General features: G+C 40.2%; 2 protein-coding genes across 4 annotated transcripts; one reads left to right on the forward strand and one right to left on the reverse strand.

The window, feature by feature from the left end:
- Window positions 1-2,130: 2,130 nt before the first annotated feature.
- On the forward strand, window positions 2,131-42,800 carry TBC1D8 (TBC1 domain family member 8). 3 transcript variants are annotated; one of them, XM_063126254.1, is made up of 20 exons: window positions 2,131-2,267; window positions 12,864-13,019; window positions 18,140-18,258; window positions 20,447-20,675; window positions 22,219-22,459; window positions 27,327-27,534; window positions 28,475-28,669; window positions 29,752-29,919; window positions 31,063-31,213; window positions 32,226-32,440; window positions 34,188-34,305; window positions 34,850-35,135; window positions 35,566-35,695; window positions 37,153-37,251; window positions 37,970-38,038; window positions 38,577-38,820; window positions 40,027-40,092; window positions 40,612-40,701; window positions 40,898-40,998; window positions 41,952-42,800. In XM_063126254.1, exons 1-20 carry the CDS (start codon window positions 2,141-2,143, stop codon window positions 42,396-42,398), a joined length of 3,459 nt encoding a protein of 1,152 aa, XP_062982324.1. In that variant the 5' UTR covers window positions 2,131-2,140; the 3' UTR covers window positions 42,399-42,800. The 3 variants fall into 3 exon arrangements, with proteins under 3 accessions (XP_062982324.1, XP_062982325.1, XP_062982326.1); XM_063126255.1 differs by having other exon boundaries at window positions 12,864-12,974; XM_063126256.1 differs by lacking the exon at window positions 40,027-40,092.
- A 928-nt stretch (window positions 42,801-43,728) lies between these two features.
- RPL31 (ribosomal protein L31) lies at window positions 43,729-51,482 on the reverse strand. Its single transcript, XM_063126257.1, has 5 exons — window positions 51,405-51,482; window positions 48,919-49,025; window positions 45,980-46,105; window positions 44,000-44,112; window positions 43,729-43,793 (listed from the first exon to the last, which is right to left on the reverse strand). Exons 2-5 carry the CDS (start codon window positions 49,023-49,025, stop codon window positions 43,762-43,764), a joined length of 378 nt encoding a protein of 125 aa, XP_062982327.1. The 5' UTR covers window positions 51,405-51,482; the 3' UTR covers window positions 43,729-43,761.
- Between the last annotated feature and the right edge of the window lie 391 nt (window positions 51,483-51,873).

Genomic DNA, 51,873 nt, shown 5'->3' on the forward strand with positions numbered 1-51,873 from the left:
ACATGTATAGGATTTCAGTTAGTCAACTAAAATTACTGATGCTGTAACATAGTTCAGTTTGCTCCCCAGCTGTAAAATTAATTAAGTGCATTGAAGTTCAGAAAACAGCTATTTCACAGCCTGATCCCACAATTGCCACCACTATACTGGGTGGGGCCTACTCCAGTGTAAAATTAATCAGTATTATATGCCCACGAGGCAACATGTTAATATTACAAGAACAAACATAGCAACAACTACTCATACATAGAATGTGACTTTGGCCTCTGCTTGTCCAGTTAACTATGGATACCTTTTAGTTGTGCAGCCTGAAGAAGTGGACAAGATCCATGCAAGTACAAGGCCAACCACCTGTGTTCTTGCCCATCTTGCTAAATAAAGTGACTAGAAGCAGAGTGTATGGCTGGGCGGAAAAGATAACAAAGGCTTCCTTGAAAGGAGTAATAATGGCTATCTTAAAGGAAGCTATGGTGTTGAAGAAAACCTTGAGATACGAGAGTTTTGGATAATTCTCACATCAGATATACCATCACTTTCAGATATACCATCTTAGGGCAAGATGCTCAAACATGTGGAGATGCCCAATTCCAGGCATGTCTGGATGACACTGGTTGAGTTCGGATGACACGCTAATCAATGGTTGTTTCCCATTTTGTTCCTATTACCCTCCCCCCACCCCCCAGTTGATTAGTCTGAACTCAGCCACTGTTTGTCTACACCCCTTTACAATACAAGTTTAGGGCTTGCTGAAGAAGCATTATGTAAGAAGCTGAATAGGGGGATTTTGTTCCTGTTATTTTTCCTGGGCTTTTCAGCAGCTTTCAATAATATCAATGATTACATCCAATTGAGGTTTTACGCTGGGACTGGATTAGGGAGCACCATTTTTGTGGTGGTTCCCGTTTTTACTTTCTAACTTGTGATCTGGTATATTTCCATACGGGGATATACATCCTTTCCTTGAGTGTGGGGGCAGAGCAATATCACCCCGTGCATTTTTGCACATTAAAATAGAAGGATTTTGATGCCTCATCCCATTTGTCTTCACATGCGAATATTAGAAAATGGAAGAGCCACTGTAAAAATTCTAGCAGATGAAGGTTTTATGTTCATACCACAGATGTAGAAAATGCAAAAGTGTATTTAATTACTGTCAATAAACCCCAACACATATGGTAAATGTTCAGGAATTAGAGAAATTGTATTCCAAAACATCTGGAAGGCACCAATCCCTTGATTTGTTGTAGCATTCTTACAGGATTTATTTCCAGTGGTTCATTCCAAAAACAACACGTGTGCCAGGTTTTGGGGACCATACACTCCCAAATGTGGGAGCAGTGCTTTTCTCTCCCCACCCACCATCCTTAGATATGAGATTACTCCCTCTGCCCTCCAGATGATTTGGACCACAACTCCCATCAGTCCCGACCAGCATGGATAATGATCAGGGATTATGGGAGTTGTAGTACAAAACATCTGGAGTGCATCAGGTTGGGGAAGGCTGGATTACTCAGTAAAAGAAGAAACTATTCTGCACATGCTCAGAGCCACTTTTCACTTTGCTTCCTTGTGTTCACCTAAACGTTGCTTTACAAACGTTCTCACTGCACATATCCCAGAGCTGGGAAAAGGCAAGCCTTATAGGAGAGGCCAAAGCTACGAGGCAGCGACTTCGCAATCAATGCCGCCTTCTCTGGGCTGAGGCAAGGCGGGCCTGATGTCAGCCGGCTGGGCCGAAGAAGCCCGGCGGACTGCATGGGAAACAAGGCAGAGGGGATTTCCTCTTTCCGTTCCTTCCTCTCCGATTCCCGGTTCTCGTGGTGGTCAGGCCAGGTTTTCCCCCCGCTCTCTCTCGGAGACGAAACTCCTATGAGGCGGTTTCTGGGGCAGCGGCTCTGCTGTCGCCCGAGAGCGCTGGCGGGCCGGCCGGGTCTCCTCTCGAAGCCTCTTTGGTTAAGGCAATTCCAGCCCCTCGGGAGAAGGAAGGCTTGGAGCGGCAGCTCCTCCCCCCGGGGCCGGTGCTGGTTGAGGGCGACTCGCTTCCTCGACGCCGCCAGTGGAGTGACGGGGTCCGGCGGCGGCGGCAGGGCGATGTGACCCCCTGGCAGCGCGGCTGGCGGGCCAGCAGCTCGGCGGGAAGATGTGGCTGAAGCCCGAGGAGGTGCTGCTGAAAAACGCCCTCAAGCTGTGGGTGACCCAGAAGAGCAGCGGCTACTTCGTTTTGCAGCGCCGGCGGGGACACGGCGACGGCGGCGGACGCTTTACTGGTACTGACCACCGACTGTGGCTGGCTGACTGGGTCGGGGGTTGGACCGCCCGAGCCCAGGGGTCTGGGAGCGGGGGGACGGATTGGTTAGGTGGGGAGCGGGCGCGGTGGGCCGTGGTGAGGCAGGGTGGCCAGCCTCGCACAGGTTGGCAGGCGTGGAGATAAATCTCGCCTTTTCGCCCCCTCTCAGCCGCAAAGGGAGAGCGGGGTTGCTCTGGCCGTGGAGGGGCCCCACCGAACTCGCCTCCTTCAAGAGGAAGGCCCACCAGTGGACCCTTTCTGCCCCATGGAGTGGACTCTAGACCCCTCTAGACCCCACAATACAGCTGTTCGTCTTTAAAGGGGTGTGTTTGTGTTTTCTATAGCCCGACTCCTTGATCGGACTCAGGGCTGAGGAGGAAGTAACTTCCATGGGGCGGCGGGGTGGGGGAGCCATCATCCCCTTGCCTTGTTCTAAGCGGGGGTGTTTGGAGAGATTGCTTCTCTTGCTGTACCCTGGGCCGGGGAAGGAGAGAGACCGAGAGAAACAATGTTCTTTGTTCAGTCTTACTGTGGCTGGAGCAAGAGGCCCCTGCTAAGGAGCGGGGAACCTGAATACCTTCCCCCTTTCTTCTGCGCTTGATTGTGCACTGCAAATAGTGTCTTCCATTCTTTTCCTTCAAGTTAAACTATAGTGATATAGTGAGTGGTCTTGATTTTAAGGAAGTGGTTTAAAGACAGCTGATATCTGTGCGCAAATATAAGGTCTCTCTACCCCCACTTTTTAAAAAAATCACCTTGGCATATGATAAAAAGGTTTCTGCTCCCTGAAGTTCACTCTCTTATTTCAAGGCAATCAGATTCAAAATGTCTAGAACATATTGTTCAGGTGCCTGGGACAGCTGTTAAGAAAAAGGAGAGGGAAACTGGGAAATCTGAGAGAAAAATATTTGAAGGGCGCAGTTCACAAGATGCTGAAACTTAACTTCTTAAGATAAGATATAGAATATGAAGGCAATATGTATTTAAGCTGTGACATTGAACAAAATATGTGGCATTTTGTAAGGGTTATTGAAGTTCAGAATCTCCATATGGAAAAATATGGGCAGGGCTGCCTGCAAGATACAAATACTGCCTTTTACTAGTCTTAGGCTTAAAAGTGTGTTTATATTTATGGTTTGTGACTTCTATTTGATATAACTAAACTAATAAGGAATAGATAAGGCACTGTTGTTTTCAATGAGCTAACATAATGGTGGTTGATATACATAGTGAGTGGTCAAATATGAAAAACAAAAATACAAAGTATTTTTTCTTAAGGAACAGATTCTTCTGGACATAGAGAAACATCCTGTGTTTGAGAGAGAAGTGATTGCAAAAATGTCTTACGGCATAATCCTGTGCATGTTTAGATAGAAACCTGCATAGTCTCACCATCTGTCAGGTTGCACCCTTAATTATTTAGGATAGGACAAATACCTTGAATGTGTAGATTCATAAGAGGACATGTATTAAAACTGCTGATGAATTGTATCAGGAGGAGATGTCTGGTGTAACTATCTAGTTTAATAAGAGAAATAAAGTATTCTATCAGTTTTAATATTATTTATTTCATCACTTAACGGACCAATAGCCAGAGCTCTCTGGGTGGTTTACAACAGTTCGTAAGATAATAAAATAGGGCATATAAACACAGCATAAAATGTTAAATATACAAAATTTAATACAATTTAGACAGCTTAAACCAGTTTCAATAAAATACTAGACCTGTTTAGACAACTGGCATAAATGCCCCATCATATGTCATTAAATGTCTAGTAGTAGAGAAAAGATGACAGTGTTTGGGCCAGGTGGGCCTGAGTGAGGAGCTCATTCCATCGTCAAGGGGGGGGCACCACTGACATGTTGACATTCTGTTAATACAGTGATGTTTGGGAAGTTAATGACACAGCAGCTGCTTACACAGCATGCAAAAATTGTTGCTGCCTTCTGAAACTCCCTTGTGTTTTCCACTATTGGGCAACAAGTGCCATTCTAATGTAGACTGTATCTGGTGGTAACCATGCTGAATCCCCCCCCCCCCCCAAATCTTGAAGTGCCATTGCCACAGGCAATTATGATCCTGGGCTTTTCAACCGAGGTAACAATAATCATTTAGCTTTATGGCCCAGTGCAGGTCTGGAGTTACGTTGTGATTAAAATATACTGTCACATACAGCAGGGGCAGCTATTTCCTCCAAAAACTGGGGATGCTACAGGTCCCACTCGTCCTGCCAAACCATTCCCATCACAGCTTTCTTTCGCTCCACCCAATGTTCTTCCTCTCTACTCCACCCCATATGTTCTCATGGAAGGTCCTTCTACCAATCACGATCATGAAATGGACCTGCATTGAGCAGGGGGTTGGACTCGATGGCCTTATAGGCCTCTTCCAACTCTGCTATTCTATGATTCTTAGAGGCAGTATTCGTCTGAATAACAAAGTCTGGAGATACAACAGGAGATTGCTGTTGCCCCAATTTCTTACTTGTAAGCTTCACAGAAGCTGGCCATTGTAGGAATTAGTATGCTGAATGAGATGGAGTCAAAACTGAATACAAGGTGAGGTCTTAGTCCTAAATGGCAATTACTGATCCTTTGACCCCACACTTGCTGCTGTAATACAACAATTTTACAGAAAGCAAACTAGTGAGACTGAGAGACTGGTGCCTTGTTCAAGACCATAAACTGTATATAAGGCAGAGAGAGGGACTAAAAGCAAAATGCCTTAAAATAATTCCCCCTTTCCAGTATTAGTGCAGTGCCATGGTCTGGGTCACTTCTCTTCCCCAGACCTCCCATGTTTGCAGAGATGGCTTCCCAAAGCACTGCACACATTACTACTTCACACCACACATAAATAACTTTTGGAACTCACTGTCTCAGCATACGGTGATGGATGCTAGCTTAGAAGGTTTTTCAGAAAGAATAAGATTAATTCCTGGGGGCTTAGACTATCAGCACCTATTACTTGTGATAGTTAAATGGAACCACATGTCCAGTGGCAATATGAATACTAAGTGGTGGAGACACATCAAAGGGTATGGCCATTGGCTTCATGTTCTGCTTGTGAACTTGAGACATCTGGCTATCCAGATCTCTCGCCACCTCCCAGTTCATTTCCTTCCCATATCTAAATTTATTCGTCTCCAACAAATCTTATTAATTGTCCCTTCAAGCATACAGTGTGTGTTTTTTAAAAATGTTTACTGTTTTTTACTTTTGTAAACTGCCCAGAGAGCTTCGGCTATGGGGCGATATATAAATGTAATAAATAAATAAATATAAGGTCAGATAATTTGTAGTTTAGAAATCTTATGTGAAGACTTACCTGTGTTCCTAATACTCTCTGTCCTGACAATACACATGTGTAAATCCATGAATTGCACCAAACGAACGTATTTATATAATCATAACACTGTATATACTGCTTGGGAAAGTATCTGTTCAAAAGCCAATAATCTGAACTACTTTGTTCACCATTTAGATTTTTAAAGTTACCACAAGCAAAAGCAATGCACAATTTGGTTCAAAGTGCTTCTTGCAATCTAAAACAGGCTTAAACTCTTTCCTGTTCCCAAACCTGCTTCTGTCCAGCTGTTTAATGGACAGAAAGAAAAAGCAAGGGCAGAGGGGAGAGAAAGAACAAGGCTAGAGGCGGTGGAGGGGAAGAGTGATGTGTAGAGGTTGGGATAGAGAAATAGTGACGCTAGAGGCTGAGAGTGGAGAGAAACAGCAAGGTAAAGTGAGTGGGGGAGAAAGAACAAGGCTAGGAGTTAGGAAGAGGGAGAAAGAAGAAGGGCAGAGGCAGAGAGAGCAAAGGGCTGTGTGGGCGGAAGAAGATTGGGTAGGGCAGGAAGCAAGTCTTTAATTTATCTTGCACACCGCTCCAAAATTTTGAATGGGGAGCGGTATATAAATATTGTAAAAAATAATAAATAAATGTTTCCCCTCCCAACTTCACCATTTGTCACTTCCCCACCCCAAACTCTTGACTAGCCAGGCCCCCATGGAAGTCATTCTATGACCAGCCACATACTCCATATGAGCCATTTTGTGGTGATGCCATAGTTGTTCTTTGTAGAAAAAACACCATCTGATACCATAAATAATTCAATTTATTTCAATAAAAAACATAAGTGCGTGCTGAAAAATCTCATACTGGAATCAATTAGGCTTTAAAATGCTTAACTTTGGCTAGGCTGGGCCCTTAATTTTGGGTTGCTTGCTAGTGTTTAGGCACCAATGCTGCAGTTTTCCAGAGGCATTTACATGGGTATATTGCTTTCAGTTAAGAAAGAAAAGAAAAAAGGGTACTGCTTTCTGACTTTCCTTTCCTAGGACACACTGATTGGAGTTGGATGATCAGAAGAGGAAAAGAAGCAACCCTGGGTTCTTTTCCCCACCCCGCACATGCTGCTCATACACCCGTCATTTCCTTAATTAACCTCGCTGCAGTGCAGGTTGCCATGTCATCTGAACCCAACAAGGTGAGCGGCGGGGTGGCTTCCAGACTACTCTGTAATCTCTACAAAAAGCCATGGTTTGCAGGATGGTTTGGAAACCACCCCTGCTGTGCATCTTGCCAGGTTTAAACGACATTGCAACCTGCACCGCAGCAAAGGTAATTAAGGAAATGGCGGGTGCAAGAGCTAATAGTCTGTATGGGGGTTTGATTCCATGACTTCAGGTTTGCTGCTGTGAGATATGTCAGGCATAGACAAGGTCTTGCACACTTAACAGTTCACATGTACTGAATTAGATAAAGCTAAAATGTATGTAGAATCAGAAACAAATTTTAACTGAAGTTTTGCATGAGATTAGAATTCATAAGACTCATGCAAAACTTCAGTTAAAATTAAGTCTTATGATAAACATGTGACAGACTGGATCAAGACTTTTATGGCCTGTTACTGCTGAATATTTGCTACCAGTCCTTGTAGTAGCACTTCCATTTCAAATGGATCCCTTTTCATATCCAGTCTGGAAATACTTTAATGATCTCAATTTGGGTGGGTGGGAGGCAATATTTCTTGTTCTCCCATTGAATATACCTGGGACTGGCTGTTTGTTATCTCTTCTCCATAAGGCTTTTTGTGGAAGGTAAATGCCGTTTGCCATTTTTAATTGCTGTGTAGAGAGAGATTCACTTTCAGACCTAAAAATAGTCTTCACAGCTGTTAGAGTTAGGCCCTGGCCAATGACTGGGAAGTACCTTAATAGCTGACATTCACAAATATTTTGACTGTACTACTGAGCTTAGTGACAGACCTTTACAAGTGTGAAGTAAAAAAAAGTTTTCTGCATAGCTGAGAATACATTATACCTATTTGTTTTATATAGAAGCTAAATAAATACTATACATAGTCTTGCTTAGGGTAGCCCAAATGGGTTTTAGCTGTGTCCTTGTTCATGTCCATGCCAGAAAGAAAGAAAAAAGTTAAATGCACAAAACAATAATGGTCTGAAGTGTAAATATTTACAGCTTTTGGTGTTCAAATATAAAAGCTTACACAGTGACTGAATTCGCATGATCATGGAGGGAAAGTAAACCATGGTAGATTATTTTCCCTCCCTGTACATGCCAGTTTTGAGACACCTAATTAGCATAATTACCATCTCCAGGCACAGGTTATTGTGATGAACTGCACCCTCTTTTTGCTCTGTGATCGTGTGAACCTGCCATAAGGTGAACTTGGAGGACGTCTTCTTTATAAAGAGAGGTCTAAGTAGTAAACAGTGCAATCCTATGTATGTTTGCCCAGAAGTAAGTTCCATTGTTTCCAATAGGCCTTACTCTGTAATAGGTGTGTTTAGGATTGCAGCCTAATTTCTCTATCAGAACAGAGAGACAAAAAGAACAGAATAAACCTTAATTTTAGCAGTATAATACTAGAAATCAATTCACAGTTACAGTGAATCCCTACTATTCTTCATTTAAAGAATAAAATAGATGAAGAATGAAAATTATTTTTAATTTGCTTAATAGTTTTTAGGCACTCAGAGCAAAAATATATCGTCTTTCTCTGTTTGGCACCCTGACTGTGGAATGCCCTCCCCTTGGAGGCCTGGCTGATTTTATTTCAGCGTCAAGTGAAAACATGGCTTTTTAACAAAGCCTTTAATGGTTAAATTCACTAAGATGGCACATTGTTTTAACTGTTTTAATTGTTTTTACTGCTTTTAAATTCTATATTGTTTTAACTTGGTTCATGGTTTAATTTGTTTTTAGCTGTGTATATTTATTGTTTTATACTGTATGCTTTTATCTGTACGCCGCCCTGAGATCTTAATGATATAGGGCGGGATACAAATGTTTTAAATAAATAAATAAATCCATCATTTAATAGGTTTTCTGCAGTAAGAAAGAAGTGGGGGAAAGCGGTGGGAAAACATGGAAGGATTACAAGTGAAAGAGATCACTATCTGGACCCCGTTTGTGGAAGAAAAGTTCTCAAATTTGGGGGAGGCTTCCCCTTCTCTCTCCTCATAGTTGTTTGGAGTTTTTTGATGATGGAACACATCATAGAAGTTTCTGCAGGCAAGAATCCTGCAAAATCTCAGAAGGCTAGGTACAGGGTCTAAAGAGTTCAGATGATTAAAGAATAATTTGAGGCTCCCCCCCCCCCCCCAGAGTGAAGCCTGGTAGAATTCGAAGAATGCCCATGTCATGGTCTAATCCTTGCCCTCTCCCAAAACACAATGAGTGATTGGAGAGCCCCTGGTAAAATATGTCCTATGATTAGAAGGTGGACCTGTAAGTCACTTAACCCCATTCCTCCTCTCTCCCACCACCATCGGTTGTTAGAAAATGAAAGCAAACAATGCTGTTTTTGGACACATACTTTCTGTGTTTCCAAAAACGAATTGCAAATGAAGCCTCATGAGTGATCTTCTTTTGGTTTTGGTCACTTTGGAGGGAAGCCTGCTTCGCTTTAGAAAGCACCAGAAACAGTCCAAAGGGGCCTGATTTGGTTTGACCTTTGGACAAATCCGATGCACATCCCTAGTATCCCTAGCACAACTCACAACTGAGATAATACATCATTCATTGGATCTAGTGGGCTCGCTTCTGCTCATGAAAGCTTATGCCCCAATAAATTTGCTAGGCTGTAAGTTATCATGAAGCTATGTTGTATTTGTCGTAACAGGTGAATACCGTTAGACTTCTGGAACATATCCACATAAAATGTCAGATATTCTTGTTGCATTCTTTTTTGAAGAGATACTGTTCAAGCTATATTGCCCCTGCATCAAAGGTTGGACAGTTAGAAAATCTGCACACTGTGCTAAAGGTGTCAAAAGTTGTTGCTGCATGAGGGTATATGAGCAAATTACTAAAAATCAGCAGTGTTGGTAGCTGTATTTGCATAGTCTTCAAGTGTACAAAGCCCTTCATATACATTTGCTAGCTGTAATCTGTACAACATGCCTGTAAGTAATATAAGTATTATCCCCCATATTTCAGTTGTTGGGTCTGAGACTGGGAGAATCGCTTGCCTAAAGTCACCTTGTGAGACAGAGATTACATTTGAATTAGAGACTTCATGATTCATAGCTCAGTCCTGTATGCATGCTTTTTCTCCCTGCAACCATTTCCCAGCCACATGCAGACTGAGCTTTCCAGCACAGCAGCTAAAAAAAATAATAAGCAAAGCTAATCAGGCAATTATGCGGCATATCAGGTTACATGCACAGCCTTGTAAAGAAGAAGCTGCTTCTGCAATTGCTAAGTCTGGAAAGAACCTTCTTTTTCCTGTTGATTTATGTATAAATAACTATTTTAAAAAATCACGCATGTACGTACATGCACACACACAACACACAGATGTCATTTTAAGAAAATGCATTTCCGGACAGAATTTCTGAAAATGTAATAGTTTTATGTGAAAGGTAATTTGGGGAGTATGGTTTGAAGTATTTTGGTAATGCAAAATATGCATAGTATGCTGCATCAATTTTGTTTTAGAGAGCTAGTCATATTTTCAGTTTCCTTGAATACCTTAGATATAATATTCAATAAGGAAGACATAAATGAAGCAACCACATCTGAAGTCCCAGAGGTGCTGTTGCTGTCATTACAGGTGTTGTGCAGATGGAGTAATCAAATTTTATTCCTTAACTGTTACTGTAATGTCCAAATTGCTGGCAGGTTGACAGCAATTTAAGCACTAAAATGCTTCTGTGATAGGACTGAAACAATGACTGAGTTCACAAAACACAACAACCCATGGGTTTTCATTGAATCATTGTATTGCGTAAACTCAGTTGCACTAAGAAATTATGGTTTGTTAATCACGAACCACCCAAAAAGAGAACCCATAGGTGGTTGTTGGATTGTGAACTGTGAGTTGTTTGTGGTTAACAAACCATGGTTTGTTAGCACAGCTGGGTTCACAACCCATGATTCAACGACAACCCACACTCAACCTTGAGTATGGGTTGTCATGTGTGAACCCAGCCACTGTTTTCCTACATTTTCAGTTGCTTATGCACGGTTAATGCATACTATGTTACATTATATTCAGTGGGGATTTTGAGGAAACGTGCATATAATAGGGCTGTAAATATATAAAATGTGTAATCCATAGCAGTGCTCACAACAATGCTCATGCAAGGGAAATCCCACCCCCAACCCAGGTCTTTTCTAAGGGACCCCTGACTCTCAGGAGACATTTTTGAGGGGCTGCAAGAAGGAAGAGGGGATGAGAAATTCCATTATGTGAGCATCCTTGCACAGCTTCTACATTGGATACAACCCTACACAATACTTTGCACATTGACTTGGGAGTAATCGTCACTGAACGCAGTGGGGCTTTCTTCCAAGTATGTGTCTAGGATTGTACTGAATGTGTTACAGAAACAAGCACAATTCTTGCAAGCACAGGGCCAGTTTAAATTGTAATATTATGATAAACTTGTAAAACTTAAAACACTGAAAATAGAGAAGAAAAACAAGTACACTGAAACACAGGTTCTGTCTACTCTGTAGAAGCCATTTTCCACTGTATGTTTTATATGTTTAACTGTTAAGTGTGATGGAAAGATTAATTTGAAGTAAAATAAAATGAGGAACTGGCTGCTGAGATCAGTCATTCAGGAGGAGAAAGAGGAATTAAACACAACAGGTAATAAAAGAAGTATATGCATTTGACTTTCTGTGGTGGATTCACTTTTGATATTTGTCAAATCACATCCTTATGTGGTGATCTAATCTTAGGAGCTGTTCGCATGCAACGGTAGTAATTAACCCATGATTTGCTGCTGGTACATGCAAACTGGGTCATATATTCATGTAGGCCAAGGCACTGATACTACTTGTACCTATGCAGCATGTAGATTGGCAGGGGCTGTTTAGCATTTGCCTTCCTAAAGCAGGATGCTGTAATATTTTGAGTAAAGTGAGAAATACTAATTTTGACTAGGGCTCATCCTCCTGGATCCTAAGATCATAATCTGATCTTATTCATAATTCCAAATGAAATCTGGCAGGTGACTTCTAGAGAGAGGGCTTTTCAGTGTTGGCTCCCCGTTTATGGAGTACCCTCCCAAGAGAAGCTTGCCTGTTGTCTATATTTGGCAGCAGACGAAGGACCAGCTGTGTTGTTGTTCTGGTATTCTGGTTTTATTCTGGTTTAGGTGTAATATTTTATTCTGGTTTAGATTTTATGGGGTTTTTATTTGTAAACTGCTCAGAGAACTCTCATTATTGGGTGGTATATAAATATTGAAAATAAATACTTAAACTGGTTTCTGATTATACTAAAGATATGTTAATAAAAACAAAAGTGAGTTGGATTTTCCTTTCCCATCCCATGCTATTACTGGTGTTTTCATTTGATGTAGTGTTTTTGTTCCATCTGCATCTGTGGCTGCAATCTTCCAGACATTTTAAAGGTTAGATTAAAGGTCTGTCTAGTAGTGGTTGAATATCTTGTTACTGAACCAGAAACACAAGAAGTAGACCCTGGAAAAAGAAGGCATTATGTCGCCTGGAGGTTTCACCATGCTAAGATACTTTGGCCTGCTCTGTGGCTGTTGGGGGTTGGCGCAACTCCTGTACAACTTGTAAAGATCGATTGTGCTGAACTAGCATATATCATCAGTCTCAAAGAAATACTTGGTGTGCACATGTTGCAATGAAAGTAAGGCCAGTGCACATAGAGAGTTACAGTTTGGGCCTTGACAGTAATTTAATGAGGCTGTATTAAGATGATCCATCTCAAAAGCCATTTGTTATAGGGCTATATCTTCAACAAAATCAAAAAGCAGATTTTTGAAAAAGAAGAGCTAAGTGTTCTGACTTCAGAACACTGTGGATTTCAGACTTTAATCAAACTTGGCTAAGCTTTTGGTTCAGATGTAACATTGCAGACTGACTACATTTGTATAAATATAAGACATATCTGGTCTTTCTGGTACACTTTATTTTATGACCTTGTTTCTGTTCCATATTTCTCTTGTGCAAGTTGAGTTTGGAGGACTTTAATGTAACTTTTGTTTGATTAACTTGTTATACTGAGCGTCAATAGTGAGGTTTTAAAACATTTTTTTTTCTTTCTGTTGTATATTTGTTCAGGTCGTCTGGTAGGTGCTCTGGATGCTGTACTTGACTCAAATGCACGTGTTGCTCCATTTCGAATTTTACTTCAAGTGCCAGGATCGCCTGTTTACTCTGCCATAGCATGTGGTGAGTTACTGAATGGATCAGAAGTTTACTGGGCCATAGCCACTGGTGAGTTGCATACCACACAAAAACTCGAGTTTGAGCATGCTGTGGTCTGCATGTCAAAGAAGCTGAAGGTAACCCCAATGAATAACACTGTTGGTGTGGATAAAGGCTTATTTAACAAGTATAACTTGTAACATTTCCAGGTTTGGATAATATAAAGGCTTGTTGACACAACTTTAAAACTGCCTAAGGCATTCAGTCATGAGAAACACTACCATGTCTTTCCAGAGTGGAACACACACATCTCATCTGTATCCTGGGAATTTTTGTAACAGTTATGCAAGCCTATAGTCTTCTTGCTGATGTGGTAGCTTTGTATGTGCAGGAGAGTATTTTATGATCGGGAGGATTTAAACATTCCGTTACCCCACTCCACCCCACAATCTGAAACAGTGCAGTCCAGCATCAGATGCATCACATGGGGATTTCGCAGTAGCTATACAGCTGTAGTATATCAAGCTTTGTAACTTTTCTGAATGGACGTTATTGTTGCAGGATAGATTATCTCTGGCATGAAAGTATCCTGGAAATCTCTGCGTTCACAAGCTCTTGGTATATCTTGAAGACACATCAGATTGAAGTAGAAAGGGCTGTAAGGATGGGTGCATTTTGGCAGAACTGCACAGAGGCTCTCACACAGAAGCCTGTTCTTAGGATTCCTTTGGCAAAAGCTTAAGTGCAAGATGCCTTTGTGCAGAATGTTCTTAGGATTCAGAATTGCAGTTTTCAGTTCAAGACATATGGCTTAGATCCTGAATTCCCTTCTGCAAATGGAAGGACTCCTTCCATTCACAGAAGGGCTTTTGACCCAGCAGACAATTCTGCTGGTGGAAGGGAGGAAGTGACTTCCATTAATTCCTCCCTCCCCCTTGAGCTCATCCTATATTTTTCAGAGGGTCTGTCAAGCCCTGTGGAGCAGATTATTATGGGATCCAAGGAGCTGTAGGGGGAAAGGAAAATGCTGAAGGGTTCTCCCCCTGCCCAGACCTTCTACTTTTAGAGGAATCCCATGAGCAGAATTCAGCACATAGGACATTCCATCTGGTGGAAGGAGACTCAGAAACCAAGCCTCTGATATTTATAATGATGTTAAAATGGAGAAAATAGGTTTATTTTACTTTGGATTTCCTTTTCTAAATATACCTTGAGTCCCTTGATTAGCAGAGTGCTGTTCTGTTGTGTCTAATGTAATGATTACTACTCTGCTTTATGCAGGCAATTCTAAAATATTGCGTTTGAGAGAACTGCTTGTCTTATCATATTTGGTACCAGCATAATTCAATTTCTTTTTTTGAATAAGCATCTGAAAACTACATTAATAATATTTAGGTTTCCTTGTCTCTCATATAAGGGAGTATGTCCTGTCTCCTTTGCCACAACATATGCTCCCTCTGGGTGTAGTGTTTTCATGTTGTATTCCATCACCTTCCCCAAGTCAGTCTTCTGTCCCTTCTCATTTTTCTCTCTGAGGCTTGAAAATGAGAGAGGTTTTTCCATTAGAGAAGGATACAATAAAATAAGTTATTTTGTCCACCTAGTGGGATGGTATTTGTAGGATCAATGTTGTATTGATCTGTGGTGTGCTGCCAAAGCATTTTTGTAGCTACGTAAAAAGAGGTTTATAAAATATTGTGGAGAAAAACCATAAATTATTTAAATTTGCTTGCCATGGCATACTGCCACTAGCAGTGTTGAAACAATTTTCTGGGCTTGATAATAGCAGTCAGGAAAACAACAGGTGGACGCTTTTTCTTGACTAGAGGGATCGATTTTTGCATATTGTTTCTTTAACCTTCTTGTAGAAAGCGAAGGGCAAAAGTACTGAGATTCCTTTGCACTCAATGCAAGAAACAAAACTGTACTGGTAGTGTGGTTTTGAAAGTACATACTCAAGACTCCTAGGATAACTTCCTGTACTCAGTTCTTTTTTGTGCTTGACATTGATGTGTAACTGCATCAGAGATGACAGATGCACACATGTAGAAACCACTATATTTACCCTTAAAATAAAAGTGGTAAAACAGAAAGGATCCATGCCTTTGCTGCATGTATTTTTAAGGACACGTGAGCTTTTTTTATCTGACATGCTACATCTGTATCTTGCATTCTGGGATCTTTACTAGAGAATAAAAGGTATTATAAGAGGCAGCATGAAGACAGCCTTGTAAATAGTAATCCCTGAACCAATGCAATTAATCTGAGCACTGCTATATATCTTCTTTTATCTTGTGTTAGTTCTTGTCTTCATGATATGACAATCTACATCTGTGTCTGCACGCCCACTCCTTATAATGCTGATGTTATTGTGCCATTCTATTCCCACTATTTAATGTGAAGTACTTTGTTGAAGACTAAAATGTCAGTATTCAACAATCCTAGATACTATGTTGCACGTAGAAAGCTGCATGTTCTAAACTATAAGGAGCTTTCTTGTACATTAAGATAGAAGAGGAAAACAAATTATTGGTTTGATTGGTTGATTTTAAAAAAATGCTTGTGGAAGTGAGTTGAAAGGACTGTAGAACAAGGAAAATTATGTTTAGTCAAAGAGAAGTGGTTGAAACCTCTACTCACAAAGAAAGTGAGAAGGGAACTGAGTGTTTCAGAAATTGTTTATAGAAATTTATAAACCAGCCCCCTGTCCTTCAGGGAGACAAGTTCCTGCTTCATATATTTAAATTTATCTGAATTCAAATTTATACTATCTTATAATTTACTTATAAATTATAAGTATAATTTATACTTATCTTATGTCATATCTGCTTAAAGCAGCTTACAGAGCTAAATCATTTTAAAAACTTATTAATAAATTTATAAGCAAACAGCAGAAGCATCCATTTTCCCATTGCTTTTGTACAGCTGCCCCATTTATATTGAGTTTAAGAGTGATCAAGAGAATCTCTTCTCACCCATCCTACCCCACACTTGTTCTCTCCCTCACAAACAGACCATAGCATCATTAATACAGGTATCAATACTTAGTAGGAGAGCCTGGTCGCTCTCTCTGATTCCCTGCCTTTCTCAAGGGCAACAGTTCTTTATAAAGCTGGTGAGTTTGAGAGACAACAGTTCTTTCTGTGTGTTTGCTGCTGAAACTTAAATTCAGTTTTACTGTTTTGTAATTGAATCCAACCGTGGCAGATGAAACTCCACTTCTCCTAGAAATAATATGCAGCCTTCTATTTTATTTTTTTAATATTTTGTATGTGCATGTGCTTGAGCAGGAGTTACCTTGATTAATAGTGTTTATCAGGAGCCATCACAAAGCCTTCCTGTTCAGGAAGTTAACTCTTGGAAAGTTTCCCTGGCAATTGGCTTTCTCTGTGGGAAACCTAACAGAGGAAAGTGGAAAAAATATTTAGCTATGTTTATCATCTGTATTGTATGAGCTGGGGCCTACACTGTACTGCTTTCGTCGCCAGCTGAAGACCTTTTTATTCACTCAGTATTTTAACACTTAATTTTAACTTAAATTTAAATTTTACTGTTTTAATTCTGTATTTTAATCTTATAATCAACTTTGCTGTGTGGCTTTATCCTGGTTGCGCTTTTTATACTGTATTTCGTAATTGTGTTTTTAACCTGTTGGGTGTTTTATTGTGGTTTTAATTTTTGTGAACCGCCCAGAGAGCTTTGGCTATTGGGCGGTATAAAAATCTAATAAATAATAAATAAATAAATAAATAAATGTGCAATATCTTTAGTGGATACAATTTGTAGCTTTGATTATATTTATCCTACCCAGTCCCCTGCCATCTTCTGCTGTTTTCCTTTTCCTCTTTCGCTTGTGGAAAAGGATTGGGAAGGGTGGCTTGTCTGATGCATCCTCCTTTTCCAGTCAGATTATCTTTCCCAGTAATCCTACTCTTGCATTCATTTTCTCTCTTACTGGTATTTGGCTACTCTTGTACATTCCCATTGCCCCAGCGTAAGAATTATATTGCTTGCCGGCATTTATGAAGGTCAGCTGCTCTCTTGCCCTTTGTTAAAGCAGTGTAGGACTGGTTCATTTGACATGGGATAAATTGGCTGTTTCCAAAGTTATGCATTTGGCATTGTTTTAAGTCAACAATCTCACCTCGGATGTATTTACCCAGTTGTACTAACCTAAACTCCATTTGCCTACCTCTAATTGGGGTGCTACATATTCATTTACCCTGAAGTGAAAAGAGGCCCCATGTTTGTCCGGGGGGATCTTTTTTTTCACTTTTCCCATTTCAGCATCAGATGTATGACATGATAGAGAGCCTTTATTTGAGGCCTGTCTACACATACAGGAGAATGAGGCAGTAGAGCTCTGAGATAGTATAATGGAGTATACCATTTCAAATTGTACGTGGGAGATTACATTTTTATTGCCCCTATATAAAAACCTCCTGCAAATAAGAAGCAAGAGAGAATGAATGACCTGGGCTATATCTTTTCTCCTTGATATGCTAGTTTGTTTTCTTTTAACTTGCATGTAGCTTTTTTGGTTTGTTTTTTACATGGAGAGTATTCATAATGGCACCAACCCCTTCCCCTTTGACTATGAATTGATGTACCTCATTCTGCCACAAGTGTAGATAAAACCTCAGTAAATCAGAATCTGAAGTCAATTAAAGGAATATCATCTCAGGGAACTCTTTAGTACGTTGCTCTGGCTGTTGTCTGTGCTCAAGCCAAAATGGTCCTATCATATGATGTTAATATAAAAAATAATCCAATTAACTTTAGTTTCAAATTGTTAGGATGGGGAAGACACGCCCGTAATCATTTGTAAATGGTGGTGTGAGTGGATCAGGTGGATCAGTATTTTACTGTTTTTGCATAAGAAAGATCACAGTAACAAAAAATCACAATAAGAGGCTATCTTCCAACAATGAAATAACAGGTTCTGTTTTTTTTATTATTATTATTATCATCATCATCATCATCATCATCATCTTGAAACTAGAAATACTAAGCCAGACAAAAGTAATGGATTGCTTTTGGGGCTGAAGTGTGTTCAATTATTTAATTTGATTTTAATTAACTTGTTCCATATCCATTTTATGTTTGTTATGCTGCTTCGATTGAATTTGAATCATTTCCCCCACAATGGTACCTTGTTCAGTTCTCTCCTTCTCGCATTCTTGTGCTAGGTGCCACAACTGAGGAGATAAATCAACATTGGGAGTGGCTGGAACAAAACCTACTCCACACCTTGCCTGTGTTTGATAATAAAGAAGATATTGTTTGTTTTGTCAGAGGTAAAATAAAGGTAGGGGTATATTCTGTTTTCATCCTTTCCACTGGTTTTCAATTAAGTATAATAAGCTATTGTGGAGCAGAGTTGTCTGTTCTGTTTGGATATGTTTAGAAACAAAATGTACTAGCTGGGGTGCTATATGGTTGGACTTCATGCTTACAGAGCAGTGGCTGCATACTTGAACTCCCTCCCCCACTCCCCGATATCTCACTTTAGCTTTCCTGTCCTGCTTTATCTCTTCCAGTTTTCTTTCTTACAATATATACCATGAGATATGAGATCTCCAATACAGATATTATGATATACCTTCCCTTAATTTGTTGCTCATGCATTGTAATTAATTTCTCCTCTTTTTTCTTCAGTCTCCTGTGCAAAGCCTTCTGTACATGTGCACTTACGCACATTGGTACTGGGGTTGTTGTTGGGTACCTAATAGCTAAAAGATACTTAACTGAAAGCCAGCCTTCCCAACCTGGTGCCCTCCAGATGTATTGGACTGCAACTCCCATAATTCCTAGACGCCATGGCCATGTGGCTAGAAATTCTGGGAGTTGTAGTCCAGTGTGACACCCCCCTTTCATCTTCCTTTATTCCTTTCTATAATCAAAGGATCCCAACTTGGGTCAGTCATTAGAATGTTGCTCACTGGCTCTGTGACTGACTGACCCTTTTCTGGCCTCACAGCCACCAGCCCAGCACTCTTTATTCACCCTTGTCCTTCACTGCTGCCACCATAGAATACGGTACCTTACCTCAGATACTTCAAGAATCCAATCCAGTTTATGAAACAGAAGAATTTTTCTTAAACAAGTAAGGTTATGCAGTTTACAAAGCTTGTGGTGCAATTTGTCCTATTACTTGTTTGTTTCAGAACAGTTTCATCTGTGACCCTGCCTTCTCTACTCACTAATCTACACTATCTCCTCCTATTCACTCCCCCCCAAATAATAAAACACATTGATCCTACATTCTCTAGACCCTCTCACAGACAAGCCCAGACTCTACTCTGACTCATACATATACACTACTCCATGCTAACTCCTCCCTCTCCCTGCTAACTGCTAGTCCAGACCTTTGAACCAGCAGCCAATCAGCATTTTCTTCACATTCATTTTACTCACTCCCCCTCCCAACAGCATTAACTACTTACCAACCGTAGTCCAAATTGCACTTACATCCTAGATAGCAATAATCATTAAAACATTACAAATACTTACAATATATATAATTGGCAATAAACAGTAAAACATCACATCCAGCACTTCTGGAGGTCATCAGGTTGGGAAAAGCAGCTGAAAAACCATTGTAAAAGATGAGCTGCTGAGGATTTAGCAAATTATTCATAGGAAGCCTTCATTGCTTGTGTTTGAAACTATAAAGAGGCAGATTTCTATAATCTCCAACACCGCATTTTAGTACCTGAACTTTTAACCTTGGCTGCTATGGCTGTCCTGACCTTAGTTTCGGTCAGTAACAAAGAGGTGCTCCACATTGGCTTTTCAATTTCTCAGAGGATTATTGCGAGTTTTTATTGCATTGCTTTTCATAAACAGATACAGATAATTTAGTATTTCTTTCTCTTGGTCACACTGAACTTCTGGTCCCATATGTGGCCAGATGTCTAGTGCAGCCATGGGATGGCGGTACCAAGCTACCTCCACTATGGACACATGGGAAGATTCACCTCTATGAGTCAGTCCCTACTAGCATCCTGGAAATGGCCTTAGTCAGATGAGAGTCTTTTCCGCCCCCCACCGTGTCAGCCGATCTGACCTGCAGCCTGTGAGGAGAACCTGTTTTTCAGAGATGGAAGTGGAGGCAACTAGATTAGTAGTGCCTTGAGAGTTTTCTTGTAAAAACCAGTCAGGCAGATGAGAAGTGGCTGCGTCAGGCTGGCTTTTGCCTGACCAGCTTGGCTGAACCAAGTGGCATTGTCAGTGGTGGCAACAGTCAGCAACTACGGTGGAGAGCTGTGTGGGAAGCATAGCTTAGAGATAACCTCCCTGCATCCTTGTTCTGCAGTCCTTCAAGTCAGCCACTACCTTGTTTTCATTGGGGTGATAGTGGACATGAAAGTGGTTGAGATGAAGGGCTGTTAATATCTATTTAACAGTTCTAAATTATTTGATTGCTTATAATTATTAAGTTGCACGCGGACACTTAGGTTCTCCTATAATGCATTAATTTGGCATTCAATTAGGCATTAATAGCAGAAGAGACCAGCAGTAAGCTTGCGGAGCAAGAAGAGGACCCTGAGAAGTTCAGAGAAGCGCTAGTAAAATTTGAGGCCAGATTTAACTTCCCTGATGCAGAGAAACTGATTACCTATTACTCATGTTGCTGTTGGAAGGGCAAAGTTCCTCGGCAAGGATGGCTTTACTTGAGCATCAATCACCTCTGTTTCTACTCCTTTCTTCTGGGCAAGGAATGTAAGTATGAGTATGAAATAATATGTTTAACTTGTCTCTACCCTTAATTTTCAAATTGTTGTGTAGCAGTCTCTAAATAAAGCAAAAATTAAAGAGACGTATCTTTCTTCCTTTGGCTTAATCAATATCAGAGATGGCAACCTTAATGAACTTCTGTAAACTTGGGCTTGGAAGAGAACTTGTCCATGAACTTCTGTAAGCTTGGGCTTGGAAGAGAACTTCGGGGCTTATAAAAGTCTATTTCAAAGGAGGAGAGGCACTTCTTCTCCAGTTTGAATTAAAACCTGTGTGAAAGAAGAATTCCTGCCAACCCAAATTGTCATGACAACGCATTCCCTGCCAGCTCTTCACCCCACAAAATCCGCTTCCTCCCTCATACATTTGCTTAGCAGTCCTGTAGCAGTGGGAGCAGCATGGTATTTGGCGAGGAGGGAGGTCTGTCCTTTCCTCCACCCACTTTGTTGGCCTGGTGGTGGCCCTTGGAACTTACAGCCTTCCCAAAGGCTGCAGCCATTGCTCATAGGGTGAGGGAGGGGGGAGGACAAACTTCCCTTCTTCCTAGTCCCTGCCCCTGCTTGCTGGACCAGTAAGTAAAGGGTGGGATGTTTGGGTGGTGGGAAAGTGTTTGGGTGATGAGTAGGGCTGGTGGCAAGGGCAGGTTCGTTTTCCAAACCTCTAATTGGCTCAGAAAATTATGAGTTCTTTCCTTTTAAATTCTTTTATTTATTTTTAAAAACTCGCACCTTAAGACCATTTCCAAGTTAAGAGATCACCCATTTCTAGCCAAACCTACTTTTTATTAAACCCATCTAACTATATCTCCTGAGTTTAAAATTTATGAAACAAAACTGGACATCTCCACTGAAAGATTTGATTATATTCAGTAGTATATAAATGGCACAAATAAATAAATAAATGCTTCAAAAATGCTGGTTGTGAATGTAGCTAAATGTATAGGATAGTCATTGACTCTAGTTTTATGACGACTTTGCAACAAAGGATCCACAACCCTAGTTTTCAGGCTGAAGGATATTACTTGGTATCATAGTTCAAGTCCTGTGACTATAGGAAATCATGTGATTTGCATTGCTGCTTCACTTTCCTCATTAAATCTGCTGGAAGAAAAATCAATCCATCAGTGATTGTTGATAGAAGTACAGTTGGTCTTTAGTTCTTTATTGATATCCCTTTATAATTTGCTCTCATGTCATTCATCAGAGTAGCTATTTGTAGCTATTTACATTCCAGGCCTATCCTTAATTTCCATTCCCCAGAAAGAGAATGGATTTTTCTGCATTGCCCATGGTAGTTCACTTTTTACGTTAATTGTAAAATGTTAATTTATACATTCCCTTCAGAGGCTGCCTGTTCAGTTGTTCATTTTTGCTTTCTTTGTGGTATAATCTTACATACATTTGGTCCCAGTGAATTCAGGAGTTACTTTTAAGTAATCCAGAACATTGGGTTGTGTGTGTGTGTCTGTGTGAAATTCTGAATTTTTATGTTTACTTGAGTAGATCCTTTTGTCTTTCTGTAATGTCAGTAAAACTTATCATTCCCTGGGTGGATGTTCAGAAGTTGGAAAGAACCTCCAATATCTTTATGACTGACATTATCCGTATCACCACTCAAAGTAAAGAACGTGATTTCTCCATGTTCCTTAATATTGATGAGGCATTCAGGATAATGGAACAGTTGGCAGATGTAACTCTCCGCAGGCTACTGGATAATGAGATCTTTGAACTGGATCCAGGTCTACAAGATCCTACTCAGATCACGAAGAGGTAAATAGTGAAATTGTTTTTGTTGTTGTATAATGAACAGGACATCATTAAGTAGTAGTTTTCTAAGTACTATTTTAGTTTCAATTGCTTGATGAAGTCTAAATGAACAAATTTATTTGGAAAATGGCGGGGAAGTGAAGACAAAAATATTGTTCAAATAAAATGTGTTACAGTCAGTCTTCAGGATTTTTCTTGAGTGGATTAAGACAGGGATCTTAATTTGCAAAATATCTATACTGAGTTATGTCTTGTACAACTTCACACTTTATATTCTTTTTGAAGCAAAGGATTATTTTCCTTTTTTCATTAAGTATCTTGCCTTTTGGGTGAATTTCCTATATTTTGAACTATCATGCTATCTAACTCTGTGTTTGTCTTCTGTTCATCATTAGCAATTTTTCTTTGTAGTCTCGGTGCATCACACATAGGAGTTCTGCACATGCACGCCATTTTTTTCTGAAAGTTCCAGAGCTGAGAGAGGTTTTTGCAGGAACTGCTCCCACTCTTAACTGTACACATGTAGGTGCTGAATCCTACAAAATACATGGCTGCTATTTCTATTTTATTGATGGGCAAGTGAGTGTAACTTTGCCAAGTCAACTTAGTAAATCTATTGCAGGTGGGATTTGAACTCAGGCCATGAAAATCCAAATCTTTTTTTCTACAAAGTGCTGATCAGTTGGTAGAGTAATGAATTGTAACTAATTCTCTGACTCATTAATGTTTGAAAAGTCCTTACTACTTTGATTACCATAATTGACTTAAGCTTAATTCTCACTAAATTGGTAAATCACTGTTTGGGCTGTACTATTTCAGACAGGAGGTTGGGGCTCACATGATTGAATGCTTCTCCAGTCCTTACAGAAGTCACACCATAAGGAACTATATGTTTAAACTTTTTGCCTGCCATGTAGTTTTCTTTGATGTGGGCTAGTGGATGCAGTATATATATGGGAGTGTTTCCAGATGGAAAGCCCCTAGCTTGTCCAATCAATAGGCATTGTGCACCTATTCTGTCTTTACCAGAAAAAAACTAATCTGCTAATGAGGAAAAGAACAACCTGGAAGAAGCGGTGGGAAAACACTTCTTTTGTGTGTATGTGAAGTTTGGTAACTCACCTTCTCTTCAATTCTCTCTCTCTCTCTCTCTCTCTCTCTCTCTCTCTCTCTCTCTCTATATATATATATATATATAAAGAGGTTTCTGCAAAACAAACTGAAGATGTTATCTCTAGTTCACCTTTGTTTTGGTCAGAATGGAAAAAATATTTTTGTGCTGAGGCAGCTGAAAGATTAGTCATAATTGCAGATCGTTACACACCTCGTCAAAGGGTTTTTTCTGTTAGGAAACTTGGATCATTAATATAATCTGGTCTTCCTTTGAATGTTGCTTTCCATTGTTTTTCTTTTAACAAAATAGAGACGTTGTGTCTTGAGAAACCTTGATTAAGAAGACTATCCAGTCTGTCTTGTATTTTTAAATAGTTGTAAAACTTTCCGTTTTACTAAGCAAAAATGATGCACCAAACAATAATTTTATTAGCCTCTTTGTCAGAGATGGAAAAGGCATCCTAAATTCTTAAACAACTCGAGCAGGGCCAGTTTGTTAATTCATGTTGTCAAATAAAGCACAAATGTCAGAAGGCACTCTTTAGATTTTTTTAGCCCACACTTTGCATTCTTTCAGTAGAACAGAAGGGAGAAGCATTTTTTTCCTTCAACTGAACAACGTCTGAAGATAAACCCAATCCATGTGCTGTGAAAAGAGTAGTATAGCTTAACTGGTGTATTCATAGGGGCCCATACAGTGCCTTGCATAAATATTCACTCTGGTTTAACTTGTCCACATTTTGTTGTGTTACAACCTGGAATTAAAATGGAGTTAATTGACATATTTACCTTTTGATTTACACAACATACTTAAGACTCTGAAAGCAATATATATATATATATATATATATATATATATATATATTGATATTGTGGTTCAAAAGTTAATTAAGCAGAAACAAACTGGCATTTGTAAGTTGCGGAAGTATTCACCCCCTTTACTCAGTACTTGGTACAATCACGTTTGATATCAATTATAGCTGCAAGTCCTTTTGGTAAATCTCTACAAGCTTTGCATATCTGGATCCTGCAGTATTTGCCAATTCTTCTTAGCAAAATTGCTCAGGCTCAGTCAGGTTGGATGGTGACTGTTGGTGATAAGCAATTTTCAAGTCTTGCCACAGATTCTCAATCGGCTTGAGGTCTGGGCTTTGACTGGGCCATCCTAAGACATTCAGTTTATTGTTTTTTACCTCTCCAGTGTAATTTTGGCTGTGTGTTTAGGGTCATTGTCTTGCTGGAAGGGGAACCTCCGTCACAGTCCAACAGGTTGCCCTGTATTTGGCTCCATCTATCCTGCCCTCAATCCTGACCAGCTTCCCAGAACCTGCCAATGAAAAGCATCCTCACATGATGCTGCCATTACCATGCTTCACCACAGGAATGTCAATCTCTAGGCGATGAGCACTGTTGGCTTTGCGTCACATATAGCATTTTGTGCTAAAGCCAAAAAGTAAAATTTTGTTCTCATCAGACCAGATAATCTTTTCCCATATGTTTGCTGTGTCTCCCACATGCCTTTTGAGCCTAGCTTTGTGGAGTGTCCAGGTGATAGTTGTCCTATGGACGGTTTCTCCCATCTCAGCTGTGGCTCTCTCCAGCTCCTTCAGAGTTACCATTGGCCTTTTGTTTGCTTCTCTGAATAAGGCCCTCCACTGAGTTTTGATGGATAGCCTTCTTTAGGTAGAGTCGTGGATGTGCCATATCCTTTCCATTTTGTAATAATGGATTTAACGGTGCTCCAGAGGATGTTCATAGTTTAGGATTATTATTTTTATAACCTGTCCCTGATTGGTGCTTCTCCAGAACTTTATCCCAGACTTACTTACATAGCTCCTTGGTCTTCACAATGCTGTTTGTTTAGATATGCTTTCCAACAAATTCTGGGCCCTTCCAGAAGCAAGTACATTTTATCTGAGATCATGTGATACTTGAATTGCACACTGGTGGACTCCATTCAACTAATTATGTGATTTCTAAAGGCAGTTGGTTGCTCCAGAGATTATTTAGAGGTATCATAGCACAGGCGGTGAATACTTATGCTATCAAGATCACATTTCTTTCTTTTTTCTTTCTTTTAAGTTTTATTATTATTAATTTTAGTATATACATTTTGGCATTCATAAATTATATATCAGAAGTTTCATATACAGAATCCAAATGAAACACAACAGCTTGGAACAGTCATCTGCTAGAGTATTACTAGAGTTTGACTGTAGGAGTTCATTGCAAACAAATCAAAGTCTTTACATCATTCATTTACATCATTTAGTAGATCTTTAAATAAGAGCAACGAAAAAATTGAGAATTGTTTTCTTTCAAAATTAATAATAGAAAAACCACAATAGCGTTTAACATCAATAGATTTTAAAATTAACAAAGGTATAAAGTGGTGCTGACTACAGAGGTTATAGGGACCTTCCCCCTTTGGTCAAGCTATAACGGGGAGAAACAGTTATATCTATCGATGTCTAAAATATATCTGTCTCTCATATAGACAATGAAAGGGTGCCAAGCATTGAAAAAACAAGCAGTTTTTAGACTTCTGTCTCTTAGACGAGCGTATTCAGTTAGCTTGGTCATTTCTGCTACTTTCCAGACTTTGCGTAGCCATTCTTTTAGCGTGGGGATAGCATTACTCCTCCAGTTTCTGGCAACCAAAATCCTTGTAGCAATCAAGAGATTCTGAACCATTTCACATTTCTAAATCATTTTGTGGAACATGTAGATTCTTTCCCCACTTCGACTTTGTGGACTATTCTGTGTTATCACTAAATGGAGTTAAAATCCCAATTAACTATTTTAATTCCAGGTTGTAACACAACAAAATGTGGATAAATCAAGGGGGGTGAATACTTATGCAAGGCACTGTACCTATTACATTGCTTCTAAGGGGCGGGAATATGTGTGCTGCTTAATTGCATAGTTCAGAAGCAAACTGTTTCAATCATTTGTGGCTAGAAGTAGATTGTGGAACTTTTTTGGGACTGATTGCAGCTGCAGTAAATATGACAGCTGGAAGCTCCAATGGCATGCAAAATACCATTATCCTGTCAATGCTGATGTCTAATGCCAAAGTTAACTGTGTCACTACAGATTCTATCAATGAAATATCTATTTGATCTTCTTTTGTAAAGCAACAAAGAAAGAGTTTGTATACAAATGCTCAGTTCCTTTCAGCTATGCAAATTAAAGCCAACTTTGCCCCAAGACAAAAATGTCCAGCGTTGAGAATTTCTTTTTCTTCATTCTGCCCATCCTCTGTCAAATATCATTATGGAGCTATAGTTTCTGCACAGAAGCCTTACAACATTAACAAATGGGTATTGTACATCTGTGACACATAAAGGCATTTTTGTTGTGCAAGACTCTCAGACATTTTATGATAGGTAAAGAGTACCTAATATGCTGCTTATATTTGAAAGTGGTTATCTTTTCAACTCTAATAAAGATTAGGGTTGGATCTAGACTTATTCATACATTTCAATGGGTCTATTTTAAGTATGGCTAAATTTGGAAGCATAACTCATTGACATGGCTATTGAGTTCCTTCTGCTTGTTATGTTTTGTAATTCATGTTCATTGTAGTATGAATTTGTAAAAAAAACAACCAACCTAATTAAAATTGGTTTGGTGTTTTGCTTTTTTAAATTGGAACCACCCTTTAATCCTGCAATTTTATTTTTACATATAAACAATTCAAATTGGTGTAAGTTTGAACCTTGAAATAAATGTTGTCCTTCACCTTCTCTAAAAGGGATCTTGAATCCAGAGCACGAAATGAGTACTTCAGAGCCTTTTTCAGGCTACCAAAGAAAGAGAAGCTGCATGAAATTGAGGATTGTTCCCTCTGGACTCCCTTTAGCCGTTGTCACACAGCTGGAAAGTTGTTTGCCTCCGATAGCTATATCTGTTTTGCCAGCAAAGAAGACGGCTGCTGCAATGTTCTTATTCCACTCATAGAGGTTAGTCTCTTTCTCCCTCACTGTTAACTTTTGGGGCAGTGTTCAACAGTGATCACCACTGACTTGCCTCCTTTCAGAAACAAGTGTTTCCACTTGTTTCAAAGCTTGCTCCAGGAATTGCCAAATCGCCGTTTTGCAAGTGATAGGGCCCCATGTGTGGACAGGCAGGATTGGACATTGCCCTAAGTTTTGAAATCCACAGTTCTTAGGACAAGTCACTTAGCTGATTAAAATACTGCCCATGTGGATAGGGTTGGGTGGGGACTCTTTTAAATAGAAGACAACTCTTTATCCCAAGCTGTTTAACAACTCATTCTACGTATATTTCAGGTAACGTTCAGTGGTTATATGGCATTTAACTGTTTACTCAGGGATTGAACAAAATATGTTGGATACAAACTTTACCACAAGTCAATGTGACTATGCAGTAGATATTCTGAATTCAGGTTAATTCCCCTTTTAATGCTTTATCCAGTGTGCCATACTCACAGTAGACTCCTCCTGCCCTTTCAGTGTATGCTAATGAGTGAAGTGGGATTTTCAAAACAAGGATGTGAGGATGAATTATGGGGCAACAGTTCTTCTGGGCTGCTTAATAGAGGGTGTAATCTTCTTCACACAGGTTGGAAACCAAAGAGCTACATTAGGCACTCCCACAGGTTTAGGGCAGTGGAATTTTTAACTTTTAAGTGGCAGACTTAAAATTGGCATCAAACCTCTGGGTTTCAAGAAAAGGTTGCCATGGAATATAAATTGAAATGCAGTCCTACACTTCCTGTTCCATTAACAAAGAGTGCAAATGTAGTTGCTGCTTCAAATATACCTGCTATTCTATTCCCCCCCCCCTATTTTTATGCTAAGGATACATCAGTCTTCGGACATTTCTCTGAATGTTGTGGATTAATACATTGTGTATGTGTTGTTGTTTCTTAAAAAACAGGTGGCTAGTATCGAGAAGATGGAGGACACCAGCCTTCTCCCCAATCCCATCATTATTAGTATAAAAAGCAAAACAGCCTTTCAGTTCATTGAGCTGAAGGACAGGGATACCCTGGTGGAAAATCTGCTTCTGAGACTGAAACAAGTGAAGACCAAAAGCCCAGCTCTCCATAATAGTTTGAAAAGCAGAGATATGGTATTAAATGTTTAGTTTGTTTTCAAATGCAGATGGAGTATATTTTCCTAATACCTTTTAAACCAGAAGAAAGGCTTGTTGGTAATATCAATGTATCGGTAGCTTCATTGCTTTAAGATAGGGGTAGGGAATGTATAGCCCTCCAGATGTTGTTGGACTGCAATTCCCATCTGTCCAAGCCAGGATAGCTAATGATGAGGATGATTGGAGTTGCAGTCCAACCACATCTGGAGGGCCACAGCTTCCCATCTTTGCTTTAAGATGAAGAATATATATTATACTTTTAAACATGTTGACTTTTCAGATGAATTCAAAAAGACAGCAGAGATTTGAAATGCAGGTCTAGCTTTCCATCCTTTATCCACTTACAACTAGAGGAAAGAGTGTGATATGCTTTGAAGATGTAAGGTAGAAAGGTTGACAGTTCTTTATGTCTGCCAGTATTGCGTATTTGTTTATCCAACTATAGTGATGTGCAAATATAAAACTTTAAGTAAATATAACACACTTTAAGTTAACTAGCATATGCTTTCAACACCAAGAAACTATTGTTCAAGAATTAGTTTAGTATCTAATTTGTCTATAAAATAAAACAGAAACCTGCAGTATGCATAATTGAAAAATATATGTTGAGAGATGGCAAGACAAGATTGGATTTACAGAATGATTGAACACTTTTTACTTCCTGTTGATTTTGCACGATGATTTGCAATTGGTGTGATGTATATTTTATTAATGTAATTTCAGTTAGCTGTGGATGCTTCTTATTTTAAAGCTGGAAAAATATAGTCTATTGCTATTTCAGAAGTATTTAGCTGCTATTATTTCCAGAGGGTAGCTGTATTTGTCTGTTGCAGAAGAAGCAACAGACTTGTGGCACCTTAAAGGCTAACAGATTTATCCTAGCATACACTTTTGTGGACTGTAGGCCATTTATAGTCCATTAAAAATTATGTCAGACTAACTTTGTTCGTCTTTAAGGTGTCACAAGACACTTCATTGTTTTAGTTGTTACTGTATCTAGACAGCACAGTACTTTTCATATTCTGTTCTGTTGATATTTTTCTTTATGTGTGTGGCAGAACTCTCATTCAACACATGCTGACCATGAATATGGACAGTTGAGAATAGTAGCTTCACAGAGCAATGACAGCAGTGAAAATGACAGAAACAACAGATACCTGCTGAGTGCAGAGGCATTGAGTTCAGCATTTCAACCTTCTGGAATGGATGGCCTGGACTTTAGGATGGTATGTGAAGCTATGTGTTTAGTTGTGGAGGGCTTTTAGAAGCATATCTTAGCACCACCTTTGGGTTCACAGTGTCACCTTGTGTTCTCTGACATGTTACTGATGCGAAGATTGCACGTAAAAGAGTTGTTGGTATCATGGCAGCCTGGAATTCTTCAGAGAAGAGGTAGAGAGAAATATTAGCCTGGACAAAAGGCTGTTCTTTCCACATTAATGGTTTCTGTCCTTGCTTTCCACAATCCATTCCTTTGCTTGTCTATATAAATATATATGAAATGCTGCTGGTTGGAGTGAATATAGTCTGGCACACAGAAGCACACACCCAAGCTGTGTTGGAGCAAGGGCTATTTTCTCCATTACAATATCAAATAACAGGAATGGTTTTGCTTGCTGTAATAATGGTTTATCCATTTGGCTACTTGAAACAAACACCGGATATGTTGAGAATCTGTTAACGGCTCAGCAACTGAAAATGACTCGTGTAATTGCTTCCCACTGTCGTGTCTTAAAAAAATATAATGTAGGAAATAGTCCTGAGACATGTGATTCTTTTGTTGCATTTCTCATTGTATGATATATTATTAGATTAGTTAGGTGTGACAATATGTTGTGACGTTTTATATTTTTTAATTTGTCATAATGAATTGGGTATGGTATTGAACTGCTTTATTTTTCAAGTATTTGTAATTACCTGAACTGATTGTAATTTTGATAGTTCTTTATGGATCATTTTACACTTAGTGTCAGACTTCCTAGACTTCCTGTTAAGAAAAATAGTTGGGTAAGTCTGCAATCCTGTACGCAGTAATCCCTATTGAACTCATGCATATGACTGAACTGTAAAAATATTAAATTCAGTGAAAAGGAAAAACACTCATTTCTGTTTTCATGATTTGCAGACTTGTATAATGATTTGCATTCAGGTTTTCCAAATAAGATACAAATTTGCAGCTTGCCTTCTCCTTGCAATAGACCTACATAGATATTGACCAAAACAAAGGATTGCAATTGCCTTCTAAAATCTATTTTTATTTCCATATTCTGTCAAACTATTTGTATTGCTTTCTTTGAAGGAGAGGCTGTTGTCATGCATTGTGACCTGTATAAATACAATGGATTTAACATGCATCTCTTGGCTTTCAGTCTAGGGAGCAAATCAAAGAGAGACTCTGGAATGATCATTTTGCTGAGTATGGCAGAACTGTCTGTATGTTTCGAACAGAGAAAATTAGGAAACTAGTTGCTATGGGAATTCCAGAACCTTTACGAGGCAATCTGTGGCTCCTTTTCTCAGGTAGAGTATGACTTTTCAAAAAAAAATATATGTAGCCAACTGTAGAAAGAAGCAGGCAGAAGAAGTCCCGTCCCCCCATCCCTGTGCTCTTTGATTTGGGAGGAGAAAGAAATGTACCACATTTATGGCCCCATTCCATATTCTATTAATGGGGGGAAATTGTGATTAGATCATTAACAATACACAGAATATTATTCCTCCCTTTAGCTACTTAGTTCTATGTTACACTTAAGTTATAGCCATTTTTATTTATTTATTATTACATTTTTATTTAATTTTATTTATTTATTTTCTAATTCAGCATAAGTAACTGCTCTAATACTAAATTATTTATATATATATATATATATATATATATATATATATATATATATATGCATACATAAGTATTAAAGATATTTAGGGCACAATCCTATGCATGCTTGTACTAAAAGAGTCCTACAACTCCCAGCATGCCTCAACCAGCCATGGCGATTGTACCCTTACACCAAAATAATAATGTTTCTACCTCAGCAGACATTACTGAGATGTTATACTTGGCACAAAAAACTGAAACAACAGGCTTAAGACTTCCTTTGTCATTTCCTTTGTTGCAAGCTCAAAGTGGGACTGTTAACTGAGATAACAAGTTCCAGTGTGTCATCTGCCGTTTAGACATGTAACACTTGCGTGATTAAATCCTTCCATATGACTTTGGTTTTAGCATAGAGAATCCTAGAGGACTAGCCCATAAATAGTATATTTTACAATACAACATTAATTCCAAGATAGCTTATTCAGACTGAGTGAAGCATTCTGGACAATATTTCACCTTAGAACTATGCTGCTGCATGTTTCAGTATAAATCTGGCTTAGGAATATGTTGTGTATACAGAGTATATTTCATAGGCATAGAGAGGAGCAGCCTCACTATAGATCGTAATTTTTTTTTTGACGTATAATTTACTTTTACAACATTATATTTGAATTTGTAGCCGATCTTCATTTTTGCATTTGCCTCTGCTTCATTCAGATGCCGTGACTGATTTGTGTTCCCATCCTGGTTATTATGAAAACTTAGTGGAGGTGTCCATGGGCATGTGTTGCATAGCAACAGAGGAAATAGAACGTGACTTACATCGCTCATTACCTGAGCATCCTGCCTTCCAGAGTGAAACGGGCATAGCTGCACTGAGAAGAGTATTGACAGCCTATGCACATAGAAACCCCAAAATTGGGTACTGCCAGGTAAAGTTCTGTTATGCCATCAGTTAGTGGGTGGGGTCTGTCATGCTCAAGAATGTCAGGCCTCAGGATGCTAAGGGAGGTTCACCAAGGCGGATTGGGGCTTACTAGAAAAGGTGAGAGCTCCAATCTGCCCCTGCCCCCCCACCCCATCTGTCTCTGTGTGAAGCTTAATTGGGCCACAAGAGAGAATGTCAGCTCCCTCTCTTAAAAGTGCAATTTAGATTGTTTGTCTTGGCTATGTTCCACTTCTGTTCATTGGCACTATGGGAACCAATAGGTAAGCTTGGTGCATTTGATCCAGACTTAACCATTTTGATAGGTTTACTTTAAATATGACTAAGTCTTATTGATTTCAGTGGGTCTACTCTAAGCATGACTAAGTTGGGAACAAAACCCTATGATCGCTTCCATAGTTTCCTTCTGTTTGTAGAAGGCCTCTGGGTAGAAGTTTTTCCCAGCCCTGCTTCTTTTAATCTGTTTAAATGGAGAATTGAATCTGGAACCTTTGCATGCAAGTCCCCCTATTCTGTGAGTGGAACACAGAGTCGGGTTTTCCTGCCTCCGTTCCTCTCTACCCCCCTTCACCACCTGAAAATCAGCTCTGGGGGATTTGGAAACTCTTGGAAACTGTGTGGGATACTGTGCAAGGGATGCAAGGAATGGGCAGAAATCCCCCACGCCTTGCATGCACAGAAAAGCAACTTAGAATCCAAGCTATAGTGGGGGAAATGCCTGAGTTGAACAGTGTTTTATTGTTTTTGTTTTGTTTTTTGGTATATTAGTTTTTACAGAATGTAGTTTTAGATATATTTTTTACAAGTTGAAAGAGAAATTCTAGTTAGACTGCAGCAATTAATTTAGTAATTTCTTTATCTTTTATGCACAATAATAAGACAATAATAAGGCCTCGGTGGCACGGAGTGCTTTCTACCAACTTCGGTTGGTGGCCCAGCTACGCCCCTATCTGGACAGGGATAATCTAGCTTCAGTTGTCCATGCTCTGGTAACCTCCAAGTTAGATTACTGCAATGCACTCTACATGGGGCAGCCTTTGAAGACGGTCCGGAAGCTGCAGCTTGTGCAAAATGCGGCGGTCAGATTGATAGCTGGAACAGGGAGGTTTGAGCATATAACACCGATTCTGGCCCACTTGCATTGGCTGCCTATATGTTTCCGAGCCCAATTCAAGGTGCTGGTCTTAACCTATAAAGCCCTAAATGGCTTGGGACCACAATACCTGATGGAACGCCTCTCCCGACATGAACTTACCCGTTCACTGCGCTCAACATCTAAGGTCCTCCTCCGAGTGCCTCCTCCGAGGGAAGCTCGGAGGATGGCAACAAGGGAGAGGGCCTTCTCGGTGGTGGCCCACCGACTGTGGAATGATCTTCCCGATGAGGCTCGCCTGGCGCCAACGTTGTTATCTTTTCGGCGCCAGGTCAAGACTTTTCTCTTCTCCCAGGCATTTTAACAGCATTTAACGTTAAGTTTGTTTTTAATGGACCCCAGAATTGTTGTTTTTAAATGGATATTGTTTTTATACTGTATGTTTTTTAAATTTTTGTATACTTTTAATGTTTACTATTTTTAATTGTTGTAAACCGCCCAGAGAGCTTCGGCTGTGGGGCGGTATATAAATGTAATAAATAAATAAATAAATAAATAATATGACACCTTGATTATTAAGTGTGTTTTGAAAGGTGTCTCACTGCAACTCAATTATTTTTCCTCTTTGGCTTCCTAACAGTCTATGAATATTTTGACCTCTGTTTTGTTGCTGTATGCCAAAGAGGAAGAAGCTTTTTGGTTGCTCGTTGCTGTATGTGAGAGGATGCTTCCAGATTACTTTAATCACCGGGTGATAGGTAAGAGACTCCTCTCCTGATTCTCCTTGTCTTATCTCCCTGGGAACTAGTACTTAACATACTGTATATCAGCAATGAATTGAATTCAGGAACAGTAACACACTCATATTAACCTTTTCTCTTTTTTTGGATTCTTTATATCAGACAGTAAAAGAACAGTAATAAGAATAGCTTATTTTTATTGTTGAAATCAGCTGATGTTCCACTTTCCTTGGGCAATTGTTTCTACTAGAACTTAGTTTTATTGCTTTTTAGTTTGGCGTGCCTTCAGCTCCTAAGATTATTTGATAGAAGGTCACCAATGTGTTGTGCATGCACCCCCCTTTTTTAAATGTGCAAAGCTCTGAAATACTAGTCAGCTCAATATTGTGAGATAACTAATAAGAAGAAGGGAAGTAAGATTTGAGTACATATATTAAAGTACTTCAGGATTAACAAGTCAGATTGCCTTTGTATTCTCTTCAGCTATGAATTGTATGGGATTGTAAATTTAAAACAACTAATAACTTCAGCCTTGGCTAACCTGACCTGCTTTGATTTTCAGGTGCTCAGGTAGACCAGTCTGTATTTGAAGAGTTAATCAAAGAGCGTCTTCCAGAACTAGCTGAACATTTGAAAGACCTTTCCACGCTGGCGTCTGTGTCTCTGTCCTGGTTCCTCACTCTTTTTCTAAGTATCATGCCCCTAGAAAGTGCCGTTAATGTAGTAGACTGCTTCTTCTTTGATGGGATCAAAGCCATTTTTCAGTTTGGTTTGGCTATTCTTGAAGCCAATGCTGTGGAATTGTGCAACAGCAAGGATGATGGCCATGCATTGATGATTCTTAGCAGGTATTGTTCTGACTCTTGCTATACTAACAACCCAGATTGCTGCTTTAATTGCTTTGCTGCTTATTTAATAGTAATAAAATGGTGCAGAGCAACAGAAATCTAATAAGGTGATTTTAAACACACACGAAGTAAACACAAGCACACCTTACTACTAGGAAAAGCAGAGCTCTGTTATTATAGCCTGACAATACTCAGTGGGAGGAATTTAACAGAGTCCGTCCACCAGTATTACAGCACCCATCAGCAGATCCGAATTCCCTCTCCCCCCCGGAGCCCCCTCCAAATCTGCTCCAGAGGCTTGGGGGACCCTCTGGAGCAGATTTCAGAGGGGAAAGAGAAAGTTCTATTATGTGAGTAGAATTATGCTTGCCTGACAGATGTATCCTTACGGTTTTAAATATATCTATATATATATATATATTTCTTTCAGGTTTTTAGACCATGTTAAGAATGAGGAAAGCCCCCTGCCATTGATTGGGAATCAGCATGCGTTTTTCAGCGATGATATGGAACCCTGTCCTATAACCGAAATAGCGGACCTAATTCGAGATTCTTATGAGGTACCTATGCATGCAGCAGCTAATAAGTTTGTAACCCAAAGTTAGGACCACTCTTTCCTGTGTTTAATTTAAAGAATGATTTTCTCTCATTTAAGCAAGAATAAAGACAGCACAATTGTGATGTGGCAAGAAAAATGTTTTTGAACCCCTTAGGATTGTCACATATTTCCAACCTAAAAATGTTACTACATCTTAAACTAACCCCATAATCCTAGATAAAGAACAATAGATAACGTGATTAAACAAATGGTGCACAAACATGATGCTTTTTCAACGTTTATTTATCCATAACTGATTCAACATTCAATATCCATGTGTGAAAAAGTATGTGAACCTTTAGATTCAGTACTGGTGGCACGCCCTTGAGTGTCAATGACTTCAAGTAAGCGTTTCCTGTAACTGTTGATCAGACTCTAACATCAATTTTGAGGAATTTTAGCCCATCTTACTTACAGAAAGTTGGGATGAGGTTCTTCTGTTCAAACTCATTGTTTGTTTTTCGCCAAACATAACGTTTCTTATTGAGGCCCAAAAGTTCTACCTTTGACTCGTCTGTCCAGAGAACATTGTTCCAGAAGTCTTAGGGATCATCTATGTGATCTTTAGTGAACTTCAGACGGGCATCAATGTTGTTTTTTTAGAAAGCAGTGGTTTCCTCCTGGCTACCCTCCCATGAACACCATTCTTGTTCAATCTTTTCTGATAATTGAGTCATGAGCACTCACATTAGCCAAGGCAAGAGTGGCCTACAGATCCTTGGATGTTACTCTGGGGTTCTTTTTGACTTCCTGGATCTTTCACCAGTTTGTTCTTGGAGAGATTTTGGTAGGACAAACGCTCCTGGGTAGAGTGGAGAACCTTCTCCATTTGTAGACTTATAGGTCTGACAATGGAGTGGTGGAGCTCCAAATTTTTAGAAATGGTTTTGTAACCTTTTTCTAAACTGATGAGCGCAATAACTGCTTTTCTGAGGTTTTCAGAGATGTCTTTTGATCGTGGCATGGCATGTTTCCACGCAACCGTATGGTGAAGACCAAGCTCACAAACTTTCTGATCCTTTTATAGGGTGGGGCCTCCCAAACTCACCACTGAAGACCTACCTAATTACTTAAACACTTGATTCTAATTATTTCCTTTAATTGAGCTGATACAACCAGGGGTTCACTTACTTTTGCACTTACCCTGGCTCTTAAGTACTTATTGTTTGCCTAATTTATACATCATTTTATTTCATAAGACACAGAATTGGGTAATATAAAGCCTATTAGATATTTAGGACTAGTTTTGATTCACGAAGGCTATCATGGTAAAACTATGGAATTTCTGTAATTATCATTAGGTTTCACAAATGTTTTCTCACCATTGTAAGTTCGGGTTTATACACACTGGCTATATTCTGTATTGAAGTGAGAGTACTCGCCTTCAGACTGAAGTAAAACTTTATTGCTGTACTCTAGAAATTTGGAGATCATTCTGTGGAGCAGATTGAGCACATGCGCTACAAACACAGAATCCGTGTTTTGCAGAGCCACGAAGAAACCACTAAACAAAATGTGGTGAGTTCTCAAAATCCATAATGTCTCATGTATTTCAAAACAATGTCAGACAGGGGCCATAAACACAGTTTTTTTCCAATGTTTGTAGATTTAAGTATATAAAAATCTACCCATAGTTTAACTTTAATTTGTATAAGGAACAGAATGAGACATATTAAAATACAAAGCCACTAAGTAAAGTGGGTGGCACAAACCCACATAAATTGCATCAGCCTTAAAGTTCCAGGGAGAGAGGAGTTCAGCCATCTGAGACCTGGTGCCTCCATTTCTTCTACCCTTTCCCTCAGCTGTTCTAAGTGAGAAGGTCCCATAGGTAGAGTAAGAGAAAAATCTTTACCTGTGGATTGGTTAGTCTTGTGGCTGTTTTAGTCCAGCAAGCAATGGAAACCTTACTGGAAGTTGGGAAGTAAAAAATGTTATTATATCTTGGGAGTTGGAGTACGGCAAGAGAAGGTAAAAAATTTCGTATCTTTGGGAGGTAGCAGAAAGTTGGTGCTGCTTAGCCAATATTGGGTAGACATGAGGTAAGTAAACATGAGACGATTTGATAGAACAGATGACAAGATAAGAATCTAAAACAAGAAATGAAGGCAATGTACAGGAAAAGTTGTGGGATGCCTGACTCATCAGGTTTTCACTGCCCAAAGTTGCCACGAGAAGTACTACTACTAGCAGCAATGCCACTTTGCTCCTAGGCTCATTCCTGTTTTCTCTTAAGCTCAGAGTGGTCATCCCAGATGTTTCCATTGCTCCAGAAGACCTGGAAGAACTTTATGACTTGTTTAAGGTATGCACATTTCTGAAATAGATGGATGTTCTCCCAGAAAAGAATCTTGTACTCCCTAAATGTATACATGCATACATGTGTATTTAGAAATCACCCATTATGCTGTTCTGCAAATAATTTACCCCCCAGCTTTATTAGATGTTTTGAGGATCTAAAGCAGGGGTGAGCAACCTGTGGCCCTCCAGTTGCTTGACCTATAACTCCCACAATCCTTTACCATTTGCAGCTGGCTAGAGCTAATGGGAACTGTAGACCAAAACATCTGGAGGACTACAAGTTCGCCATCCCTGATCTAAAGGAATCTTTGAATTGTGACTTTTTAAAAATGGGCCTTTTCCATTCCAAAAGGTCTTGTATACACAGTGTGTACCAAACAATACCAGCAGTATACACAATTGGTTTGATTTGTGACTTTACATAGCAAAAGAGGACACTAACAAAGATGTAGTAATTCTTTTAATGTTTAGTTTTACTTCGATTTCATCTGAATAAAATTTGTTTTCCTAATGTTTCATTCTGTTTGGTTCATTCTCTTTAGAAAGAACATCTAATAAGCTGCTACTGGGAATGGAATAGTGCAATTGTAATTCAGCGTCATGACCCCAGCAGACCTTATGCTGAGCAATACAGAATTGACTCTCAGCAGTTCATTAACCTTTATAAGCTTGTCTCACCTTGGACATGTGGTGAACACACTGAGGTTCTAGCAAAAAGAACATTCCGGCTTTTAGATGAAAACATGGATCATCTCATTGAATTCAAAGGGTTTGCAAGCTGCTTAGGTAACTATAGTTTTATAAAGATGCAACTACTGTTGGGATCTTCTCAGAAGGGTTGTACAGGAGCACATGCATCAGAAGGGCATAATAGCATGCTATATGTGTCTTTCTGGCAATTTGGCTCGTAGGAATTTTCCAGTTCACAAACTGTTTTTGTGATACACTTGTATTGGTTGGCTGTCTTGGGATGTTATGCTAATTTGTACTAATAGAGAGCAGATACTTCAAGTCTCCTTTTTCATAAGCCTTACACAATAATTTAACAATCCCTTATGTGCAGGGCTGGCCCTACCACTAGGCAAAGAGAGGCAGCTACCTCAGGTGGCAGAGGCTTGGGGGTGGGGACAGCTGCCCCAGCCATTTCTCCTGAACTCCCACAACATGGTTTAGGGTCATGCTGCACAAGTAATTCCTCGTGGGTAGATGCAAAAAAGAGTAAGAGTCAACACTACACCTAAACCCATTGGATAGACTGTACTTTATACAAAATATTTATTGCTGGCCCCACCTCATTTCTTTGGGTTTCCGGGCTCTACCATGGCCCTTTGAGAAGAGGAGGCAGGCACAACATAGTTGTGTGATTATGTTCCTTTAAAGGAACATGCAATTCTGTGCATGTTCACAGTTACTAGGCATCTTAACATGGGGGTATATAATTTTTTGGTGGGGCGTGGCATTTGCTTCTTGCCTCAGGTAGCAAAATGTCTTGGACCAGCCTTGCCTCTCTGTACCTTTTAATACTGTGAAGCCATTAAAATCTCAATCTGTCCAGAAAATAGGAGATAGCTTTCTTTCTAGGTGGCTAGGATTGGTCTTTAAAGTCTGCAATGTGATTTTATTTGCTGCTTGAAGTATTTCTGCACTTTAATCTTTCTATCTGGAAGCCTCTAAAGATTAACCTGCCTTTCAGATTTTTAAGATATATTTAACAGGTCTCTCAAACTGCCTTCAATTTCCATTCAGATAGAATCTATCTTGAGACAATACCTGCTCTTAACCCGTCTCTCTCCCCTTTCCACTAAAGTAATCTTTTATACTCTCGAACACTGCCAAGTGTTAGCCAATAGAGTCAGATGTTATGAACCTTTTTATCACTTCAAGCTTCTATCCAGATATTTCCCCCCACTATTGTTTCTCACATAAAAAGAGACTTTTGTTGTGCTTTGAGAGGGAAGGTCAAGCCTCTGGTACACTTTCTTCTTCATACAGATATTATGTACAATGGAGAAATGAATGAAAAGATAAAACTGTTGTACAAGCTGCACATTCCTCCTGGTAAGAACCTTAAAAGGTTTTTATTCCTTCTCCTTTATGTACTGCTTGCGTCATTAATACAGGACTTCCCTTGCAGTGTGTACAGCCGACGTTTTTAGTTTAACTGTCTTGTTTGGAAAGCTATTGTGTGTTAGAAATTAAACAGCTGTAGCTTTCTCTTCACGTGTGAGCTGATTACAATCCCCTTTAATAAGCCATTAGTGGTGTGCTGAATGCTTCAGTGTGAAGTCCCAAGAGCTATACAGGGAGCTTGGCATGAGTAGCAGGGCTTTTGAGCCTCTTCCCCTTAGAGGCTTCCCCTAGGAACTGCAACTGAAAACAAGAAAAGTCATAGGGATTCCCAAAGAGCAATTTCAGTCTTTTCCTAAAATATAAGCATATTGGGTTGGAGCCAATAGAGTAGACCCACTGAAATCAGTGGAATCTGGGTCTACACTTTAAGTAGAAGTCTGGATCCAACCATTGTGATTAAACTAATATTGTGATCATAAGTGGATTAATTTTTGGGTTTTTTTATAGCCCTCACAGAAAATGATAAGGATAGCCAATCACCACTAAAGAATCCTTTGTTGTCAACTTCAAGGCCTCTAGTAATTGGGAAATCAAAGGGTAAGTAATCTAATTAACAATGGCTGCTATAGAATGAGGATGTGCTGCCTCCAGCTTCTGCATGTCAGTTGCTAGGGAATAGAAGAGATGGCTATTGAAAAGTCTGTTCCAACAGGGCTCTTCTTATGTTCATTTACTGAGATTTTCGTTCCGTTTGTTGCAATGGATTATAACTTCCTTATATCCTGCTATCTAGGTGATGCCATAGATTATCAGAAGCAATTGAAGCAGATGCTTAAGGACTTAGCCAAAGAAAAAGATGCCAAGGTTGAAAAAGAATTACCAAAAATGAGCCAGGTAAGAGATGGTTCAAACTCTTGAGTTTGAACCACCAAACTAAGAATCCATCAGTCTGCCTAAGCCTAAAACGCAATCCTAAATCCACCTCTACCACCTCTGCATTTGGTTGTTTCTCTTTCCTGTGGAATAAAACTGTTAGCAACATCAGCTCAAGGTAAGGGGAGTGGGGCTTCACCACTGACCCTGACTGATATCATGCATATACCCAGCCCACCTCCTGACATTGGCACAATGAGCATGGCTGTCTGAAGAGGGGAAGCCCATGCATGTGCAATCCAGATTCCATGGCACTTTACGCTTGTAGGCATACCCCTTCAGGTGTCCATGCTCAACAGATGAAGAGGCATGAAATGTGAGAGAAGCCAGGAGGCTTAAATGAAGAGGACTACTTACTTACTAAAGTCTACTTTTCAAGCTGTTGACCAGGAACATGGTTGAACAGCACCCTTCTGCCTATGTTCCTGGCTATTGGTTAAAGTCAGAATATACGTTATCAAGTCATTCAGTGTTGCTATTGAAGACTTGTTTCTGTACTAGATAACAATGCAGTGGTACCCCAGAATAACTTCTTAGGGCAGGATTTGCATAGATATTTGCTGATAATTAATAGTGCAGTCTGTCCCTACTTCAGCTTCATTCATCGCCATCCTTCAGGAAGTACTCCGCAGAGACATCAAATTAGTACAGGAATTTCTAGTGTAACAGTGCAGACCTACAGAGTTCTACTTTAAAGCAAGATTTCAAGGCAGTTCCTTGAAATTTCCCACCAGGCAGGCAGACAAAAAGCATTCAGTAAATTACTACTGAAACTACAATGGATGTAATTTTTATCAGGTTGTGAACACTTTGTAGAGGAAGAATCATCATGTGTCCTTCACTGAATCCTTCCCTTCCATTAAAGCTGCACGGTTAAAAAACAACTACTAAATATTCCATGTCTTGTTTTTTAGAGAGAGTTTATCCAGTTCTGCAAAACTTTGTACAGCATGTTTCATGAAGACCCAGCGGAGAACGAGTTGTATCAAGCCATTGCCACAGTTACTACTCTGTTACTTCAAATTGGAGAAGTGGGTCAAAGAAGCAGCAGCTCAGGCTCAGATGAATTTAGTGAGGACTTCCAGACTGAGGCATCTACCTCAGATCAGGATGTGTTTTTTACTGACACTGTGAAGACCCCAAAGAGTGCACCCTTACCAATAACTGAAGGTGACTGGATTGTTTCTTTTGAACATATTTTGGCCTCACTTTTAACTGAACAGTCACTAGTCAACTTTTTTGAAAAATCCTTAGAACTGAAACCAAAACTGGAGAATGCAAAGATGAGTCAGTACAGCTTTAAAACAAATGGCATGAGCCAACCATCACGAGGCGAGACTGAGCATCTAAGTGTACATTAGCAAATGGTCAAGATAGTCTGTGTTACACCAAAGCGCATCTTGCAATGTTAAGGCTTGTGGACTATTTTGATGAAATGGTAGTCTGATAAATGCAGTTGGAAAGCTACTATAAAGCCAAAACACATTGAATGGGGCTTGGGACACCATTTGTTGTCTTCTTGAATGTAATTTAAAAGAAACTTCCATCTTCACTGAAGTTGCTGCAGATGTGTTAACTGGTTCTACAAAAAACAAAGTGGCTCAACTCCTGTGACAACTTCATCTGGCTACTGACTGCAGGTTTTATGGATAGTTGCCTTTTTTGCACTAATACTGAAGACTTGTTTCAATGCTGGTAATTGAAACTATTAATATATTTGACTCAAGATTTGTATGTCTTGCTTTAATGTTCAGTGTACATGGACTGTGCTTTACATGTCTGTCAGTGTGTGCACTTTTCAATAAAAAAAACACTTTTGTAACTGTTGCTTTTCAGAAAGCACCTCTATTTAATCTATTGCTCCCCTTAAACCTTTACAATTGCTGTTCTTGAGCAGGGCATTATTCATTCCCAAAGTCTGCAGTCCTGATCCCTGGGCTGTAAGATTTGTCAGATCTCTCGCCTAGCTCAGCCGGGAGCAGACTAGGCACAGCTAACTGAGCTACAGCAGCCCTGGAGCTCATAGTAGATCAATTCTGCCATTGTTTTCAATGGGAGGACATTCCTAAATTCTTTAACCATGGATTTGGGGGTGGGGGGAGAAAGAGCGTAGAAAATCTCCTCCTACCTTTCTTCCATTGTACTGGTATGAGGCCAGTAGGGTTCTGGATATCTTGAGAGGGCCCAATGTCTGAGTTCTCTGACATGCAGCTTTGGATTGCTCTGCCCATTTTTAATTTAGCTTGCTACTCCCAGAAACATCAGAGGAATACCTTCTACACTTTGGGCAGTATCCAATTGTGTCCTTCCGCAGGCAACCAGCCCCACTGATTCCTCGATCGGCAAGTGGCCCCTATTGCTTGTGCAATGCAGTATTCCGTTTCCGGGGACAAGTCTACAAACGAGCAGAGTCCCGGCGACCACCTCTAAGAAGCACATTATCATGACGTTGCGCAAATGGTAGAGGCTGCTTGTGGATCAGGACTGGAGGGGCCTTAGGCACGCAGATCAGAACTAGTGGGGCTGGCTGCATGCAGAAGGACCAAATTGGATACTGCCCATTACACATGAACGTTTGCTCATCGTTGGTCCCAGCAACCTGCTTCATTACTGAGTTAAACTGCCAGTTTGTGAACCATTTTGTGAACTTACAAAATAATATATCTTCACAAAGAGACCTGGGCTCAATAATAGCACTTTTATAATTTTTATTGTAATAAAAGTTTAGTTTTCATCCACATTGACAGTCTGTAGACCTGCAAAAGAAAAAAATATACTTAAGTTACAGAAACAGTTGAATTTACATTCTAAATCCAACATGCATTAGACTGTAAACTTTATGAACTTTTCTGAAGAACAGAGAATTTACTTTTGTATGTAACATTGATATACCCACACTGCCTTGGCCAGCAAATCCGGATCCCCCCTTATCATTGTACAAATGTAGAAAACAAAAACTTACTTTTGAAAGTGGTAACTGGCACATAAGTAACCAGTGTGTAGAGTTTATTGGGCGAATCTTCATCTTCATTGCGTTTTCTGGATAAACGCACACGGATACGATAGGGAACATTCCTAGAAAACATTTGTAAGTACGGTTAGGGAACGATTAGAAGCATATTTTGGACATTTCAGAGACTAATATTGACTTGCATACCAAAAGCTGGCTGCAAGGTCCAAGGGTAAGAGCAGTTCAATCTCCTGAATCATGTTAGCTATAAAAATTGGTCATGGTTTACCATGATTTTTTTTGTAAATTAAGGTACAATCAGATGGTCCCTGGACTATGGGACATTTTGGATTCAGAGGCTGTAGACACTGCTATGACCTTGAGATAGGAAATCAAACATCAGATCCCTTGCCCTCACAGCTGCTGCAGACAGAACTGCAGTAGCTGGTTTTGAAAGTCGCAACAGCAACTTGGATGATGACTTCATAGATGTTGAAAAGGGGCATCACAGTGACCAGTGAAGGGGGAGAAGAGAGAATCCTATGGTCTCTCTGTTGCCTGTCCCTAGTCATCACTGGTAAGTGAGCTAGATGGGTTCAGAGGCCTGTCTAGCTGTTTTGTTTTGAATTATTTGGATGGGAATAGAAGATAAAATCGCCTCCAATGCTCCTCCCTCCCTAGTGGTAGCAACCTACCTAGGGTATAGGGTTTTTGGAAGCCTTTAAACCAGTGGTTCCCAAACTTTTTCAGGTAACCACCCCCTTGGTTCCACAAACTCATGCCCAGTGCCCCCTACTCTACATTATAAAAACCATTATTCAGAATAGCGGTTTTCAACAACCAATTAAGGAAGATAATAAAATTCAAAACAGTAACAATTAATTGAATATTTATTCAAAATCCAGTTACATTTTTAATTTATTCAATTAAACATAATTGATGAACTTGATCCAGTGATATCATCTTTTCAAAGTCTGATAGTCATTTAACAAGAATATCAAATATCACATTTAGTAACTAGGGTAGAGCACCTCACTATTCTGTAAATTCTTAAAGCGATGGATGGGCTTGATGAAGTGATACCAGTTTCCCAATGCCTGGTTTAAAGTCACTTAACATGAGTCTTAAATCACCACGTTTAGTAATCTGGAGTTGATTTCTGTGCTTGGAGAGAAGTAGGCAGACCACACTAAAACCACATTCCACCAAATATGATGTTGGAAATGCAACCAGGAGCTTCTGAACCACTCTCCATAGTGCAGGATAGCGATCAGAAATTTCCTTCTGTAACCAAAACTCCTGCTACAATTTCTTAAACTTTGGCTTCAGCTCAATGTCACTTTGTAGCTCAATTGGCCCCTTTAAATGGGAAGCACTTGCTGAGGGAGGGAGGGAAAAGAGAGCAAACACCTCTGTTTTGCAGCAGGAGTGGCGGGGCACACCAAGCAGGGTATGTGTCTTCATTAGCATTTTGGTGCTTTTGAAACATTTTAATTCACCGTTAAAAGGACTCTTCTTAAACGGTAGTAATACATGTGTGGATTCTTCCCCTATATGGCTTGGGACAAAACTACCTTCTCCCATAAAAATGTCCCTGGGTTTTAAGACCTTCTGGAGAGGCGCTTCTTGGAAAAGACAACCTCGAGCGCCCCCTATGCAATCCCACTGCCCCCTATGGGGCAGTACCGCCCACTTTGGGAACCACTGCTTTAAACCTTTATAATCTGTAAATCTGTTAGGAGTTCTAATACTTTGAATACTTTTTTGACCAGTCATTGCCCATCCAGCGTTCAGACTAGAAGCAGTTGAATCTAGAGTTACTGGTTCCATGATTCATTTTAAAGAGGACCAGATATTATTCCACTGTAGAGGAATCTTAAGAGAAGAAAGACTCTGACCTAAAGAACATTTACAGTAATGCTCTTAATTAAGCTTCCCTTTGCATGGGACAAAAGGCAAATATTTGTCTGTTCCAAACCACCTGATATATACCTTATTCCTTTTGCCCAGACAGCCTTGTTCAAACGAGTGTCAATGCGTACATCAGGAGTCCCCATCTCCTTCATCGCAAATTTACGGATCTCCTTGAGTGCACGAGGAGCCCTCTTCTTGAAGCCCCTGAGAATATAGAAAACATTCAGTAGGTGCAAAGCGATGAAGCTGCTAAGCTTGAGGTATCTGTATTTATACCCAGACTTCCGGATTTAAATAGCATAGGAAGTACATAAAAGCAGCAACTACCCAGATTTAGCTGGTTGGAAATATTCCCCCTCCATTATGCTATTTTCCTATATTATACTGTATATTTTCTTATACATCACATCTATATTAAGCTAGTTTTTCTGGGAAAATCTAGAAGTACTTTGATAAGGTTCAAACAATATTGCTGGTTGTCGAAGGCAAGAATAAAAGCCCCATTTGCCCTGAACAGTAGTTTTAAGTCCAAGAATCCAGGAAAGGCAAATGACATCAGGGGCAGTGGCTGCCTAGCAGATGAATAAAGGTTGTGGAAGCAAGTCATGGCATGCAGTGTGAACCACTGCATTGCTCTGGTAGCCAAGACTGCAGCTGGATGGCCTTCATTTTCATTTGAAATCCCCCCCCCCCCAAATGAACAAAGGTAGTGAGCTCAGCCAACAGATGCTGCATTTGGGGGCACAGGACCAATGAGGATGAGAGAGTGGGGCTTCCATCGCTGACCCTCACTGCTGCCATATCACTTTGGTAAAGTTTAAAAATGAAAACCACTAGCAAGCCACTGCAGTCTTGGCTACTGGAGCAACCATGCACTTTTCAGCAACGAATGAGACCGCCCATGCTTCGCATCAGCCCTGGAGCGAGGGTGTGAAAGCACTGCTCCTCTCTCCCCAGCAACCGTCAGTCTTCAGCAAGTGGTCACTGCAGCTCCAGCAAAAGCTCTACACAGAGAAGCTACTTGCTAGAACCTGCCTGCCAGCGCCAGTCTCCAAGTAAGGGAAGATTTGAGGCAGTGGGATTGTGGGGAGGGTGCTTATCGCAGAAGGGAGTCAAGAGACTCAGAAGACTGACCAGTCCAGAGCCAGGGGGAAGAATAGCTCAAGGGAGGGGAGGGCACTGAGCCATGGAGCCCCTCAAACCTGGCAGTGCCGCTGCTCATGACATGAATTTAGAAATCATAGCCTCTCATCAAAATGAGGGTATCTTCAATATCCACTTCTGAAACTAACTGTTGGGAAGAATTTTTCAGAAAATTCAAAGCTGAGAACAGAAGTCAGATCTGACTACATTTCCAGAACCAATTCTTGCGTTCATTTATCTCCCAATAAATCTACTTTAGAAACAAAACTAGAAGGATAGCCTAGGCACAGAAGGAAGAAATGGAACTATTCAGCCAATTCACTGCATTTAATCCCCCCTGACCCCCCCTCCCCCGGGCCTCATCATTGTCAAAATGGAGGTGCGGAGGTTAAGTTGCGTTTTTTCCTGTTCAGCTTTCTGACAAGAGGATGAACTCCAAATAGTCCCCATTATAAACAGGAAAAACGCCAAACCTGTTCCATTGTTCATTAACAGTACACCAGAGAGACTATTTCCACCTCCTCTCAATCTTAATTGCTGGCTTTACAAGAAGTTGCTTTGTACACATACAGTGGGAATGGAATTAAAAAAATGACCCCCCTAATTCAAAACAAGAGTTCCAGCATGTCTAGACGATGCTAATCGCCGTGTTTTTGCTGCTACTTGACAGAGCATTTACTATGTCTTATGTTGCTGCCTTAAGACCCAGCACTGGACAAAAGGCAGGATATAAATAAATAGAATAATAATTATGTTAAGCATTTATTTGCTGGCCCAAGAAGTCTTAGGTGTTGTCTATTGGCTTCTTTGCTTATCCCCCACCCCACACAGCAATCAAATACACACATCAGAACTTTGCCCTTTCTTCTGTTATTCAACGTCTAATGTACAATGTATTTTGGAGGTTCGGGCCCAAACTTTAAAAAAACGAAGTCTTGCTGTATTCAAACTTAAAAGCAGAGGCATACCAAATGATGCTAGCCACCCCACCCCACCCCAATCCTCTCCAATGCTCTCTTGAAAACCTGTGAATATGATTCATGCAAACTATAATGTTAGAGAACCATTTAAAAACTCTGATAACAATCCCTAGACTTGTGGTTCTTTAAATTAAAATCTGGTAGAATTGAATTTTCCTTTAGACATAGGTAAGACCTTAAAATTACTGATCACCAATTAGCATAGCATCATCTAGGGTACAATTTCTTCCTCATCAGAAAACAGTAGGCGTGGAACTAAATGAACGATTAGGCTTTGAATATATATAATGTAGGATGGTATCACTGCACTGGCTGCCTATTCACTACTGGGCCAGGTTTAAGGTCCTTGTACTTGTGGACAAAGCCCTAAACAACTTGGGACCAGGATACCTGAGAGAGCGCCTTCTCTCCTACCACCTTACCAATCACTGAGGTCATCCGAGGGCACGCTCCTGGTGGTTCCACATAGACCCATCCTCTGATTGGAATCCACCGGGGAAGAGCCTTCAGTGTGGTTCCACACACACCCCCCCCCATGGAATTCCCTGCCTCTGGAGGTCAGGTAGGCGCCTCCTGAAAACATTGTTTCAGGAAGCCTTTCCTTAACCACCAGCCACGGTTCACGGTCACTTTTCAATTTGTTTCTTTTAAAAATCAATTTTAAGGTGCTTTATTGTTTTTATTGTATTTTATCTTGTACACTCCTCTGAAATTTTGAATGGGGAGTGGTATATAAATATTGTAAATAATAAATAAAATAACAGAAGGGAAATTTAAAATCAGATTTAATCATCCCTTGTAAACCAACCTTTATTGCACTGGTTTATCAGTGTAAGCACATTTACAAAACAGATAGACAGAGAAGAATAACAAACAGCAAGACAAGTCACTCACACTCCATGGATCCGTTTGTGGATATTTATAGTGTATTCCCGGGTAACCACCTCATTGATGGCTGATCGCCCTTTCTTCTTTTCACCACCTTTCTTTGCGGGGGCCATCTGTATACAACATTCAGACAAGTTCAAAACGTTTAAAGCATTGTTTTTCACAGCACAACATGCCATATTCTAACAACACAAGAGCACCAATCTTCATCCATAACATGTCTCAGACCATATACATGCTGACACTCCAAAATTTTCTCATTTCTCACCAACTCCATAGAGAAAGAAAAGCCCAATATTCAGAATACACAATACTGACACTATGGGTCAATATTAGCGAAATAGGGAAGGGGGCAATTTCCCCTCTTTTTACAGCCCCTGTGTGCTCTTAAAATCTGATCTGAATGGTTGGGAGTCCCTCTGGAGCAGATGGGATTGCTGCAAGCAGAAGAGAAGGAAATGTCCCACTGCACAACCAGATGTTTGCTCATGCAATGTTGGATTTTGCCCAAAGCTCTTCACAGACATTCTCCATTAACTGGTAACAATCCCACTCAAGGAGGCAGGGCAGTATTATCATGCTTCAACAGTGGGGTGTGCTGAGAAATAGTAGCTAGAGAATTAATAGAAGTTCACACTCTTTGTCACTACATCACCATATAAGTAAGTGTTCCCTAAAGTCTCCAGATTCTGCATGTTCCTTTAAGTCTCTACACGGAGGATCCAGAGCTGCTAAAATTAGCATGACAACAGAACAAACAACTCCGTGACCAATTTTCAAAGCTGGTTTTATAACCTACTTTGGACATGTGTTTCAAAGTTTGAGAACGTATGATTGACAGTATCTGAAAGTAGGCTTGTAGCCGTGACAACAAGAAAAGCAAAATTCTTTTCATTCTGAGGCACTTTGTGTGTCATCTCTTCCCTGCCTGCCTTTTCTCCAATATATATTACTCACTCCAATAGTTGAACTCAAGCAGTGAGCACCAACAGGGCCATCAAGGAACAAAAGGAAAGTGTCAGCATACTCAGGGAATCCCTGGGGTTTGCAGCGGTACAAATAAACTAAGGTGGCCACTCCGTCCCATAATCGGCCCAGTGATCTGCAGCCAGAAGATGTTGAGCATCACTTGGAAAACATTCAAGAAAAACTTAACAGTACGGCACATTGAGCCACTGTGTTATTACAGTGTGGGACTGGGACTCAGGAGACCTGGAATCTAGTCCCCCACTCAGCAGTGAAGCTCATTGAGTGACTCTGGGCCAATCACTGAACCCTACCTCTCAGGGTTATTGTGAATTTATTTATTTATGTATTACATTTTTATACAGCCCAATAGCCAAAGCCCTCGGGGCGGTTCACAAAAACTAAAACCTTGAAAAGCATAATAAAACAACTAACAGTCTAAAAACACAAATACAAAATAAAGATAAAAATGGAAAGGAGGAGGATCATGTACACTGCCTTGTGCTCCTTGGAGGGAAGGCTGGATAAAAATGTAATGAAATAAATAAAATAGTGGAGCTTATGGTACAGCAGCAGCTAGGCTATATTATGCCCCCTGATTGAGATCCTTATAAAGCATTGTTTCCTAAAGAAGGGCAAGAGTAGCCGACACTCTCAACAAATGCATTTTGCTGCAGGCCCTACTTGTAAAAGAACACTGTATACATTATTAAATTTACAACTCTAAGGTGCAGTTATGGTCACCAATCTTGGATGGCTTAAAAGGAGATTAGACAAAATCATAAGAGGATGAGACTATCAACAGCTACTAATGATGCTACCTCCAGTGTCAGAGGCAGGATGCTTATGTGCACCAGTTGCTGGGGAACATGGGCAGGAAGGTGCTGTTGCACTCATGTCCTACTTGTGGGTTTCCCACAGGCAGCTGTTTGGCCACTGTGTGAACAGAATGCTGGACTAAATGGACCCTCGGCCTGCTCTTATGTTCATAACCAAATTAGCTTAACTCACTCTTGAACACAATGCCAACAACGTGCAAACTGTACTGTATTCGCTTTTTTTCATATAAAACTTAATTCATTAGGGCCAAAGATGGAAATCGTCACAAACTCTTTCCCCTTCGTTGAAGCCAGGCAAAACGGGATTGCCAGAGGGCTTCTCCCCTCCGAGCCGGGGAGGGCTTTGAGGTTTTAAGCACACGTCCCCCGTTTTATTCCGATACCGATACATCCAAGTATCGTCCTCCGGGGACTAAGCCCTCCTCTCGCCCTTCGGGTCGCCTACTGCCGCGGTTCTCGCACCTCCTTTAGGCAGGATGAGCCTTAGGCCCGCGTAGAAGCCGCGGAGGGGATGCGGACAATTATGGTGCCGTCTGGAGAGACTTCCAGCCCAGGCGCAGAAATACGCCGCCCCCCCATAAACGTCCCCGCCCCAGCTGCCAGACCGGCCTGAACCCTCGCCGTTGTGGGGCTCCCAGAGTCGGATGGGTCCGGATAACAAGAGCAGCCCAAGACGCAGCTACTCACCCTGCTTAGGACCAGACCAAAAAGGAAGGCGCGGTGGACGATGGGAGGAAACCAAGGAACCCGGAACAACCATAGAGATGGGAAAAGACGAAGGAAATAGCATAATGCTTCCGGGTTAGCGGACGCCGCCCCCTCTCTCTCTCTCAGTGGGGGCGGTAGGGATGGGGAAATTTGCCATCTCTATGGGGGAGACGGCGTATACAGAGGCTGTAAAAAGCTGGATTTCCCCTTCTTAGCGGGATGAAAGGGGCGGCTGCTCATAAAACACACTGAAGGAATAAAGGACTTTGCCGTAACTGTGATATGACAGCGACGATAATAATAATTCCCCCTCCCTCTTCAGGCGAAGATAGAATTTCATTCTCTTTTCAGCTCAGGACTTACTAGATTTGTTTCTTAAATAAGTTTTTAAGCATTTAAAAAAGGCCGTCCAAATACAATTATCCCCATATTTCAAGTTGGGGTGGTG

This window comes from Elgaria multicarinata, chromosome 5 (assembly GCF_023053635.1).
Source record: "Elgaria multicarinata webbii isolate HBS135686 ecotype San Diego chromosome 5, rElgMul1.1.pri, whole genome shotgun sequence".
NCBI lineage: Eukaryota > Metazoa > Chordata > Lepidosauria > Squamata > Anguidae > Elgaria > Elgaria multicarinata.

Coding starts and splice junctions, on each gene's coding strand:
- TBC1D8 (XM_063126254.1), top strand. CDS start 2,141: ATGTGGCTGAAGCCCGAGGAGGTGCTGCTGAAAAACGCCCTCAAGCTG. Junction 32,441..34,187: donor CCAAAATTGGGTACTGCCAG/GTAAAGTTCTGT, acceptor GCTTCCTAACAG/TCTATGAATATTTTGACCTC. Junction 38,821..40,026: donor AGGGTTTGCAAGCTGCTTAG/GTAACTATAGTT, acceptor TTCTTCATACAG/ATATTATGTACAATGGAGAA.
- RPL31 (XM_063126257.1), bottom strand. CDS start 49,025: ATGGCCCCCGCAAAGAAAGGTGGTGAAAAGAAGAAAGGGCGATCAGCC. Junction 46,106..48,918: donor CACAAACGGATCCATGGAGT/GTGAGTGACTTG, acceptor CTATATTCTCAG/GGGCTTCAAGAAGAGGGCTC. Junction 43,794..43,999: donor GCCAGTTACCACTTTCAAAA/GTAAGTTTTTGT, acceptor TTTCTTTTGCAG/GTCTACAGACTGTCAATGTG.